This window comes from Diabrotica virgifera, chromosome 3 (genome assembly GCF_917563875.1).
Source record: "Diabrotica virgifera virgifera chromosome 3, PGI_DIABVI_V3a".
In the NCBI taxonomy this organism is placed as follows: Eukaryota; Metazoa; Arthropoda; class Insecta; order Coleoptera; family Chrysomelidae; genus Diabrotica; species Diabrotica virgifera.
In genome coordinates this window covers 93,945,199-93,997,837 of record NC_065445.1, presented here as the reverse complement: position 1 = coordinate 93,997,837, position 52,639 = coordinate 93,945,199, and the positions used below count along the sequence as shown (strand labels likewise).

The window sequence follows — 52,639 nt, the reverse complement described above, 5'->3', positions numbered from 1 at the left end:
AGGAGTAAACTAAAAAGACAGATTCACATCCAATACATCCAATAAAGGCAAATACTATGGACTGTATTTGCTTAAGGGGATGGGTACGTATTTGCTTAAGGGGACTGTATTTGCTTAAGGGGGCAGTCCATAATATTTGCTTAAGGGGATGGGTACGTATTTTCGGTTGCAATGCTATTCAAATGGGGATTAATTTTTTTCGAATCCTGAGAAAACTAATAAGTATTTTTGAAAAATTAAATCGCAGAATGAAAGATTACAGTTTTACCGAGGGCTGAAAGTCCCTGAAAACTTCTATGTTTATTTTAATAAATTACAGGGGTGAAAAACTAAGAGAAAATATAGTGTGATTTTTAATTTCAAATATCTCATTCAAAAGAAACTTTTTATTTATTCTAAGGGACTTTCGGCCCTCGATAATAATTTAGTCTTTCATACTGCGTTTAAATTTTTTTTAAATATTTATTAGTTTTTTCAGGATTCGAAGAAAATGGACGACACCATGTCGGTGGTAATATTTTATTCTGTCTAAATCCCGACCCGAGGATTAGCGGCGTGTAATTTGGGTTGCCTATATAAACTTGAATCAACGAAATGGGCCTTTTGAGTTATTTAAAATGCTGAAAAGACCATTTAGTGATAATAAAAACCGATATTTACTGCGGTTGCATGATATTTAATATTAAAATAGTATTGGATGTGGTAGAATGTAGACTCTTTGTATAATTACCAATTAAACAGTGAAGCTGTTAGATCAATTTTCGGATTCAATCATTTCTACTGTTCACAGTTCTGTGTTTGTGTTTGCTTTTGAGTAGGTATTTCATTTTCTTGACAACGAAAATGTTCGGTGTGGAAAGAATTAATAAGTGCGTGGAATGCGGAAAGGTGTATAAACGTAAACATGATTTAAAAAGACATGTAAAAAGTTCGCATCCCGACAAATTGGATGCAATTGCCCCTTTAAAAGTGCTTAAAGGCACGGTGGGTTGTGATTGCGCGCAGCGGTCAAATACCTCCTGCGGTTCTCTCACAATACCCGCAAGTTAGGTTTGGACCGAAGGGTTAGGTCTCTCTCCTTTCTGACCGCTGCGCGCAATTGCAATCTGCCCTAAAGGCAACGTCTATAAGTGCGAAAACTAGCTGCAAAAATTCCATTTGAAGCGGTTTTCGATGAAGTGAGAGATGGAATTTCAGGCACAGACAAGTTTCAAAAGTTAGTAGTAGGTAGTATTAGTTACATTGCTTTGTACAGTTGTAATATTTTCTGAATAATAAACAGGTCCCTTTCGCGATTCAAGTTTATATAGGCAACACAAATTACACGCCGCTAATCCTCGGGTCAGGATCTAGACTCGAGTGTAATATTTTCCAAATCGAACATTCGCTATCTTTGTCATACAACGCACTGAGTCAAATAGAATATGATGACAAGTGACAAGACAGTGCATGACAGCTTTAAATATTTGACATGGCATCGGGAATATTTTGAGTTGTTGATTAAATAATGTTGATAGTGTATTTGATAAATAATTGATTTAAGACGTGAACTTAATAAAAAGTTATTTATTGTTTATTATTTATGGAAAATCCAAGCAGAGAATACATCAGGATATATTCTGTGATCCAAGTATTTTTTTGTTAAAGATGTTCAAAATTGTAAGCGTTCCATAGTAACAATATATTATTAAAAAATCACATTAACACTGTTCCTCTTTTCTCGATTGAGGAAAATTATCACATTTATTAACTGAATTAATAATTTCCAATTATACAAATAACAGTTATCCAAGAACATTCAAAAGCCATCTCTTTAAAGTTAATGATGACATTGTTAAATAGAATGACATTCTAGTAATGTTTACATATCCATACCAGTGTGAATTTTACTACACGTAATCTGCCGTGTAAAGACAGAAAAAGTAGGGATTTAACTAATTTTATTGGGAAATAAGCCATAATTAAATTGAAAAAATAATTGTATTAACGTTTCGACGTCCAAATCGGATGTCGTTGTCAAAATACAAAATAGTACTAAATTGAACAAAAATGTTGCTGCTTAGTAAAAAATTCTTCTAATAATTTATTTAATCTGACTCATGTATACAGGGTGTCCCGAAAAGAATGGTCATAAATTATACCACACATTCTGGGGTCAAAAATAGTTCGATTGAACCTAACTTACCTTAGTACAAATGTGCTCACAAAAAAAGTTACAGCCCTTTGAAGTTACAAAATGAAAATCGATTTTTTTCAATATATCGAAAACTATTGGAGATTTTTTATTGAAAATGGACATGTATAATTCTTATGTCAGGAACATCTTAAAACAAAATTATAGTGAAATTTGTCCACCCCATAAAAAATTTATGGGGATTTTGTTCCCTTAAACCCCCCCAAACTTTTGTGTACGTTCCAATTAATTCATTATTGTGGTACCATTAGTTAAACACAACGTTTTTAAAACTTTTTTGCCTCTTAGTATTTTTTCGATAAGCCAGTTTTTATTGAGATGCGGCTTCTTTTTTAATATATTTACGTAAAAATTTTATGGGGGTTTTGTTCCTTTAAACCCCCTTAATGTTTGTGTACGTTCCAATTAAACTATTATTGTGGTACCATTAGTTAAACACAGTGTTTTTAAAACTTTTGTCTCTTAGTCTTTTGTTCATAAGTCACCTTTTATTGAGATGTAGCTTCTTTTTCAAAATATACCTAAAAATGTAAATTATAAATAAATTTTCAGATTATTAACAGGTCTCTATAACCGTACTTAACCATATACAAATATGTGGTGGATTCGACAAATATTCAAAATATCTCGATAAACACTGGCTTATCGAAAAAGTACTAAGAGGCAAAAAAGTTTTAAAAATAATGTGTTTAACTAATAGTGCCACAATAATAATTTAATTGGAACGTACACAAAAGTTTGGGGGGGTTTAAGGGAACAAAACCCCCATAAAATTTGTATGGGGTGCACAAATTTTACTTAATTTTTTTTTTAAGATATTGCTGTCGTAAAAATGCCACATGTCAATTTTCAATAAAAAATCTCCTAGAGTTTTCGATATATGAAAAAAAATCGATTTTCATTTTGTAACTTCAAAGGGCTGTAACTTTTTTTGTGTGCACTATTGTATATAGGTAAGTGAGGTTCAATCAACCTATTTTTGACCCCAGAATCTGTGGTATAATTTATGACCAATCTTTTCGGGACACCCTGTATATCGGCAATATATAATACATTTTAAAGTAGAAGCGTTAGTAGAAGACTTTAAAATGATATTGCCAATATTTATGAGTGACGTTCCTGTGACGACTTTGGTGAAAGATAGTTCATTCGATTACATGAAATCAACCCCAATTCAAGAATATCCGTCACAAAAAATCATAGCATGTGATCTGTCTTTAAAAAGACAACCAAATGCAACGGTGACAGTAAAATTCTCGTGATAGAATGAATCGAATAAACTATCTTTCAGTAAATTTGTCACAGGAACGCAACTCATAAATATTGGCAATATCAATTTTAAAAGTCTTCTACTTTAAAATGTATAATATATGATATAATATGTCTGAATTGCCGGTCAGATTAAATAAATTATTAGAAAAAATTTTTACTAAGCAACAACATTTTTGTTTAATTTAGTAATATTTTGTATTTTGACAACGACATCCGATTTGGGCGTCGAAACGTTAATAAAATTATTTTTCCAATTTAATTGTGGCTTATTTCCCAATAAAATTAGAGGAACGACACAAAACACAGAGGCAGCGGCCATCATATCAGCATTTCGGCGCGGTAATTTAAATTACTCCTCCTTGTTTAAAATCAGACCATAACAAATAACTTTACTGGCAAAATCTTTACCTATATGATGGCACAGAATAGGAAACAATTGTTTTCTATTCTGTGCTGATGGCATGGCCACTGCCAAGACTTTGTCATCATCATCATTCTCTTTGCCTTATCCCTATGCGGGGTCGGCTTCCCTAATTGCATTTCTCCACACAATTCTATCTTGGGTCATATCAATGTTAATCCCCTTTACCAACATGTCCTGCCTTATCGTCTCCTCCCATGTCTTCTTTGGTCTTCCTTTCCTACTCCTTCCAGGAATCTGCACTTCAGCTATTCTTCGTATTGGGTGATTAACGTCTCGACGTTGAACATGACCAAATCATCTTAACCTATGCTTTCTCATTTTGGCATCAATTGGTGCCACACCTAGACTTCCCCTAATATACTCATTTCTAATTTTATCCTTCTTTGCCACTCCACTCATCCATCTATAAGCATTCTCATTTCCGCCACATGCATTCGTTGTTCCTCTTTCTTTTTCACTGCCCAACATTCAGTTCCGTGCAACATAGCCGGTCTTATGGCTGTTTTATAGAATTTTTCCTTCAGCTTCATTGGAATTTTTCTGTCACACAACACACCACTCGCTTCTTTCCACTTCATCCATCCAGCCCTAATTCTACTGCACGCAGCTCCATATATTTCTCCATTACTCTGTAATACCGATCCTAGGTATTTACTTAAAACTATTGCTTTTCACAATCATTTCACCATCCAAAGATACCATTTTATTTGTTGTAACTCCATCTTTAAATGAACATTCCAAATACTCTGTTTTTGTCCTACTAAGTTTTAAACCTTTTTCCTCCAGAGCTTGTCTCCACTGTTGCAGTTTTTGTTCTAAGTCTCTTTCACTATTTCCTATTAACACTACATATCAGCATACATTAGGCACCATGGAATGCTACCCTGTAGTTTCGCTGTTATCTGGTCCAAAACTAATGAGAATAAATAAGGACTAAGCACCGAGCCTTGGTGTAATCCTACTTTCCCCTGAAATTTATCAGTCTCTCCCACACCTGTCCTAACACTAGTCGTTACTCCCTCATACATATCTCTCACAATCTTTACATATTCGCCAGGGACTCCTTTCTTATTGAGAGCCCACCACAGAATCTCTCGAGGAACTCTATCATATGCATTCTCAAGATCAATGAATACCATATGAGCGTTGGTCTCTTTATTCCTGTATTTTTCCATCGGTTGCCTTACAATGAAAATTGCATCTGTTGTTGATCTGCCGTGCATAAAGCCAAATTGATTATCGGATATTTCGGTTTCTTCACGTATCCGTCTATCAATTACTCTCTCCCATATTTTCATGGTGTGGCTAAGTAGTTTTATAGCCCTGTAGTTTGTACATTGTTGTATGTCTCCCTTGTTTTTGTAGACAGGTACTAATATACTACTGCTTCTCCATTCGTCTGGTATTTGTCCAACTTCCATAATTCTATTAAATAGACCTGCTAGCCAACTTATTCCTGTCTCTCCCAATGCTCTCCATACTTCCCCAGTTATATCATCTGGTCCAACTGCTTTTCCTTTCTTTATTTTTTGATGCGCTTGAGCCACTTCCTCGTTTGTTATTCTGGTAACCATTGCTGTTACTGCCTCCGTTAACTCCACAGGCTGTCTGCCAAATTCTTCATTTAATAAACTGTCAAAATACTTTCTCCGTCTCTTTTTGACATCCTATTCGTGAATAAGTATTTTATTATTTTCATCTCGAATACATCTAATCTGATTAAAATCTCTTGCTTTCTTTGCTCTCTGTTAAGCTATTTTATAAATCTTTGCTTCGCCTTCCCTGGTATCAAGTTGATCGTATAGGTTTGAATACGCTTCTACTTTAGCTTTTGCTACTGCTACTTTCGCTTTTGCTACTGCTACTTTCGCTTCCTTTTTGGCGACCATATAGTTTTGAAGATCTCTATCCGATCTGGTTTCTTGCCACTTTTTATATAATTTTCCCTTCTCTTTTATTTTTCCTTGTACTTCATTTGACCACCACCAAGTCTCTTTATCCTCAAACTTCTTTCCTGGCGTTTTCCCAAGTACTTATTTCAATCCACCACTTGATTTTTTGTGGTCCTCTCCGATATTTTTGTTTAGTTTCGCTTTTTACTTCGATGTCCAGAACAAGCAGCTTATGTTGTTGGCTTACTGTCTCACTATTACCTTGCAGTCCTTGCATCCACGTATGTCTTCTTTCCTTATCATGAAGTAGTCTATTTGGGATTGATGTTGTCCACTTTTGTAGGTAATAAGTTGAGTTTCTCTCTTTTTAAAGAATGTGTTAACAATCGCCATATCCAATGCTGTTGCTAATTCAAGCATGTCATCTCCAGCTTCATTTCTAGTTCCAAAGCCTAATCCCCCATGCATTGTTTCATATCCTGTCTTGGCTTGTCCCCACATGTGCATTGAAATCACCTCCTATTATAACTTTCTCCTCTGCTGGAATATCACTCAGTACGTCTCCTAATTGGTCATAGAAAGCTCTTCTTTTATTCTCACCCAGACCTGTTTGAGGAGCGCATACACACACACACACACAACATTCAATACCTCTTTATAAATTACAAATTTTACTGACATCATTCTATCACTCGTTCTTACAACTTCTACTACGTTCTTTCATTTCACTATGAGCAATTATACCGACTCCATTTCTAGTGTTACTACTCCCTACATACCACAATTTGTATCCTTCACCTAGTTCTTTCGCCCTTTGTCCTTTCCACCTAGTTTCTTGAATGCAAGCAATTTGAACTCTTCTTCGTTTGAGCGCATCCACTAACTCCATACTCTCACCTGTAAGACTACCAAGATCCAAGACCCTATCCTGATTTTTCTAACCTTTAATGGTGTTCCCCCTGGGATAGTCCTCACCCGGAGATCCGAACGGAGGCTCATTTTACTTCCGGCATATTTTACCTCAGGAGATGACATCATTTCAGTATAAGTTTTTATTGCGTTGGAGAAGGTCTTTTCATTATTATGGCCTGAAAAGATTTTTTGGGTCTTTGATGCCTGAATGCCTTTTCTATCAGCACCATACCTGCCCTGCACGTTTATCCAATACACCACCAATGCAACCAAAGTGCAGTATTACCCCACACCCGCCTGCATTTTTCTGTATAGGCCAGGATCCCTACTGTAAGGACTGCCCTATAAGCCAATGTACTATTGTACATTTTATTGCCAAAGACTTTTTATTGTCTATAAATTTCTTATAATATGCTTATTTATAATATGGTTCATATTCATATATTTCAATATTCATACATCTCATATCTCATTTCCATATTAGGAAGCCATTTAGTCCATGTTCTGAGGCCGCTTTCGTATGAAAAATTTTCTGACTCTGTTTCTTGGCGGATTCCTGCTCAAAAATGTGCCCTTTATACAAATCAGAAGGGTGCCGGGCGAAACTTTTGGGCATGCAGAAATTGTTTAAACAAATTCAAAAGATCACATTTTTTGCTCCACCAAATATTTTTTATTTGGCTAATAAGTTTTTTGGGTCAATAGATGACGCTAATATTGAGGTAGTGAAAAATCTCACATACCTGGGAGTACAGATAACTGAAGACGGCAGCAAGGAGGAGGAGAAACGGATAATGCTGGCTAACAAAATTATAATCATGTTTCATTTATCGAAACATACGTACCTAATTATTATCATATTTATACAAGCATACCTAATTACCTACCTACCCCTACCGAATACTTGGTAATTAAGCTTGGGAACTAACCTTGGTACCTACCTACCTTTGTTGTAGGCAGTTAATTTTAAAACTCATGTAATAGAAAACGTATAATTAACATTCTTATAAAAATCCAAACTTAGAACATTTTTTTATCAACACTTTTTATCTTCTTTAATTAAGTGTTCTTTTTTATTTAAATGTTCTTCTTTATTTAAGTGTTTCTCTTTTTGGATCTCCAATTCTTTATTTTTTTCTTGCTTCGTCCGATACTTGTAGAAGGTCTCCCAAGGGAAATGAAGATCGAAATGGCGAAACTCTTGTGCTAACTCCAAAGGCTCACAGACTACTCTTTTTTTCTCTTCGTCATATCTGAGCTCCACATAACCACTCAGGGGAAAGTCTTTTCTGAACGGATTTCCTTGGAAACCGTAGTCGGTCAGGATTCTTCTTAAATCTGGATGGTTGGCGAAGAGTACACCGAACATATCGTAAACCTCTCTTTCTGGCCAGTTGGCTCCTTTATAAATTCCTACAATTAGTAAAAAATATATTACATTACAGTACTTATAATTATTAACAATACATATACCTACGTGGGAATTTAAAAAAGTTTAAAGGAAATTGAAGGTTTGTTAAACGCTTTTGTTTTTCGCACCTCTTATGATTCCTATGTGGATTATTACTTGATAATGCAAGAATTAAAGGTGACTAAGTCAAAATTGGGCAAAAGACTAAACGAGGAAGAATCAAAAATATGATTTTTGTTAAGACAATAGAGGAAATAACGAATTTTGTAGATGATGAAATATATACTTATATACAATGAATTCTTCCATAAAAAAGCCTCAAAGAAAGTTGGAATCGAATACAAAGGAGAAAATCTGAACAAAATACGAGTATTACTTTCTTGTAGAGTAAGTGACAAGCTAAGATAAAGCGATTGTAACCAGGGCCGTCCATAAGGACGAAGAGGGGCGGTGTCCCCCGGTGCGGTATTGAAAAGGCGCCGGTAGGTGCCGAAAAAAATTAATTTTTTGACAATACCGAAATTACCAGAAATTTTTTTTATTACCAAAAACAATAAACAAAAGTAATGACATTGACTAAGGAAAAGAAGGATTTTACCCACTGGTGAAATCAAACCAGAAATATTGAAGTGGTTCAAGCACTTCAAGAATAAAGAAAGGAAAAGCAGTTGGAAAAGATGATATTTCTTGGGAAGTGTGGAGAGCATTACGAGAGACAGGAACAAGGTGGCTAACGGGTTTATTTAAAAGTACGTATCCATACAAGGGTGATCGGCGCTCGGTGCAGCAGCTTCACATAGTGGATACGTTGGTGATCGCCGTTAGGCGCTCACCCTCTTCGATTCAACCGGTTTGCGGTTTATATGTAAGGGAGCGCATGTCGTATCCATTTGAGCAGCTACACCGAGCGCGGATCACCCTTGTATGGATACGTACCTTAATAGAATTAGAGAAGTTGGACAAATGCCAGACGAATGGAGAAGTTTTATAGAATAAAAAAAACCATTCTCGTTGGAACTTTACCGCGCTGAGCAGATGGGACGTGAATTATAAATTGTAAAATTCGCTCATCTTCCTTAGTCTCAGCATCCGTTATGGCTTGAAAATTGTAGAAGCCTCGGAGGTGTTACCAGAGAAGGTTCCCATTGTTTTCAATCTGGTAGTATGTAGAGTATCATTTTTTGATGTTGTTTTATGTGCTATTAGATTGAAAACTTAGTTTTTTGCCGCTAGGGCATCCCTGCCATTTCGTTCGTTGCAATCCGTGACTGCACGCCGGGGTTTGTCCTAGTTGGGTCAGCAGGGGCGGATCCAGAAAATCGATTAGGGGGGGGGGCACATAGGGTACAAACTCAAGGAGTCTGGAATATACCCCGATAAAATCTATTATATCTAGTGTATTTTTGATCAGTCTGGGGGGGGGGGCACGGGGGCACTGGATCCGCTACTGTGGGTCATAGAGAGCAGCATATGTGCCTCCTGATGAGAGACTAATATGTTTCGGAACCGGTAGAGGTGCTTGCTGCACTCTCTGATTGAACTAGAATAATGATGCGGCTGTAGTTTCGTGTTGCAACGAAATTGAAAATGCGGTTATTCATTTTTTATTATAGAATAATATAATATTATAGAATATTAGTACCTGTTTACAAAAACATGGCGATACAACAATGTACAAACTATAGGGCCGTAACACTACTTAGTCACACCATGAAAATATGGGAGAGAGTAATTGATAAACGGATACGTGCAGAAACCGAAATATGCGATAATCAATTTGGGTTTATGCAGGGCAGATGCAATTTTCATTATAAGGCAGCTGATGGTAAAATACAGGAATAAAGAAACAAACGCTTATATGGTAAATCTTGAGAAAGCATTATGATGATAGAATTCCTCGAAAGATTCTGTGGTGGGCACTCAATAAGAAAGGAGTCCCTGGTGAATGTGTAAAGATTGTGTGAGATATGTATGAGGGAGTAACGACTAGTGTTTAGGACAGGTGTGGGAGAGACTGATAAATTTCATGTGAAAGTAGGATTGCACGTGTACCAAGAACCAAGACTCAGTGCTTATTCTTTATTTATTCTTATTAGTTTTGGATCAGATAAAAGCGAAGCTACAGGGTAACATTTTCTGGTTCTTAATGTATGCTGTTAATGTAGTGTTAGTATGAAATAGTAAAAGCGCCTTAGAACAAAAACTGGAACAGTGGAGACAAGCTCTTGAGGAAAAGGGTTTAAAACTTTTTGAAAAGTGATAGTTTTAACTATACCTACGATCGGTATTACAGAGTAATGGGGAAATAGATAGAGATGCATGTAGTGGAATTAGAGTTGTATGGACCATGAAGTGGAATAAAGCGAGTGGTTTGTTGTTGCGTGACAGAAAAATTCCAATGAAGCTGAAGTAAAAATTCTATTAAATAGCTATAAGGTCAGCTATGATGTTGGACAGTTAAAAACAAAAAAAGAACAACGAATGCATGTGGCGGAAAATGCTTAGATGGATGACTAGAGTTACAAAAAGGATAAGATTGGGAATGACTATATTAGGGGAAGTCTAGGGGTGACACCAATAGATGCCAAAATGAGGGAGCATATGTTAAGACGGTTTGGTCATGTTCAACGTCGAGACGTCAGTCACCCAATACGAAAAATTCTTGAACTGCAGGTTACTGGAAGGAGTACGAGAGGAACACCAAGAGACCTGGGGTGAGACGCTTAGGTAAGACATGTCGGTAAAGGGGATTAATATCGATATGATCCAAGACAGAAACTTATGGAGAAATACAATTAAGGAAGTTGCCCCAGCATAGAGATAAAGGCAAAGAGAATGATGATGAAACAAATAGTTTGTAGGTTTTCGCCTTGTGCATGACTGGCGCTTAGCTCCTTCATCTGACATTTTTGGATCTCGCAATTTAACGTTAAGCGTATGTAACAGTTATATACCATTTTTGACAAAAATTTTTAACCAAACAATGACAATGATATTACAAAGATAGCTCCAATATTGTCATATTTCGCCACTTTTCACGTTGGCATCGTTTCAAGACACCACCCCACCACCATAGTCACGCATGGAGTGAATACGATATACCGATTCACTAAGTTGCAAAAAACTACTTACAAATGGAGGAAGAAAGGGGCGCCTAAAATTTCTTGCCCCGGGGCGCTTGAAAGTCTTGGCGCGGCCCTGATTGTAACAGATGCAACAGTATCTAACTAAATAATTTCAGAGCTGGCAGTTATAGACTATTGAGGCCAGGACTATAGCAAGGAGATGAGTAAGTAGAGCTTGGAACATCGAGATGGCTACGTCATGTAAGGGTGTAAATTTTGGCTCGCTGAACCAAAAAAGTTGGATACTTTCAAGTGCATCCTTCCTAACCTGACATATGAATATCAAACCTGGACCCTAACCAAAGCAAATATAAATAAACTAGCCATAACAGAAAGGTCAATGAAAAGAGCAATGTTAGGTATACGACTGTCAGATAAAAAGAGGAAAGATTGGATATCACAACAAAAATTGACAAAATCAAAGTTGAAACGCCACATCTCAAATGCTTCCAATTTTCGGTACATATCTTCGTTCAAGGTCCATGATTCGACACCATAAAAAAGGCAGTGGCGGCTTGTCCTATGAGGCAGGTGAGGCAGTGCCTCACCAGTATATCAATCGACTATTTACCTTATTTCTCTATACCATCATCAATTCTTTAAATACAATTTACAATTTAACTTTTTGAAATTTGCTAAATAACTTTTATGAGAAAATAATAAAAATACGGCCCTGATCTTTGTCGTCCACATGCGAGTATCTCAAATTGTAGCCGGGTGAAGCAAGCCTCTCATAGATCCCTTGCCTAGCATATTACGGTTTCGTAAAAGGGACTAAATATGCGGAGCTCGGAACCTCAACCTGTCAAGAATTTCGGACGCTGATTCAAAATCCTATGAGGCACGCCTCTTAGTAGTTTTAGATACAATATAAGCGTATAGGGTCGAACTGCACCGATTTGTTTAATGGATAAAAATTATTGTATATATTATGTAATTTAGTATGTTAATAATTATAAAAAGCAAGAGGCGCCTAATTTAATTTTCTTCTGACTATAATTAATAATTAAAAAATTACTTTTAAGTAATTTTAATAAGGAACCTTCCTCATTAACAATTTAAAAAAGACATTTTAGAGTAGAACATGGAAAAATTTTTACCGGGACCTGATAGAAGAAGGTTTGAACTTGAATTTAGGTACTTGATGTTTACAAAAATAATATTTTTTACTCTTTATTTTAAGCCTTGAAAATCGCCATCTTTCGTTCTTTATTCAGTTTTAAATTGTTTATACATAACGAAAACGACTAACTTAGAGAAAAATTGAAGAGCTATTTAGAAAAACAACATGTACGTATATTCTTAGGATTTCTGTAATTTTTTAGTGTAAAAATACAATTTCTATGAAAGAATTGGAAATTTTAATGATATTATTTATAGATATTATATCTATAATATTTATAAATAATATCATTAATATGTATTTCCAAATTATTTTATAGAAATTAGGTTTTTACACAAACAAATTACAGAAATTTTAAAAATACAGTTACCTATGTTGTTTTTGTAAATAAGTCTTCAATTACGAAAGTCCTTTTTTTTGTTTCGAATGATCCAAAAAATCTAAAATAATATCTGCCCGGGCCAATTTTTTTTATTTATTTCATTTTAAGTCATTTTTTAATAATTATTAATTACTTATATCAGAACAAAATTAGATAGGGCACCACTTGTTTTTTATAAATATTAACATAACTAAATTACATATCCAATAATTTTTATCCATTAAGTAGATCGGTGCAGTTCGACCTTATATCGGATCCTCTTCTATAGCGTTTTTTTCACGATGGAGTGATACTGTTTTCACGATAATGATTTAAAGCTTTATAATTGAATAATATGGCAAAAATATCAATTGAAAAATCATTTATAAAATCACAGGATGAGAACGCTTTTATAGACGAGGTAATAGCTCATTTTGCAGAACAGAAATCTCGCAAAGTTTCATTAATTTATAAAAAAATTTAAGAACTCAGTTTTCCATTTAGAATTTATATTTTATGAAGTTTTTGACTAAAATAACTTTAAAATAGGACGTGGTTGAATGCTCGAATATATGAATTTTACGAAATAACAGGCAGGTATCGAGCATTGAGTTTTACTTAATCTTGCCTTGCCCAAGTATACTTTCGCTCCTAGAGCATTTTCAGGGGCATTTCGTCAAAAAAGGAAGGTATCCTCGAATGTCATTAATTATCTGAAGTGGTGGCAACTTAAATTAACATATATCTAACAAATACTGAACGTACACTACACTGTAACGTACAAATAGATAAATTTATCTGTTTGTACCTCCATCTTCAAAATGTAGAAGTACCAAAATTACCGGCACTCAAATTTATCTGTTTGTCCTTCGTGTAGTGTACGTTAAGTATTTGTTAGATATATGCTAATTTACCTTCCTTTTTTGACGAACTGCTCCTGAAGATGCTCTAGGAGCGAAAGTATACTTTCGAAGATTAAATAAAACTCAGTGCTCGATATCTGCCTTTTATTTCGTAAAAAATAACTTTATTTTATTTATTTTCATTTTATTATTATAATTTTATAATAATTAATTTTCTTTTAAGCACGCTTTTTATAAAAAAAACTTAAAATAAACACCCAAAAAAAACTGATGAAATTATCACTTGTTTATAGGTCTATATTGTTTGCGTACAATAATTTCATTTTGGCAATTGATTAAACAAAATCAGTTGTTGTCAGTTGTTCTCATGTATTTTCTAATGTAAATTTTGCTTAATATAGCTGATGAGACCCAGTACAACGCTGATGAGACCCAGGAAGGACGAAACATCTGATGCATACTGTTTTGATATGTGGCATTAGTAATTATTTTTAGTTAAAAAACAGCAACTGTGAGTATGAACCTATCACAGACTTAACCAGGAAACAATTTGTCTCTCTCTAAATACCAGCCTGGCACGTAAATGGGTATCCGGCTTTCGTTGCTATTCTTTTGCCAATAAAATAGTTATTTAATATCATTTGCAAGCGTTAAAATAAATACGGCAATGTTCTGTAGACGGCCCCATGTTATGACGTTACAAAATCGACCTTCGGATCATTAAAGAGAAGCTAATAATAATAATAATAATAATAATAATATTCCTCATTTTAGCATCAAAAACAACAACAATGTGGTGGCGAAGCTTAATCATTTATTGTACATACATGGATGATTTGAAATTAATGGCTTCCACTCGAAACCAACTCGACGAGATGCTAAAAACTGTAGAAACTTTTTCCAATGATATTAGTATGCACTTCGGACTAGATAAGTGCCGTATTTTAAATATAGTCAGAGGAAAAGTACAGCCCGGAGGATTCGATATGCAAAATGGCCAGAACATCGAGGCCATGGGTGAAAACGATATGTATAAATATCTTGGAGTAAAGCAAGCGCGGAAAATTGACCATAAACAAATGAAAACAGAGATAACTACTGGGCCTGGATTCCGTGCACTGTAGATATCTACAGTCGCCTTCTATCGATGTCACGTGTCATGAAAATATTTGAATTTTTAGCTTTAATTGAATTATTTTCTAGTTTTGCTAGGTTATACTCTAATTGATGCTGAAGTGACACTTAGTAAAACAAGAAAATATTTGAATTAAAACTAAAAATTCAAATATTTTCATGACAATTGCCATCGACAGAAAGCGACTGTAGATATCTACAGTGCACGGAATCTAGGCCCTGAGTTTATACGAAGGGTAAAACAGCTGCTTCGCTCACACCTTAACAGTAGAAATTTGTTTAAGGCACTAAACACCTACGCATGTTCCGCGCTTAGCTACTCATTTGGTATTGTTAAGTGGATAAAAACAGATATAGAAGCTCTTCAGCGAAAAGTACGAACACACCTCACAAAGGCACAAAAACACCAACCTAAAAGTGCAGTAGAAAGAACAACATTACCACGGAATCTAGGAGGAAGAGGACTTATGGATATAGGTGAGCAATTAGATAAACAAATTGCTAATTTAAGAACTTATTTTCCGATGCAGGCTGAGACATCTACTCTGCATCGCGCTATCTGCGCAGTAGATGACACAACACCGATCAAACTGAGGGAACCAGAGATGCGCATAAACCACCTTACTAAGGACGAAAAAGTGCGCGCCTGGATGGGTAAACCTCTGCACGGGCGACATCCAAATGAGGTCAGCCAAGATTATGTCGACAATATAGCGTCGAACTACTGGTTGACATCAGGAAAGATGTTCCCTGAGACTGAGACGGAGGGTTCATTACTGGCCATTCAGGATCAGGTTATACCAACTAGAAATTACCTGAAATATATCATCAAAGACCCTCAGGTTCAAAACGACAGATGCCGATATGGATGTCAAGCCCAAGAAACCATCCAACATCTTACAGGGGGCTGCCAGGCATTTGCTGCAACTGAATACAAGGAACGGCATGACGCAGTAGGAAAAATCCTTCATCAAGAGATAGCTATCAAGCTGGGACTTCTCCAAACAGACCATCTCCCGTATTATCAATACGTCCCTGAGAGTATGCTTGAGGATGGCAACTACTAGCTATACTGGGACCGCACTGTGCTCACAGACCAAACAGTGGCACATAATAGACCAGATCTCGTACTAGTTAATAAATTAACAAGACAAAAAACACTAATTGATGTGGTGATACCTAACAACAATAATCTACGTAGTAAATTTACTGAAAAGATCGCCAAGTACAGAGATCTAGAAATTCAAATACGAAGGCAATGGAGAATGCAAAGTACCCAGACGATACCGATTATTATGTCTACTACTGGAGTCATTCCGAAGACCCTCCTCGAAAGCATAAAAAAGCTGAGTCTGAATGAACATCTTTATAAGACCATTCAGAAAGCTGTACTACTCGCGACGGCCAGATGCGTACGAAAATTTCTGGGAGATACACCTGCATTCCAAGTCACCTAGGGCTCGATAACACGGAAAGAGTCCCACCAGAGCTCAATCCTTTTGATACCGTAGGTATCTGGGATGAGTCAATTTTCCCCTTAGAGGGAGTGTGAGCCGTATGGCTAAATCTGGATATTCCTCAAGTGTAGTGTGCCTCACCATCTTGTACTATCACGAGCCGCCCCTGAAAAAAGGACAGAGAAGAGTGTAGCATCTCAGTATTCTTACTTTTATACCAAGAGATAGGTTGTGGCTCTTGAAAAAGGCCCCTATACGGTTGAAGATTGATCTAGCTTTTCCGATGCGCGCTCTTATCTCTTGGTTGTTGGTCCATTCTTCATTTATTATGGTGCCGAGGTAGTTGTAGTGCCTAACTCTTTCTACAGGGGTTTGGTTGATGTAGAGTTGACCTTTGTTAGAGTTGTTCAGTGGATAGGTACCTTGAGAAAACGGTAAATGATATGGGAAACCTCTATTTCGATCGGCAGTCGGCAGATAACCTCAAAACTGCTCAGGCTCGTTGTGCATTAATATAGTAAGAAACATAGAAGAAATTAGGAAGTCCAATGCAGAACGAATCTAACGTAGCAAAATAGATCAATATATTATGAATGCAAAAATTGTTGTGACGTATGTGAAGGGAAAATTAGGACATTCGAATGGTCATGTAATTGTGTGTTTATTAGTTAATTTTTATTTGATTCAACAGTAGATTACCCTTCACATTACCTGTTACAGATTCCAGAGGTGTTAACTCATCTGTGTACGTTTTGACTCTGCATCTGGAATTATAGCGATATGATAGAAAATTGTAGATCACTTCAAAGCGGTACTCTCTACTTGGTACGTCAATTGCAGTAACGTCCATTAGTCCTTCGTACTGGCAGTTGTGATGGTCTTTGAGAAACTGTGAAACGCATAACAAACCATCTGGTACGACGAGAATCTCCAATTCATCTACAAAACGGTCAATCTAGTGAAAAGTAATAATTATAAACTGTAATTAAATTTAGTAATTGTGAAATTATTAATATAATCCAGAAAGCCACTGCGCATCCGCTAGAAAAAATATTCTGATTCGGCTTCTTTGCACAATCTTACTCAAAATGGACCCCTTTTAACAAATTTACATGTTGCCAGGTCCAAAAGTGCGTCAAAAATTGTTTAAACAATTGTGTTAAACAAAGTTCAAGAAATCGGTCTATTTGTCCTAGACAAAGCTTTTTTGGGGGTTTTGGATCATTCTGAACAGAAAAGGTTTTAACTAACTTTTCTATAAGATCATTGAACAGTGGCAGCGGCTAATCATTGAACACGCGCTTGATCAAAAATGAAAAAACCACTGGCGAAGCGTCCATGTAACCACTGTTATCATTGGTAACAGTTAAAAATCTTCCAATAAATATTTTATGACTGTTATGAAATAATTCCATTTATATTTTTTACCAACAGAAATATTTGTTAATAGTACCTAATTCAGTAAATTATAGCCAACTAGACGCACGAAAATATTGGTGAGATATGGGAATCCATTGCACGTTATTATATTATGCTGTTACCAATACTGGCAGTGGTAACGCAGGAGAAACATCGCTATCGCTCGGGACTAGCTCGTTTCTGAAAATTTTGAAGGAGCGACGGCTCTGTTAGACACGGCGCGCGGGCACGCTGTGTATATCAGTATTGTAACCATTTTGAGGATTGGTAACATTAGTTTAGTACCTATTACAGATTACAGTGTTCGTGCATTTAAACATGGAAGAGTGTTGCTACGTATTGCGTAATTGATCAACTACTTGAAAAGTTATTCTCCTTGTATATTTTTTTATATATAATTTTGAAGAAAAAAATGATATTATTGAAAATGGAAGAATTAAAATATAAACAATAGTTTTCAAAATCTATTGTTTTTCCTACTTGTTCATTTTTTTAAGTTACTTTTATGGTAGAATAATATGTTTAGTTTGTTTATTATTTATTGTTATACCTGTTACATATACATAATTACATACATATAATTTGGGAATAGTGATTTGTTTAATTTTATCCCACAGTATTGAAAACAAAAACTTATATTTGGGAGGTTCAAAATAATTTTTTTAAATAAGATTTTTTTACATCTGGTTTGGTAACACTTTAGAAAAAGTCACGCGTCGCATCTGGAAAAAACTAAGGTTTAAATTAATATTATGAACTAAAATACTTCAGGATATTGTTAATTGATATTCGAGGAATGTTTTTAACCTTTGACAACATCAAATATTTCCTTTTTTCATATTGTTTTTCGGAGTTGAAAATTGCCATTTTTGCAGTTTTTCATAATTTAAATAGTTTATAACTCGTAAACGGCGCATCGTAGAGAAAAGTTAGTAGAAACGATTTTTGTTCAGAATGATCCAAACCCCCAAAAAAAACATTGTCTGGGACAAAAGACCAATTTTTGCAATTTGTTTAAAAAAATTGTTTAAACAATTTTTGACGCACTTTTGGACCTGGAAACATACAAATTTGTTAAAATGGATCCTTTTTGAGTAAGATTGTGCAAAAAGCCGAATCAGAATATTTTCCTAGCGGATGCACAGTGACTTCTTGGACTAATATAATTTCAGAAGTAGATAACCTATGTATGTTCTGGCACATCCCCTAAATCGCAACCCTTAAATATTAATAAATGCCAAACGGCTTAACGTAGGATGACGTGTGACGTATCGTTGGAAAGGGGATGAAAAAGGGGGTTGAATGCAGTATGTGGCGTGCGCATACGTCATATCTTCGTTTCTATTGGTCCGATCGTGGCGTAAGAGGGCTCGTTGGAACGGGGAGGGGGTAAAGAACACATAAAAAACAAAGATGGCGGCATTGCCAAAACGGCATTACAGCATATCTTCGTTGCTATTGGTCCGATTTTGACGTAAGAGGGCTCGTCGGAACGGGGAGGGAGTAACGAATAAGTTGAGACAAAAAACAAAGATGGCGGCAGTGCCAAAACGGCATTACAGCATATCTTTGTTGCTATTGGTCCGATTATGACGTATGGAGTGTCAAATGAAAGCGGCGGCGACACAGAAGCCAACTGTCAATTCTTCTTCTGTCAACGTTCAATATTAACTGTCAATTCTTCTTTTCCGTATAGTGCCTAACAGAACGTGGCATTTGACGTATGACGTGACATTTAAGTGTAGCGTGGCAAAGCGCTGACATTCGACGCAGAACGTGACATTTGACGTAGATATGTGACATTGTTCAGTTTTCCGTCCGACATTTGACGCAGAACGTGGCATTTATGAGACATTGTGACACTGAGCATGTTCAGTACTGATATGAATCCCACCGAGTACATACATAGGGTTATGGAATTTCAAACTAAACTTAATCAGTTAAATAAAGATATTAAATCATATGAGGATATAAAACAAATTAAAAGACATTTCGATAGTTTGCATATTGAGGACAAAACGTGGAAGCCTGAAGAGTTGAATTTACAGCAGCAGCAGCAAGGTCTTTACGCTTTTAGAAAACTACCACAAGCTACATATCCATTGAGACGTATTCAGCCTACACCATGGGTGCCAGCAACAACACCAGCGAGTATGTGAAAAGTGAAATAGACAATGTCTTTGCAATGTCTTGTGTAATATTAGCATCTATATTTATCTTAATTTTAAAAATTATGTTTGAAATTGTAAAGAGAAAATTTGAATCTTCATGTAATATAAGACTTGATCAGTAAATAAGGTGTTTAAATAAAAAAGCAAAAATCTCTCTCTAAAAATATTTATTTATACATAGAAAAATTACAATGGTAATATTGTATAAGAAAACCAGTGACGTAGACGATCCACATTTCTTTCTGTACACGAAAATAGTCCAACGGCGTGACAGGGGTTTGTAGCAGGACCAACGTTTCCAGTAGCAAGAGGCGTGCCATCAAACTTGCAAACATCAATAATAAGGGGAAAAACTCCAAAAATGTGACATTTCTTGCTTAAAAATTCTGCTTTTTGTTCTCCTCGAACGTATATGTAATCGGCTGCATACAACAACTTGGTTTCTAGTATTTCATTTATTTTGGACAATTCTACTGCTCCATCAGAATATCGAATGCCAAGCAGTTTTTTCTCCACGTATGATGCTGTCTTCTTATCATCATTACTTAGCGCATTGAATGGTTTCGGAGGTAAAAAGATGTAATGACTTCGTTTAAAACCTATTTCGATGGTAAGTTCTTTGGGAACAAACCACCCGTCCACAGCGAATCCCTGAATATCTACGAATGCTACTCTCATGATGACTGCTCTTGTACTACTGACACTTTATGCGTCTAATTTAGACTTTTTACAATTTCGGTAAGTGGGTAGTACTCCATTACGCAGTCGTGAATTATAATGCAGTAGGCCTTGGTATTTTCGGGAAAACCATTATGTGCTTCAATATCTAGTTTTACGTCAACAGTGGATGCTTTCATGCTTTCTTCTTGTTTTGAACAGTCGATGACGAACAATGCACGATTCTTGAAAGCTGAGAAATCGAGTAGAGGTCGCTTTTGGTGGGAATGTACGTAGCTGGGATAAAATTCGGTATAGTTGAAATAGGCCTCGTTGTAGTCAGTTTTGCTGAAATCCAACTGCATTCTCTCGTTTGGCCAATATTCTCCATTTAAGGATAATCTAATATCTCATCTTCCTTAGTCTCAGCATCCGTATGGCTTGCAAATTGTAGAAGCCTCGGAGGTGTAACCAGAGAAGGTTCCCATTGTTTTCATTCTGGTGGGATATGTTGTATGCCATTAGAGTGAAAACTTAGTCTTTTGCTAGCAGTTGCCGCTAGGGCATCTATGCCATTTCGTTCGTTGCAATTCGGGACTGCACGCTGGGGTTTGTTTTGGTTGGATCAGGGAGAGCAGCATATGTGCCTCCTGATGAGAGACTAATAAGTTTCGAAACCGGTAGAGGTGCTTGCAGCACTCTCTGATTGGACTGGAATATGGTTCGGCTGTATTTTCGTTTTGCAACGAAATTGAAAATGGTTATTCATTTTTGATTTACATTTACTCTGTGTGGAGTATGAAGGGAACCAGTCTCGTTGGAACTTTACCGCGCTGAGCAGATGTGACGTGAATTGTAAATTGTAGAATTCCCTCATCTTCCTTAGTCTCAGCATCCGTATGGCTTGCAAATTGTAGAAGCCTCGGAGGTGTAACCAGAGAAGGTTCCCATTGTTTTCATTCTGGTGGGATATGTTGTATGCCATTAGAGTGAAAACTTAGTCTTTAGTCTGATAATCTAATACTTTGGATGCTAACATTGTCAAATAAGGTAGGATCAGTTGTATTTGAAAAAAACTTCCAATAAAGCTGCCCAATCGTCCGCTGTACGACTTGGACATTGCACATTACGCGAAAATACTTAACATACCACATTTTCGAGGAGTTTTCATGAATGACGCTCTGCCTAGAGACGGTCCTCGACAACGAGAATGTGCAATAGTTAACTTGGATGTGTCCGCGCATAACGGAACACATTGGGTAGCATATAGAAAGATAAACAACGACGTGGAATATTTCGATTCATTTGGTAATTTGAAGCCGACCAAAGAACTTGTGAAATATCTGGGTGCACGTGCCAGAATTTTCTACAATAATCACCAGTATCAAACTTACAATCAAATCGTTTGTGGGCATTTATGCTTAAAATTTTTATATAATGGACAGTAGTAGATTGCTTATGTCCCATATGTTTCGCGAAAAATGTTTTACAGAATATAGTGAAGAAGAACTAAAACACATACCGCTAGAGTATATTATACGGACTGTTAGACCTTCAGAATTGTTAAGTATATGGCATAAATTGCCTGGGGAATATCGAGGAGAATTTAACTTGCAGATACTACTTCCGTGCTTCGTACATTACAACAGACCAGATTGGAGGACTCACTGGGATGGACCACCCGATTCTCAAGCATCTTGTCATTTATGTAAACTTGCTTTAGAACAAATAAAAAATATGTGAAAAAAAATTGGTGTTTATTCAACTATATATATATATAAACCTATTAATCTATCGACTTGAATCAGTCATCATGTCGCAGTTGTTGAGAGTAGTTAGTACCACTTATACATTTTCATTTCAACCACCCACACCAATCGTGTTGGATCCGAAAAAAGATTACGAAATAGCTCTTCGAAAACAAATGGCAAAACTTTGCTTTTCCCGACGGATGTTATGAAATTGCCGATATTGAAGAATACATACAAAAGAAACTGGGTGCTGACAATGAGCTTAAACCAGAATCGATATTTAGTCTAAAACCTAACCACAAAACGTTGCAGTGTCAAATATTTAGCAAATATAGGATTTCGTTTAAGCAACCTGATAGCCTTGGTATAGTATTGGGATTTTCTCCGGCAATACTCAATCCTGGACGGATACATTCTTCGAATCTACCTGTTAGGATTATTAAAGTATCTAGCATACGCTTTGAATGTAACATTAGTACTGGAGCCTTCGACGGTAACAGACCTGCTCATACGATCTACGAATTTGTCATACAATCAAATCCTGGGTACGCAATTGACGAAACTCCTCACAATTTGTTGTATTTACCCGTTGTGTCGCAGCGTGAACTTACCAATATCACTGTCTTGGCTCTCGATCAAGAAGGACGACCTGTAAACTTTAGAGGAGAAGAGAGCACATTGGTGCTGGAACTTAGATCAAGAGGGAAATGGGACTAGTAATAAGGTCATCTACTGCTCAAAGGACACCATTAGTTGTGCAGCCGTCCAAGCGACAACATCATATTAAAAGAACACCATTAGTTGTGTCGAAGCGGAAACCTCTTACGTTCGCAAAAAAATTGTTTTTACAATCACTTGGTTTTAAACTAAAAAATTACAACAATGTATGAAAAACAAGAATGTTCAGACAACATCGTAATGCCTCCAATATTTGATATTTATCGTAAGCCAATGTTTGATGAGTCGATTCGAAAGGCTGAATACCGAACATATGCACCATTCATCAAATCATTCAACTGCAATGATATTGTAGAATTTAGCATTAATCAAGTTGACTCGTTTTTTGCAATGAGCGAAACCTTGTTGTGCATTAAAGGATCACTCGTCGATAAAGAAGGATCTGGCGTAGTCACACTAGCCAACAATGTGGGTGCTTTTCTTTTCGATTCGTGTACGTACAGCGAAAGCGCACGGGAGATGGAAACAGTGCGGGATCCTGGTATCGTAAGTGCTGTACGTGCCATGACGTGTTACAATCAAGAAGATTCCCATTATATGGTTATGGCGGGTTGGAATTACCCTAATGATCCCATTCTACATGATGCAGATAATTCATTCAACATACAGATACCTCTTAAGCATATTTTTAACATTTTCAACGATTATCCAATGATTACGTGTGGTCGTCAAACAATAAGACTAGTTCGAGCTCGAAACGACAACGATTGTTTAATTATTACTGATGAAACTACAAAAGCAAAGATTAACATCACCAACATTGAACTCAGAGTGAAGCACATATTTCCAAATGACGAAATTAAACTAGAACTAATGAAGTCCATTCAACAAGATCAACCTATAGTTATTCCATTTAGAAAGTGGGAATTGCACGAATTGCCTACCATTACCAAAGGTGCTAGGCGTGAAGTTTGGGCCGTCAAAACTAGCACATCAGTTGAAAGACCACGTTATGTCATTGTTTTCTTTCAAACAGGCAAACGTAACACGATTACAGCTGATCCTACCTTATTTGACAATGTTAGCATCCAAAGTATTAGATTATCCTTAAATGGAGAATATTGGCCAAACGAGAGAATGCAGTTGGATTTCAGCAAAACTGACTACAACGAGGCCTATTTCAACTATACCGAATTTTATCCCAGCTACGTACATTCCCACCAAAAGCGACCTCTACTCGATTTCTCAGCTTTCAAGAATCGTGCATTGTTCGTCATCGACTGTTCAAAACAAGAAGAAAGCATGAAAGCATCCACTGTTGACGTAAAACTAGATATTGAAGCACATAATGGTTTTCCCGAAAATACCAAGGCCTACTGCATTATAATTCACGACTGCGTAATGGAGTACTACCCACTTACCGAAATTGTAAAAAGTCTAAATTAGACGCATAAAGTGTCAGTAGTACAAGAGCAGTCATCATGAGAGTAGCATTCGTAGATATTCAGGGATTCGCTGTGGACGGGTGGTTTGTTCCCAAAGAACTTACCATCGAAATAGGTTTTAAACGAAGTCATTACATCTTTTTACCTCCGAAACCATTCAATGCGCTAAGTAATGATGATAAGAAGACAGCATCATACGTGGAGAAAAAACTGCTTGGCATTCGATATTCTGATGGAGCAGTAGAATTGTCCAAAATAAATGAAATACTAGAAACCAAGTTGTTGTATGCAGCCGATTACATATACGTTCGAGGAGAACAAAAAGCAGAATTTTTAAGCAAGAAATGTCACATTTTTGGAGTTTTTCCCCTTATTATTGATGTTTGCAAGTTTGATGGCACGCCTCTTGCTACTGGAAACGTTGGTCCTGCTACAAACCCCTGTCACGCCGTTGGACTATTTTCGTGTACAGAAAGAAATGTGGATCGTCTACGTCACTGGTTTTCTTATACAATATTACCATTGTAATTTTTCTATGTATAAATAAATATTTTTAGAGAGAGATTTTTGCTTTTTTATTTAAACACCTTATTTACTGATCAAGTCTTATATTACATGAAGATTCAAATTTTCTCTTTACAATTTCAAACATAATTTTTAAAATTAAGATAAATATAGATGCTAATATTACACAAGACATTGCAAAGACATTGTCTATTTCACTTTTCACATACTCGCTGGTGTTGTTGCTGGCACCCATGGTGTAGGCTGAATACGTCTCAATGGATATGTAGCTTGTGGTAGTTTTCTAAAAGCGTAAAGACCTTGCTGCTGCTGCTGTAAATTCAACTCTTCAGGCTTCCACGTTTTGTCCTCAATATGCAAACTATCGAAATGTCTTTTAATTTGTTTTATATCCTCATATGATTTAATATCTTTATTTAACTGATTAAGTTTAGTTTGAAATTCCATAACCCTATGTATGTACTCGGTGGGATTCATATCAGTACTGAACATGCTCAGTGTCACAATGTCTCATAAATGCCACGTTCTGCGTCAAATGTCGGACGGAAAACTGAACAATGTCACATATCTACGTCAAATGTCACGTTCTGCGTCGAATGTCAGCGCTTTGCCACGCTACACTTAAATGTCACGTCATACGTCAAATGCCACGTTCTGTTAGGCACTATACGGAAAAGAAGAATTGACAGTTAATATTGAACGTTGACAGAAGAAGAATTGACAGTTGGCTTCTGTGTCGCCGCCGCTTTCATTTGACACTCCATACGTCATAATCGGACCAATAGCAACAAAGATATGCTGTAATGCCGTTTTGGCACTGCCGCCATCTTTGTTTTTTGTCTCAACTTATTCGTTACTCCCTCCCCGTTCCGACGAGCCCTCTTACGTCAAAATCGGACCAATAGCAACGAAGATATGCTGTAATGCCGTTTTGGCAATGCCGCCATCTTTGTTTTTTATGTGTTCTTTACCCCCTCCCCGTTCCAACGAGCCCTCTTACGCCACAATCGGACCAATAGAAACGAAGATATGACGTAATGCCCTTTTGGCATATTCCGATGCGCACGCCACATACTGCATTCAACCCCCTTTTTCATCCCCTTTCCAACGATACGTCACACGTCATCCTACGTTAAGCCGTTTGGCATTTATTAATATTTAAGGGTTGCGATTTAGGGGATGTGCCAGAACATACATAGGTTATCTACTTTCAGAGTTGTGTGTTGTCTGAAATTATATTAGTCCAGGAAGAAACTGCGCATCTTCTAGCAAAAATATTAAAAGACAGCAAACTTAATTAGATATTGTTTGAACCACATAACCAGCAACCAACCATGAACCAGCAATTTCTAAATTAGAGGTTGATAACCTCTAATAACGAGAAGTTTTCAACCTAATAAAAATATTCAAAATATTTAAAAATATCCAAAATATTTCTAAAATATATTTAATTGAAAACCTGTTGGACATTTTTCTGGTAACACCTCCATGGCTTCTAAAAATTGCAAGCCAGATGGATGCTGAAGCGAAGAAGACAAGAGGGAATTCTAAAAATTGGCAATTCACGACCCCGTCTGTTCAGCTGGTAAATTCCAACGAAAAATGGACCTATATTACTGAAAGGAGTAATACTAATAGTATAAAATAAAAATGTATACCATTTTTATTCAGTTGCAGTGCGAACGCAAAACTGTCTTATTTTTCACTTAGTACAGAGAGCAGAAACCAGCACTCTAAGTCGACGATTTTCGACTCTAATTGGAGTCATCATCAGAGAGACGTAGGTTTGCTGCTCTCTGCCCTAAGTGACGAAACTCCGAGAGTTTATCCCTGCATTGTAACTGACGTTATGGAGTAGGTGCCTAGCGACATCTGCTAAATGAAAGTCAAAGTTTTCAACCTAATAAAAATATTCAAAATATTTAAAAATATCCAAAATACTTCTAAAAGATATTTAATTGAAAACTTATTGGACCATTTTCCTGGTAACTTAGAAGCCATGGAGGTGTAACCTACGAATCTAGATTCGTTGGTTAAATATTTAATTTTTGCTAGAGTTATTTTTTATCCTATTTCTTTTGAGTTTGTATTTCGTCTAATAGCATTTCCTGCAATTGTTCTCTGTTTTTGCTATTAGCGCAACATCATCGGCAAATTTCAGATGGTTTAGGTTTTCGCCGTCTATTGTCACTCCTTTATTTACCCATTCCAAAGTTCAAACATATCTTCCAGAACTAAAGTAAATAGTTTGGTTGAGATAGAATCTTCTTGTCTAACCCCTCTCTGTAGCTTTACCTTTTCTGTTTTTTCCTTCTACATATTTTTATTTGCGATGGTGTATTGGCATATATTTTATATACTTACATCAATACTGGGACGCATTAGTGCAGTCACTGAAGGTGGATATGAGCTATTACCTCCGATTTCGTTGAACCTCCATCGATTTGCATGAAAATTGGTGAGTGGTTAGAGGATAGCTCAAGGAACAAAGGTGACGTGGTGCTAACTTGCGCTTTTACCTTGGGGGTGGATGCCACCCCTCCTCGGGGGTGAAAATTGTTTTATTAAAAATAGCCCCACAATTCGATAGAGGGACAAATTTTAAGCAAAATTTGTTATATAAAGTTATTAAAATAAAACAAAACTTTTTGAGTTATTAAAGATAAAAATTTTAATTTTTCGTGAGAAAAATGCATGTTTTTAACCGATTTTTCATAAATAACTCAAAAACTAAAAGTTTTTACAAAAAAGTTATTATTATCAAAATTGAGGCTAATAAAAAATGAAATGAACTTCTTACTAGAAAAACCTTTTATTATTAACTTAAAGTGAGTTATAGGTAATTGAATGTATATTTCTTTCGTCGAGTACCCAAATCTAAGTATTCAAGCTAAAAAACCGGGAAAATGACGCATTTTATAACATAAACTTATTAAACATTTGTCAAAGTTCTTAGAAATATCTATCAAATAAGCCCTCGCACAAGTTGATAGCATTAAAATTTAAGCACCAAAAACGTTTCAAAATTTATCTTTTAAAAATTTTTCCAAGAAATGTTATTGATTTTTTGTAAATAACTTCGTTAATTTTTAAGATATCAGCTTCACCTAAAAAGTAGTTAAAATCTGATTTCAAGAGCTATTAACACACGTCAAACTTAGTCTTTAAACCTCTTACTTTTATAAAAATAAAAGGTTAAATTGCCCCGGTTACATGGTTTTCGCAGCAAAATTGAAATTTTAAACGTTTCTATCTCGGTTATTTTTTACTCTACGGAAATAGTAAAATAGGTAAAGTATTTGGAATAGAAAAAAATAAAATTTAGTTATATATCATTTTTTACGTATATTGAGTATTTTTGAAGTTATTATCGAAAGAAAATGAAAAGTACGATAATTTTAAAAATTCTGATTTTTGAAAATTATGTCTTTTTTTCCAAAAATATGCATTCTAAACCAGTCAAAATTCTTGAAATCATTAACTATGTTAACCTTAAGAAAATCTTGTGAAGATTACTACAAATTGTAATTTTTGTGGAAATGGCGTATGTTTTATTTTTCACTTTTTCCTAAAAAAATCGAGAGGGTTCTTTTATTTTCATCATAACTTGCTTAATTTTGATGCTATTAACTTCTACTGAAGCTCATTTGATAGGTAGTTTGAAGTATTTTGACAAGTGTTTAACAAGTATATCCTATAAAATGCATCGTTTTCCCGTTATGTAAGCTTGATTACTTAGATTTGAGGACTCGTCGAAAAAAATATACTTTCAATTACCCATAACTCACTTTGAAATAACATTAGTTTAGTTCTTTAAATGAGTATTGTATTAAATTTTTATTATACTTAATTTTGGTAATAATAACTTTTTTACAAAAGCTTATAGTTTTTGAGTAATACGTGAAAAACAGCTTTAAAACGTGCATTTTTTTAAGAAAAAATAAAATCTTTGATATTTAATAACTCAAAAAGTATTGATTTATGTTAATAACTTTATATAACAAATTTTGCTTAGAAGTTGCCCCTCTATCGATTTCTGGTATTATTTTTAATAAAAAAAAATTCACCCCCGAGAAGGGGTGGCATCCACCCCCAGGGTAAAAGCGCAAGTTGGCATCATGTCACCTTTGTTTCTTGAAGTATCTTTTAACTACTCACCAATTTTCATGAAAATCGATGAAGGTTCAACGAAATCAGAGGTGAAAACCTTCAGTGACTCCACTACATATCAAGTGAGGACGATCACCAACTAGATGGTCTGACCAAATAAAGCATTCAGCTGGAAACTCATTCTGCGAAGCTCTTAGAGCAGCTGAAGATAGAGACCAATGGAGAAACATTGTTAGGAATATTGGAAGAAATCACGATCCTCAGTAATGAGGAAACGACAGAAGAGAGATATCAAGCAAACCTGAAATATTGTTTAGGCAGGGTTAAATGGACGATAAGGTATACACTAGGCTTAGACATGGCACACGGCCGCCGAAAAATTTCAAGAGGTTATCATGTCAACGTTTGAAGACGATTTTATTGCCCGTCGATAGCAAGAGTCGGAGAGATAGAAGCGGATTTTGCTCGTGGTCAGTAATATATTTTTTTTTGTAAGCATTTATTAGCAGTCAGAATTACATATTCTATAAGCTAATTTGATAACAAGTACAATAACATATATCAATGTATTATTGTATACTAAAATGGCGTTATGAGGTACATCACCCAGCGGTTTCACCTCAGTTTCAGCGAAGATCTATGGGCCATAATCTTCGCAATCTTCTGTTGTTTAGTGGCTGCAGTAATGGTAATATTAATTGGTTGGGGTGGTCTTCCAATTTCTCGTGATGTCTGTTGGCTCTTTCTTGAATTACTGTGCTGACTAACGGGATGTTTAGGTCTGTATGAAGGGTTTGGTTGGAAATGTACCACGGGGCATTTGCGATGGTGCGTAGAATTTTTGATTGAGTTCTTTGGATAATTTTTGTGTTTGATTTGCTGGCACAACTCCATAGTTCTATACCGTACGTCCATATAGGTTTGATGACTGTTTTATAAATCAGCAGTTTGTTCTCAATTGAGAGTCGAGATTTTCTACCTATAAGCCAATTTATTTCTTTCACTCTCAACTCAATTTGTTTCTTCTTCTTTAAAATGTGTTGTTTCCAGTTTAATTTAGAATCAAGATGAAGCCCCAGGTATTTGACGATGTTCTGTTGTGGTATGTTGACTTGATTAAGGCTAATATTTGGGCATTGGTCTTTCCTTAGTGTGAAAGTTATATGTGTTGACTTAGTTTCGTTAGCTTTTATCTTCCATTTCTTTAACCACTGTCCAATTTGGTCTAGGTGTTCTTGAAGTTTTAATACTGCAGCTCTTGGATCCTCTTCAGTTGCAAATATTGCTGTGTCATCAGCGAAAGTTCCAATGGTGGTTTGTGGAGAGGTTGGTAAATCGGATGTGTACAGTACATAAAGAAGTGGACCCAATATACTACCTTGTGGGACTCTATATAAGTAATATGGACAAACTATACTGGGATTTGTTGCCTATGTTGAATTAGTCGTGTACATGACATGACTTTACCATACGGGCGGACACCTGAGCGGGTGGCGAGGGTAGTTATAAGGAATCAAAGTTGCGGGTTTCATTATTGTGACTCTCGTGCTCGAAATAGTGCACCAAAATTTGGGAATAAGTAGGTTATGACGTGACTAAGCAAAATCTCCAGAGGAGGACAGCTCCGTGGAGGATACAGAAGTGGCGGACAGGGATGAATTTAAAAATTATAAAGGGTTTTTGTGACGCTTGTGATCGAGAGAGTGCACCAAAAGTACCCCGCACAAACCTAATGGAAATTAGGTCCCAGTGGATTTTGTTCATACTTTGGGAAAATACTCTTTGAAGCATCCTGATAAAAAGTTCTCATGGGCACAACTCAATCGTATGAAGGATTTTCAAGATACAGAGGCACAAACTAGGAAAATTATAAGATTTACTGGGTATTTCAATTCCCTGAGTTACTGGTTAACTGGCAACATGTAGAAGTTTGGATCAAGGAAAAGTCGATAGTCAAAGGTAGTCTATGATTTTTTCCTGGCTATCCAATGGCGACCTTTACTTTGACCTTGACCTTCAACGGAAGTCATATTCTAGAGTTTCGAGGGTTTTCAGCGTTAAATTGATATAAACAGATTACTCATGGGATTTTGGGATCGCTAAACACGAATATGCCACCAGAACCGACTCCTGGAGCACCTGGTTTTCAAGGTCAATGAAAGGCGCTCCTGGAGTTTCGAGGGTCTTTGGCACTACAATAATGCAATCGGATTAGTTATATATTTTGCGGTTGCTGAACACGAATGCGTGATCAGCACAGACACAGGAGCACCTGGTGCCTAAGACAGGTTATCTTCTAAAGTTAAAAACCTAAGAGTAATCCATTTGATTCCTCCATTTGATTTCTCCGAAACTCCAGAAGATAACCTGTCTTAGGGTTTGGTCAGTACGGAGAGCAATGGATTGTATCCTCGCTCCGACCCTTGCTCCCTGGTATTTATATTCGTGAATTCTCGCATTTAAAATAATGTATTTATTTTACATAGCGATCGAAACTATATTATCGATCGCTATGTAAAATAAATACATTATTTTAAATGCGAGAATTCACGAATATAACGAATATAAATACCAGGGAGCAACGGCGTAACCAGGGTGGTCCTAAGGGGTGGGTTACAACTACTGAAGAGTCTCTAGTGGTATGGTGTTAAGCGTATAGAGGTTAAAGTTCATCCCAATGGGATGATTTCCGTTTGAATTAATGTAGTACCAAAAACCCTCGAAACTCCAGGAGCCCCTTTCATTGACCTTGGAAACCAGGTGCTCCGGGAGTCGGTTGTGGTATATTTGTGTGTAGCGACCTCAAAAAACCATCCAGTAATTCATTTGCATTAATTAAATGCCGAAAACCATCGAAACTCTAGAAGATGACGTCCCTTGCAGTGGCCCTGGCCACCACGTCCTCCGGAGGTCAATTCTGATGGCATATTCGTGTTTAGCGATCCCAAAAACCCATGAGTAATCTGTTTATATCAATCTAATGCCGAAAACCCTCGAAACTCTAGAAGATGACGTCCGTTGAAGGTCAAGGTCAAAGTAAAGGTCGCCATTGGATAGCCAGGAAAAAATCATAGACTACTAGCACTTTTCCTTGATTAAAACTTCTACATGTTGCCAGTTAACCAGTAACTCAGGGAATTGGAATACCCAGTAAATCTTACAATTTTCCAAGTTTGTTACTCTATATCTTGAAAATCCTTCATACGATTGAGTTGTGCCCATGAGAACTTTTTATCAGGATGCTTCAAAGAGTATTTTCTCAAAGTATGAACGAAATCCACTGGGACCTAATTTCCATAATAAGGTTTGTGCGGGGTACTTTGGGAATAAATAGATCATGTTGTTCTGAAGCTATTTCCTTGTGGCATTTTTATGATTAATTATTTATATGGGAAATAAGCCACAATTAAAATGAAAAAAATAATTTTATTAACGTTTCGACGCCCAAATCGGGTGCCGTTGTCAAAATACAAAATATTACTAAAATAAACAAAAGTGTTGTTGCTAAGCAAAAAAAATTCTTCTAATAATTTATTTAATCTCACTCATTTATATTGGCAATTCAGACATATATTATACATTTTAAAGTAGAAGACTTTAAAATGATATTGCCAATATTTATGAGTTGCGTTCCTGGGACGACTTACTGAAAGATAGTTCATTCGATTACATGAAATCAACCCCAACTCAAGAATATCCGTCATAAAAAATTATAGCATGTGATCTGTCTTTAAAAAGACAACCAAATGCAACGACAGTAAAATTCTCGCGTTAGAGACTTCATAGTAAATCACAAGGGAAAACCAGGAAAAACCCTGTGATACTATCCCGACATCGTAAGTATTTGGTCTTACATTAATTTACTCTCAAAAAATAATACCAAATTCTGACTTGTAACATGTTTAAATTATAAATAATATTAATAATACTAGATATACATATAAGTAATACTAAAATATAAAATATGTACTAGCTCGATATTATTGACTTACTAATTTTGGTATTTTCTTTCTATTGACTTCCTCTTTCAGTATGGGTAACCACATCCTACTGCATTCTACCGAGGAATTTGCGACACAATTGGTTTCATTTAGCATAATTAGAGCCGCTTCTTTGATTTTTCTCTTTTTACTATCTGATTCTTTCAGGACTATACTTGAATCTCTCCACTGAACTCTATGTTCATTATCCCATGCGTGTTGACATATTTGAGATCTCTCAAATTCTCTATTTTTAATATAAGATTGATGTTCACTTATTCTAACGTCTAATGGTCTTGATATCTCACCTAAATAAAATTGTTCGCATTCACAAGGTATTTTATAAATGCAATTCTTTGTTCTTTCTTGATCATTGTTAGGTTTAGTTTTAGATAGAACAGATCTCAATGTGTTTGTTGTTTTGAATGTTGTTGAAATGTTGAATTTATTTCCTATTGTTTTAAGTTTGTCGGATAGTCCTTTTATATATGGTATTGATATTTTCCTCGTATTATTTCTGGTGAATGTTGTAGGATCCCGTTCTAAGTTGTTCTGTTCCATTCGATCCAATCTTGACAATTCCTTATTTATAAATGATAAAGGATAATCATTTTTTAATAAAACAGATGTTAACAATTGTTTTTCTGCTAAAAAGGAATTTTCGTTAGAACAAGTAATTTTGGCTCTATCATATAAGGATTTAATGATTCCCTTTTTAACGTTGATGTTGTGATTTGACTTGTAATTGAGATATCTGTTGGTGTGTGTTGGTTTTCTATACACTTGAGTCTCATATCCAATATCCTTCTTTGAGATCAAAACATCGAGGAAAGGTAGGCTGTTATTGTATTCCTTTTCCATTGCAAATTTTATTGTCTCTTCTTGATCGTTTATAATATTCAGGAACGTATCCAACAATTCTGATCTATGAGGCCATATTGAAAACACATCATCTACATATCTCCACCATACTGTGGGTTTTAAATTTTGTTTAGAAATAATATTAGTTTCGAAATCCTCCATAAATATATTAGCCAATAATGGAGATAAAGAAGAGCCCATTGCTAGACCAAAATTTTGTTTATAGAATTCATTGTTTAGTTGAAAATAGGTATTATTGGTACATAATGTCAATAACTCCATTATAGCTGATACATTTAGTCTTGTCCTAGTTGCTAATGTATTATCATTCTCTAATTTCGTTTTGATTATGTTTAAAGTTTTATCTAATGGTACATTTGTAAATAAACTGTTTATGTCAAAACTTACTAAAATATTATTTGGATTAAATTCAATAGTTGATAATTTGTTTAAAAAATATTTTGTATTTTTTATAAAAGTGTCATCATTATTAGCAAATGGTTTTAGAATGTTTAATAACTATAATAATAACTATCAAAATTCTTATTAAACATTCTAAAACCATTTGCTAATAATGATGACACTTTTATAAAAAATACAAAACATTTTTTAAACAAATTATCAACTATTGAATTTAATCCAAATAATATTTTAGTTAGTTTTGACATAAACAGTTTATTTACAAATGTACCATTAGATAAAACTTTAAACATAATCAAAACGAAATTAGAGAATGATAATACATTGGCAACTAGGACAAGACTAAATGTATCAGCTATAATGGAGTTATTGACATTATGTACCAATAATACCTATTTTCAACTAAACAATGAATTCTAAAAACAAAATTTTGGTCTAGCAATGGGCTCTTCTTTATCTCCATTATTGGCTAACATATTTATGGAGGATTTCGAAACTAATATTATTTCTAAACAAAATTTAAAACCCACAGTATGGTGGAGATATGTAGATGATGTGTTTTCAATATGGCCTCATAGATCAGAATTGTTGGATACGTTCCTGAATATTATAAACGATCAAGAAGAGACAATAAAATTTACAATGGAAAAGGAATACAATAACAGCCTACCTTTCCTCGATGTTTTGATCTCAAAGAAGGATATTGGATATGAGACTCAAGTGTGTAGAAAACCAGCACACACCAACAGATATCTCAATTACAAGTCAAATCACAACATCAACGTTAAAAAGGGAATCATTAAATCCTTATATGATAGAGCCAAAATTACTTGTTCTAACGAAAATTCCTTTTTAGCAGAAAAACAATTGTTAACATCTGTTTTATTAAAAAATGATTATCCTTTATCATTTATAAATAAGGAATTGTCAAGATTGGATCGAATGGAACAGAACAACTTAGAACGGGATCCTACAACATTCACCAGAAATAATACGAGGAAAATATCAATACCATATATAAAAGGACTATCCGACAAACTTAAAACAATAGGAAATAAATTCAACATTTCAACAACATTCAAAACAACAAACACATTGAGATCTGTTCTATCTAAAACTAAACCTAACAATGATCAAGAAAGAACAAAGAATTGCATTTATAAAATACCTTGTGAATGCGAACAATTTTATTTAGGTGAGATATCAAGACCATTAGACGTTAGAATAAGTGAACATCAATCTTATATTAAAAATAGAGAATTTGAGAGATCTCAAATATGTCAACACGCATGGGATAATGAACATAGAGTTCAGTGGAGAGATTCAAGTATAGTCCTGAAAGAATCAGATAGTAAAAAGAGAAAAATCAAAGAAGCGGCTCTAATTATGCTAAATGAAACCAATTGTGTCGCAAATTCCTCGGTAGAATGCAGTAGGATGTGGTTACCCATACTGAAAGAGGAAGTCAATAGAAAGAAAATACCAAAATTAGTAAGTCAATAATATCGAGCTAGTACATATTTTATATTTTAGTATTACTTATATGTATATCTAGTATTATTAATATTATTTATAATTTAAACATGTTACAAGTCAGAATTTGGTATTATTTTTTGAGAGTAAATTAATGTAAGACCAAATACTTACGATGTCGGGATAGTATCACAGGGTTTTTCCTGGTTTTCCCTTGTGATTTACTATGAAGTCTCTAACGCGAGAATTTTACTGTCGTTGCATTTGGTTGTCTTTTTAAAGACAGATCACATGCTATAATTTTTTATGACGGATATTCTTGAGTTGGGGTTGATTTCATGTAATCGAATGAACTATCTTTCAGTAAGTCGTCCCAGGAACGCAACTCATAAATATTGGCAATATCATTTTAAAGTCTTCTACTTTAAAATGTATAATATATGTCTGAATTGCCAATATAAATGAGTGAGATTAAATAAATTATTAGAAGAATTTTTTTTGCTTAGCAACAACACTTTTGTTTATTTTAGTAATATTTTGTATTTTGACAACGGCACCCGATTTGGGCGTCGAAACGTTAATAAAATTATTTTTTTCATTTTAATTGTGGCTTATTTCCCATATAAATAATTAATCATAAATAGATCATGACGTACCTAACTAAGCAAAATCTCCAGGAGCGGACAGCTCCATGGGGATCAAAGGGGTAGCGGACAGGGGTGAATATGCCACATTTTTGGGAGATGCTTATTTAAAATTCAAAATTCAAAAGGGCGGCCAGATAGATGGGGTCATTTTTCTTAAAAGTATACCAATTTAAAAAAAAATCCAAGCGTACCACATTATATTTAAATATTTTAAGCTATATTTAAATGTTCCTACCGAAACTAAATTTTGAAATTCCCGCGTAATCTTTCTCTTGGATTAGTTATCCGACACAAATCTTTTGGAGCGCTGAATTTCATATCAAAATAACGCCCTGCCATCCAGAGGCATATGATTTGTGAGCGAACGTTTGTATTCAAAAATAGACGAAATCATATACACGAATAATTCAACACATCCCCTATAATTTGTTCATATTACCGATCACGAGCAAAATCCGCTTACAGCTCTTGGACTATAAGGAAGTCCAACAGAAAGTACCCTGGTGGAATGACAGCCTTGCAATCAAAGGACAGAAGTCAGATGAAAGTTTAATTTCGCCAAGAGATTAGGTAATGTTAGTTAATGAAGTGATTGATATTAATATTGACATTACATAAGTTAAAAAGTTATGGAGAAATATTATTGGGAAAAAAGGAAGCCGATCCTCCATACGGATAAAGTTAAAGAGATTGATGGAGCCAAAATTAATTTCATATAGGTGCAATCGTTGTGTAATTAAAACGATCTTAATAAAGGAAAATTGGCAATTAAATGTTTAATGAGTCTATTACCTGTGGAAGTTATCTGAACTTTTTGCACATATTTTGGGATACACTCTGCCACATATTTTCCAAAAATTATTAACTGATCTCTTGCCGAAACCACTGATGACACCTTTTGTTTTTTGTCTAAACATAATGTTGAAGAATAATTTCTGATTGATTTGGTAAAAACTATTGCAAAAGCATTTGCTTGTGACAAGATTCTCTTGAATGACATTGTCATAATATATTTTTATTAGTCAATAGTTTTTTTTTGTTTTCTTTTCTATCAACTATACAGCGTGTGTCAGCCAAATGGAATAAATTCAATAGTTCAAATACTAATTGTTATTTTCAAAAATGCTTAAGCATGTCGATTAGTATCTATTTCAAATGGAAATTTTTTTCATACAATAATCATGTATACAGGGTGTCCCAATTTAGAGATATGACGTCATTGTTGATTTTCTTAAATGGCAACACTATCATTTTGATAGCTATTTTGATAGAGTGTGTAAAGTTATACATAACTGAAAAATATCAAATTTTTATTCCTTACCATTTACAAGATAATAAAAAATAACAAAGTTATGTCTGTAATTTGGAATAAATTCAATAGTTCAAATAATAATTGTTTTTTTGAAAAATGATTAGACCTGTCGATTAGTATTTCAAATGGAAATTTTTTTCATACAATAATCATGTATACAGGGTTTTCCAATTTAGAGAAATAACGTCATCGTTGATTTTCTTAAATGGCAACACTGTCATTTTGATAGCTATTTTGATAGGGTGTGTAAAGTTATACATAACTACAAAATATTAAATTTTTATTCCTTAACATTTACAAGATAATAAAAATAACATTAAATCTCTAAATTGGGACACCCTGTATACATTATTTTGTATATAAAAAATTTCGATTTGAAATACTAATCGACAGGTGTAAACATTTTTCAAAAAAAAACAATTATTATTTGAACTATTAAGTTTATTCCACATTACAGACATAACTTTATTTTTTATTATCTTGTAAATGTTAGAAAATAAAAATTTGATATTTTGCAGTTATGTATAACTTTACACGCTCTATCTAAATAGCCTAACAGTGTTGCCATTTAAGAAAATTAACGATGACGTCATATCTCTAAATAGGGACACCCTGTATACATTATTATTGTATGTAAAAAAATTAGATTTGAAATACTAATCGACAGGTCTCAGCATTTTTCAAAAAAACAATTAGTATTTGAACTATTGAATTTATTCCATTTGGCTGACACACGCTGTATAGTCCTGTCGCCAAGGGGGTACAACGGCCTTCTTTATTCAGATGGACTTACCCAAGTTTTTTTATGTAATTTGACCCGTAGAACACGAATTTTTTGGGTAACAGTTGATCCGGATGTCGATTAGATTGTTATAAACAAAGAACTTGAGGAATTACATAACAGCGATTTCTCGCAAATCAAAACATTTTTTTGTATTTTTTGGGTCATTATAAGCAAAAAATGTTCCCACAAGTTTTTTAGTAGGATGCATAGTTTTCGAAATAAACGCGGTTGAACTTTCAAAAAATCGAAAAATTGCAATTTTTGAACCCGAATAACTTGATTAAAAATTAAAATAGCAATTCTGCTTACCGCATTTGAAAGCTCAAGTCCAATTTTATCGGTTTTGATTATTTGCGTTGCTAAAAATTTATTTTTTATTGTTAAACAAAGCTATAAACACATAGTGTTTCCCGTGCCTAATACATGCGTTTTAATGCATTCTACGTAGAAATAGCCTCGCTTGCACTTGTACCTACTCTACATACTCGTTCGATTTTAAATGGGAGATCATTGAAAACATCACTCAAGCACTATGTGTTTATAGCTTTGTCTAACAATAAAAAAATAAATTTTTAACAATGCAAATAATCAAAACCGATATAATTTGACTTGAACTTTCAAATGCGGTAACCAGAATTGCTATTTTATTTTTTAATCAAAAGATATTCGGGTTCAAAAGTTGCAATTTTTCGATTTTTTGAAAGTTTAACCGCGTTTATCTTGAAAACTAGTGATGAGCAAGACTGGTCTTGGTCTTGCGGTCTTGGTCTTGGTCTTGCAGCAAGACCAAGACCAAGACCAAGACCGCCTTTTGGTTGCAAGACCAAGACCAAGACCAAGCTTGCAAGAACAAGACCAAGACCAAGACCGGGCCTTGCAAGACCACGCATGACCAAGACCAACCTGCAAGACTCTTGCACTTTTTTGAGAAAAATTGGTTTTTATTATTTAACTTTATTTTTTTAGTTCAATAATATATACTGACATTGTAGGAAACCTTAAACAATATCGAATTTTTAAAATACATAATATTTTGGTTATATTTTTAAGTCGTTTTGATTAAGTCAAACGGTTTGCATTTTCTCAACCTTCAAAATGTCCAGAAGGCAAGTTTTCAAACGGCGACAGTTCAAGGACAATTGAAATTACTTGTAAGACAAAAAAATGTAATTATAGATAGGGTAATCCATTTAAAAAAATGCAATTAAAAACGGTTTTTATGTACCAGTAGTTTTCGCTTTTTTGTCTAATAAAAATACTGACACTTATTTAAATTCTTTTCGCATAATCAAGGAAAAATATAGGTCGTTAAATTTAAAATTAATACAAAAAATATCATAATAGATTTTGAAAAGGGATTTACAATGCTGTGAAAGCATTGTGGCCTGAATAAAAAATAACTGGTTGTCGATTGTAATGTGTCAAGCTTGGTATCGCAAAATCCAAAGCTTAGGTTCAGTTTCTGAATATAAAGACAAAAATTCCGATACTGGGAAATTTGTAAAATTATTTTTTGGATTAATTTTTTACAATCAACGAAGGTTGGAAGTTGAATTATTTGTGAAAATCCCGGATGACTAGTGTTGCCAGGTCCGATTTGTTTTTAATCGGTACATAAGCAAAAATAAATCGGGATTTAGGGTTGTAAATCGGGACAAATAAACAACAATAGCTCAGTAAATGACCGTTTTAGAGTGTAATTCTCAGAGTCAACTCCGAATTGCATGAAAATCTGGTTTTAGGATCTACTTACTGTCTACTTCAAAGTTGAACTTGTACCGTTGGTTGCTTTTAGTTGGGGGTCGACAGTTACAGTTACCCCTTTTAGAGGGTAAAAAAACGCGCGTTTTAAGTCAGTCCCAAAATGTATCAACTGACTAACTCAAAAAAACTTTTGTTCTATGTAATTTTTAAACTATGCCAATATTTTTCTAGTAATTTTATCGAAAAAAATATTCTTAGCAAAAATGTAGCTTTTAAAAAAGCAGAAAAAATTGTATGTTCAGAAAGTCTATACAACCAGTAAAAAAAAAGTTGTAGCTCATCAAAAATACGTTCTTATTCGTCAAATTCAAAATCGAATTTTTCAACTTGAAATAACCAAAAAAAAGCAATTTTCGGGCAAAACCTATTAAAATTTTTTAAAGTGTTTAAAAAAATCTTTAATTTTGTTTTCTATAAAAGTCTATAGCATTAAAACTAAGCGAGTTACGCTCAAAATAAAGTTGGCCCCTTTTTTTGGTACAAAAAAAATCGGGAAAATCTTCCACTATTTAGCACCGTAAATAAAATTAATCGTTACCGCTTTACCATTTACTTTTTATGTGTATTGTTTATATATGATCTGTAAGGTTTACTGTCTGGGAGTGCTTAGTTTAAAAAAAAATAGTTTTATAGTAAAAAAATTTCCTAAAATATTGGAAATTTTTCAAAATAATGTAAAAATTATTGGGGACACTAAAAATCTCGAGAAGTAAAAGGTAGTTAGGTTTTGCTTTTAAAAATATTATAGATTCATTTTGTTTTTCTGTAAGACAAAAATTGGTTAAAATATGGCTGTTCATATTTTGCATACACTCGTGATTAGTGACTCGATCAGGACCTTTTATTCATGTAAAAAATACATAAGTAAAGTAAATTGTTTGTAAAGCGGTACCGATTAATTTCATTTGGAGTGCTAAGTAGGGGGAGATTTTCACGATTTTTTTACAAAAAGAAAGGAGTCAACTTGATTTTGAGCATAACTCACTTAGTTTTGATGCTAGAAGCTTTTTTAAACATAAAAATAAAGCTTTATTAAAAAAGTTTTAATTGTTTTTTCCCGAAAAGTGCTTCATTTCTTGGTTATTTCACGTTGAAATATTTGATTTGGAATTTGACGAATAAGAACATATTTTTCATGAGCTACAACTTTGCTTTTGCTGGGTCTATAGACTTTACGAGTTCACAATTTTTTTCATTTTTTTTATATTATGCTACATTTTTGCTAACAATATTTTTTTCGATGAAATACTTACTTTTTGAGTTATTTGTGAAAATCGCCGAAATTTTTTGTCGAAAAATAAATATTTTCAATCGTAAATAACTCGAAAAATATTAACTAATTTAAAATTCTATAGAACTAAAATTGCTTAGAATTAGTCAATTTATCCAGCTAAGGACTTATTTTAAACGCGCGGTTTTTCACCTCCAACTAGGGTTTACTGTCACCCCCCGAGCAAAAGCAACCAACGGCACAAGCAGTCCAAATTTTCATGCAATTCGGAGTTGATCCTGAAAATTACACGGTATCGCCGTATTTCCCGTTCATCTACTTGACTTATAATCTGTATTTAATCCTACATAATAATAATAATAATCAGAATTTTATTAAAATTACATTTTTCATTCGATTTTGCTGCTTTTAGGAGTGTCTTGTTTTTATAACATACCAGATATAAAATTCACTGCAAGTCCTCCTGAAATTGGTTTTCGTGGGTGAAAATCGGGACATTTAGTGTCCCGATCAGGTGCAAATCGGTACGCGTCACTAGACCCCAGAAAATCGGGACGTCCCGCGCAAATCGGGACACCTGGTAACGCTACGGATGACAAACGCGTAAAGAATTTTACTTATTTCATAGTTGAAAACTATTTGGAAGAATCTAGGTTTTCCCCAGAAAGGGCCAGTACTACAAATAGTATGGCACTTGAAATGCATGCGCATAAATTCAGTGTGTTTTAAATTCTAGTTTTTACTACCCACATTCGAATATTTTCAACTTTTTAAATGTCATAATGGGTATTCAATCCAAAAATATGTGAAAATAAAAAGTGCGAATAACTCGTGTTACGAGAGCAATGTAGTTTAAATAAAATTAAAGAACTGCAAGATAACAAATTACAGAATTACATTAGGTTTAGTTATTATGTTACAGTATTAGGTATATAAATAGGTATGGTAAATATGTACGTATTTACTAAAAAGTATGTTTTAGTTAGTTTATAAAAAAAGTTAATTATATTAAATAATGATTAAATAGAGTAAAAAATATTTGATTTTTGTGTTCTCTTAAAAAAATTTAATTTATGTTCTTAAATTTTACCCTCGTAGGATAAATACTACAGTGTTCGAGTGAAAGGAGCAGATAATTATGTGTTAACAACTATAAACCGTTTATCCCTTTTCGTAAAATCCGTAAATTGAAGGTCCCCGACCATTTGTGGCACCTTTAAGAAGCTCTTTTTCTTTAACATTTTATTACAATACAGGGGCAATAAACAATAATCCAGACTCAAGACGTGGTCTGAAGGCAGGCGGCAGGTATCGATATCATGCAAAACACAACGTGACACAACCGAAGGCCGGCAATTGCAACAAGGGTTGAAAATGCTGGTTTTTTCCTACTGATAAACATTACCATTATAAAAATATACTCTAATCTCTGTATATAGAGAGAAATAATTAGGTCATTAGGTGAATGTATAATGTTAAAATTGGTATCCGTTTGAAACTACATTCTACATTCTGTTAAAATTTTAAAGCAAAAAATATAGTTTCATTCTTCACATCTTTATTTATTTCAATGTACATTTTATTCGAAATTGTTTGGCTCAAATTATTACTACCAAAAAAGCAAGACCAGCAAGACTCTTGCAGCAAGACCAAGACCAAGAACAAGACCGGCTAGTGCAAGACCAAGACCAAGACCAAGACTGCCTTTTAGCTGCAAGACCAAGACCAAGACCAAGCTTGAAAGAACAAGACCAAGACCAAGACTAGCCTGGTCTTGGTCTTGTTCTTGTTTTGCTCATCACTATTGAAAACTATGCATCCTACGAAAAAACTTGTAAGAACATTTTTTGCTTATAATGACCCAAAGAATACAAAAAAATGTTTTGTTTTGCGAGAAATCGCTGTTATGTAATTCCTCAAGTTCTTTGTTTATAACAATCTTATCGACATCCGGATCAACTGTTACCCAAAAAATTCGTGTTCTACGGGTCAAAATACATAAAAAAAAACTTGGGTTAAGTCCATCTGAATAAAGGAGGCCGTTGTACCCCCCCTGGCGACAGGACTAATACCTACTTTTATTCATTATCAATATCGTCATCGTGTTACATAAATTATTTTAATAATAATTATATTGGACAGATATTCGGATCGTTAAAGAAATATTTAGTATCCCTTTTTGACATTGAAGAAACACGGTGGGACAAAATGGATGCAAAATGCCCAAGATGAGAGGCATTGAAGAAGTAAAAAGAAGGCATATGTCCAAGGATGCATGTTTAGGGTTAATTAGATAGATTTTGGTCTAATAACACCCACAAGGGTTATTAGACCAATGATAACCTATGGGTCCAGTGGCGGATCTAGAAATTTGCCTTGGGAGGGGAAATTTGCCTTAGGGGAAAACTTACAATGAAACACCAACTAAAAGACATAAAAAAAGATAAACCCAGGTTACATAAGAGAGGTAAATAATAGATTATACGCTTCTCTTAATTTTCCTAACTGGCGTGTAACTGGGTTGAATTTGTCTGTATGTGGTTTAAGTTTCATGTCTCCATGAAAACAACCCCATCTAGGGGATGAAAATTTTTTCAATCACTATGGAAGTCAATAGATTGACTAATTCTGAGTAAATTTTGTTCTATAAAATTTTTTGCAAAGTTGATTCATTCTAAGTTCTTAGAGATTGAAACTATGCATTTTTCATTAAAAAACTCACGCGTTATAACCGTTTTTCATGAATAACTTTAAAAAATTTAATTTTATAGAAAAAATTATTAAAAACAAAATTGTAGCTAATAAAAAAAATATATACACGTCGGAAAGACTTATGTAAACCCAATAACGACTGAGTTATTGCTCTTTAAAGGATGGTTATTTTCAAAAAACCTCGAAATGGAGAGCCTTCAATCTCAACTAACTCGAATGTGGACATGTGGTGCAATTTTTTGAGAAAACTTAGGATACAATTTTTAAAGCTCATTAAAAATCTTTCAAATGAGTTGTGATAAAAAGTTTTTTGCATAAGAACTGACTGACTTATGACTAAAATAAAGTCGCGCCCAGCTTTTTTTCTTTAAATGTAACAATAATTATTAAACCCTCGTCATTACAATCCTAATAGAAATGAATAGCTTCCCGCTTGAAATTATCTTTATTTAGGCACAATTGATTCGATCCGTGTGATTTGACCGGTTTGGAATGCTTAGTTTACAAAAAATAGTTGATTAAATGGAAAATGACATTTTTATAATTAAAGAAAGTGCATTTTTCTTAAATAGATCTAAAAATATTCATAATATGACAAAATGTTTCAAATATTAATTGTAGGATTTTTTTACTGAAAATTTTGATTTTTTTGTTTTTGTATCATGAATACTTTAAGGTTTATTTAAGAAAAATGCACTTTATTTACATTATAAAAATGTCATTTTCGATTTTTTTCGAAATATCAAATATTTTTCCTAAACTTGTAATGGTGCGAAGGTCACTAGTATTTTCGAATCACTGACACTTTCGCTATACCCTTTATTTTAAATTCGTTAAAACCAAGTTTGTGTTTCAGAGAATTGTCGGTTCTCACAAATCTATGGTATTACGTAATTCGTTCTCGATTCTCATGATATTTATATCTCTTTTATCTGAGGGGTCTCGATGTGTGTTGTACCGGCCAAAGTGATCTTTAGCTATAAATCTTTCACTAATGGTTTTTGGCGACTGTGAAACTGGAAAATGTTTATCTTATGGATATAAGTGGTTATCTTATGGAAGACAGCTAAATCAGGCTTTTCATGGGAAAAGTGGGTGGTGGTATCTGCTGGAATCGGTTTTGTTTATCCTCTTGGTGATTGGATGAGCTGTTTTTGGTTTACGCCAGAAGGTTTAACCCAGAGCGTATTTTGCATTCTCCTATTGGTTAATATTTTGATTAAGTGAGTGCCTTAAGTCTGTAATTGGTTGTTAAGGATTATTGATGGAGAGATCGAATGATTGTGGAAGGGGCGTTTGGTTTCTGAGGATTGAGTTTGAGAGATCGAAAAATTCAGTTACGTTGGAGCCGTCAAGAAGTTACGTTTGAGCCGTCAAGCAGTTACGTTTGAGCCGTCAAGCAGTTACGTTTGAGCTGTAGAGAAGTCTAGTTTGAGCCGTTGAAGATTAAGTTAAATTTGAGTTTCTTCGGCCGGCTGGCTAATGTTTGTAGCTTAGCTCAGCCCGGCATACAACGTGTACTCCGGCATTTTCGCTACTGTTAGGCGGATGTCGATATTATCATACCACTATTGGTATAATTTTTCTTACATGCAGTCAGAATTTATCCAGGAATTTTTCAGAAGATAGTTAGAAGTTTTTTGTGTTAGCAGTTTCTAACATCATAGTTAAAGCATGGAGTTGCTTTTATATTTTTCTTTAATCCCGTTTAATATACTAAAGGACTAATGAGTTCTTAAATATTTTTGTTCGAGTAGGGCCAATTTGTTTTAAGAAATAAATGCTGAATTTTTCTATAAACTATGGCAACAACCATTCATTGATGTACTTTTAATGTATCTATTTCTTTGTAAAGTGACATTTAGTGAAGTGAACTGTGCCTTGGACTTAAAACCAACCAAGAGAAGATACAGGACTAGTACAAAGTATTTTTTTTGTAAACTTTTCATTTTCTTTTCACAGATCTTTTTAATTTTATTTTATTTTGTTTCAATAAAAGAGTTTGGTTCATTGCAAAATATTATTTATTATTGTCTTTTCCCTTTCTCTTGTTTCGTAAGTACAACAAAGATTTAGCTGAGTAAAGACATAGATAAGGTAAGTCACGCTATAAGTATTTTATATATTTTGTATTGACTAGGTTTTTGTTTAATTTTTGATTTAGCTATCTTTTCTTTTACGTTTCTATTTTTGTATATTTATGGTTCCCACAACGAAACCAGTCAAAAACGTCAAATAACTGTCAAAGTGTGGACACGAATTTATATTCTCCGCAGTTTAATAGTTTGATTTTAACGATACAAACGAGCAGTTCTCGGTGTATTGTGTGTTATTGTGTTAATTAGTGTTCCTTTTGTTAATTTTCTTTATTGTTTATAATAGGTAGGTTAGGTAAGTGATTAAAAAAATATATAATGGATGAGACCTCGGGTGGCACTTCGCCACCCGAAAATAAGGACGCAGAGGAGGATAGGTATGTAAATAATTTTATAGATTTAAATAATAGATATAGAACTGAGGATAAAGGTCCATATTTTGTATATATTGAGAGTACTGATAAGCATTTGGGAAGAATTTTCCCAATCCGGATTGGTCACGTTTTGTTGACTGACAATTATATAAAATCCGATGTTCTTGATATCAAATCGATTGGTCTTAATCGCGTTAAAGTTATTTTTAAGTCTTATGAAAAAGCTAATTATCTAGTTAATAATAAAATTATGTCTAATAATAACTTAGTAGCGTATATACCCAAATTTTTTACACACAAGAAGGGTGTGTTGAGGAATATTGACACATACTTTTCTGAGGAATATTTAAAAAATGCCATAATATCTAATAAAGAGGTGGTTCAAGTTCAACGCATGAAACGAAAGGTAACAGATAAAGACGGTAATATTTCATATGTAAACAGACAAATGGTTATTGTTCAATTTGTAGGAAATGAACTTCCTCAAAATATAACAATTAATTTATGCAATTTCTCTGTAGAACCATATATATTCCCCGTTGTTCAATGTTTTAATTGCCTGCGATATGGGCATTCTGCCAAGCAATGTAAAACCAAATCTTCTCACTGTCGAAACTGTTCTAGCCTAAATCATACGTCAGACTCTTCTTGCGAAAAATTCTGCATTTATTGCCAAAATAATGAACACTGCTCTACATCCAGAGATTGTCCAGTATATAAGAAACAAAAAAATATCAAACAACTCATGGCCAGGGAAAATATTACATTTAAAGAAGCTGAAAGATTGCATGATAATCCATCTTATGCCAAGATTTCTACAAATAATAGATTTTCAGTTCTTAATAATTCCACTAATTTTCCCTCTCTGCCACTCCCCAGTACGTCCCAAACTCCAAATTCTAGCTTTTTGCTACGTAAACCCATTGTTCGAAATACTTCACCCAAAAGACAAGTGCAAAAACGTAAGCCATCTGCTCCGGAGTCTCCACCTATTTCTCCGTCTCTGCCTACTTCTTCCCATTTTCAATCAAAAAAAACCAAATCTTCACATAATCCCATCATACCAAATCCTCACAGAGATGACTTTATCCAATATAAGGAAAAACTAACAAGTCAGATAATAACCGTAGTTAAACAAGTAGTTAATTCAGATTCATCCGAAACAAATTACAATTTAGAAGAAAATATTAGAAAAATGATCTCCTCTATATTAAGTCCTTCAAATCTAATTCCAGAAATCGATATTGAATCTTGTTCTGATGATTCAATCCACTAATAAGATAAGTACACCCAATAGTAAAAACATTAAAGTTATCCAATGGAATATTCGTTCTTTCTCTAAAAACCATCCAAGTTTATTAAATTTTTTACACAATAATCCTGTAGATATTATAGCTTTATCAGAAACCTTCAAAAAACCAAACCATTCTTTTAAACTAAAAGGGTATAAGATTATCCGACAGGATCGTGCAAATGGCTTTGGCGGTGTTGCCATTGCAGTTCGCCAAGACATTAAATTTATAAATTTTCCTATTACTTTTGCATATAAAAAAGATTTAGAACTTTGCGCAGTTAAATTTCCGTCCTTAAATATCATACTAGTATCGGTGTATAAACCACCTAAATTAAATGTTTCTAAATCAGATTGGTCAAATATCTTTCGGCAATTTAATTCTCCTGTTATCTTCTGTGGCGATTTTAACAGCCATCATACACTTTGGGGATCTCATATTAATAAAGCTTGTGGTAATCAATTAGTAGAAGCCTTAGATGACAATAACTATGTTGTTCTCAATAATGGTAAACCAACTAGAATTTCTCGTCCAGAAGAGCTACCTTCGGCGGTAGACATTACATTTTGCTCTGCTAGTTTGGCTAGTGATTGTTGTGTATGGGATGTCGTACCAGATGCGTTAGGTTCAGATCATTGCTTAATCAAATTTGAAATTATTAGGGATAGAGTTATAATAAATAAAAATCCAGCATCTAAATGGAATGATAAATTAGCTGATTGGTCTGCATACTCCACTATACTGGAAAATTCGTTAATTAGTACAAACCAAAATCTAAACTCCAATCTACTAAGCTTCTCTATTTTTATGGAAAAGGTCTCAGAGGCAGCATCCACAACTATTCCCCTAAAAAGAGCAAGACAACAAGTAACTCAACGTCCAATATGGTGGGATACCGAATGCTATGATATGTTTCGTCGCAGAAAAGAAGCCCTGAACCAGTATAAACGTGTCTCAAACTATACAAACTATTGTCAATATCAAAATGTAGCTAGTCAAACTAAATTACTATTTTCTAAAAAAGCTCGAGATAGCTGGATATCTTTCATAAGCAATATTAATAAAAACACGCACCCTACTAAAATTTGGCAATTTATAAAAAAAATATCAAACAAAGACTCAACGGGATCGGGCAGTATATCAGCTGATATGGTGGACGATTTTTTTGAGTTTTTTATTCCCAAATTTGCATCAAATAAAATCGACTTCAGTAAATTTAATAGTAATGTAGCATGCAATGAATCATTTTATATGCCTATCAGTTTGGAGGAATTACGATTAGCAATCAAACAATCTAAAAGTACAGCACCGGGTTTTGATAGCATTACATATAAAATGATTGAATACTTGCCTGAAATTGCTAAAGGAATTCTTTTAAATATTTTTAATAGTTGGTGGTTGCAAGGATTATATGACCAAAGTTTAAAAAAAACTGTAATTTGCTTACTTGCTAAACCCAACAAAAATTTAAGTCTACCTAACTCTTACAGACCAATTTCATTAATATCATGCATTACAAAAACATTTGAGAGAATTATCAAATTAAGAATGGAATTGCATTTTGAAAGTAATTGTTTATTACCTATTAATCAGTTTGGATATCGCAGAGGCAAAGGCACCTCTGAAGCATTAGCTCAATTAGTTTCCGACATTCAGAATGCACTTTCCGTTAATCTTATAACGGCATGCTTGTTTTTAGATATTAAAGGGGCTTATGATACTCTGGATATTGATATTTTAACTGTTCAGCTCATAAAATACGGTATAAATTATAAATTCGCACAAAGAATCACAGATTTGTATAGGGACAGAGAAGTTTTCATTCGAGATTCAGAAAATCACATTTACGGCCCTCGATTATTATCAGTCGGAATTCCACAAGGTTCAGTCCTAAGTCCAGTACTTTTTAATATCTATACTGCAGAATTGCATGACATGTTAAATGAAACAAATAATACAATTAAAATTATTCAGTATGCAGACGATTTCTGTATATACAGCAGCCGTAAATCATATAATGAGTGTTTATGCGATTTGGATCTGATAATGCAATGTGTAAAAAGATGGTCTATGGCTTTTAATTTCACGTTATCCCCTGAAAAATCTAGCATCACCTTTTTCACTAGACATAGGTTAAGTTCCCCTACCAGTATAAATTTAAGTAATGTTGATATTAATGTATCCTCTCACCATAAGTATCTGGGCGTGGTTTTGGACAAAAAACTAACCTGGACACTCCATGTGAATCACATTATCAACAAATGCGAAAAAGGTTTAAACATGCTTCGTTGCATATGTAAAGCTAGATGGGGTGCCGACCCAAAGATAGCATTAATGTTCTATAAATCGTATATTCGGTCAATCATTGATTATGGATGCTTTTTATATGGTTCATCGTCAAAATCTAATTTATCAAAAATCGATCATATTCAGTATAAGGCAATACGTATATGTATTAGTGCGTTTAAGTCAACGCCATGTGCTGCAATTCTAGCAGAAGCGCAGGAACCTCCTCTAAACCTTAGAAGAGAATTCTTGTCTAATAAGTTTCTATTAAAGACCAGGACTTTAGACTCACATAAATTATTAAGTAAAATTAACAGTCTCACTGAATATAACTTAACAAATTCTTATTGGAGAATTAAAACTTCTCCCCCTCTTACAGATGCTTATCTAGAAACTAACAACTTTAGCATTAACACTAAACAAATATTACCCATATATAACCTTTCTATTGAGGAAATCGCAATCTTTCCAAAGATCATAAAACCTACATATAGAAACCTACCATGCCAAAACAATAAAATTATAAAATTAATCTTATCTGAATTTTCTAATTATAAATACATCTATACAGATGGTTCGAAAACATGTAATAGTGTAGGTAGTGCTTATTATGTTTCTAATATAAAAAGTGGTAATTCTTTTAGACTACCTAAATGTACATCTATCTTCACTGCCGAACTTTATGCTATTGAAAGAGCCCTAACTTACGCGGTTGAACAGAACTTTGGAGACACGGTTATACTATCAGATTCTTTATCTGCTCTTGAGGCAATATCACAACCAATAACCAAAAAACACAACAATGAGTTGTTATGCCATATTAGAAAGACAATCGCTCGATTTAAAAATAAGAGTAGTGACTTGGTCTTTATCTGGGTAAAAGGACATGCTGGAATCAAAGAAAATGAGATAGTGGATGAAATGGCAAAGAATTCGGCAACTTTAAATGAAATAGTAGATTTAACAATCTCCAGCGATTACATTCCAGAATTGCATAAAAAATTAAGAAAGAAATGGGAAACTATTTGGCTTAAGTTTGTACAAACTTCGAGGAATCCATACACTTACATATACCCACAACTTCCGCAAAATATCCCACACATATTTGATTATCACGTTACTCGGTTTTATGCCACATCCCTAAGTCGCTTAAGATTAAACCATGGCAATTTTCCTGCACATTTAGCTAAAATAGGAATGCGTATCAACTCTCTCTGTTCATGTGATAACTACTCTACTGCAGATTTAAATCATATAATCTTTAATTGTGAACTTAATAAAAACCATACGAAAGCACTAATTGCTAGACTTCAGGAGCGGAATGTAAGTTTACCGCTGAATATTTCACATCTACTAAGCTTCAATACCAAAACTATTAATGATATTATCATACAATTTCTTAAAGATTCTAAAATAAAAATTTAATATGACATCTTCAATCTTCAACTTTCAAATATCTGTGGCAAAAAGTTTATCTAATGCCATCCCCTCTTTGTGAACACACACACACACACAACGAAACCAGTGGCGCCCAATAGTTTATTTCTTTTTATTTGATATTCTTATTTGATTGTTCTATTTTTTTTATTTGTAAGCTAATAAGAGAATATTAATAACATCCCGTTAAGAACCACCCCCATATCTCTTCCGTTACTGAGCAAGCGAGGACATGTTCTTCAAATTGTGTAACACGTTTATATCCCCTTAATATAGGGTGACCAAACGTCCCGTAAAAACAGGATTGTCCCGTTTTTTAACGATTTGTCCCGGAGTCCCGAAAAAGTATCTCGGGACGCCTAAATGTCCCGTATTTGCGTTGGGTTGAGTTTTTGTATCTGACTATATTTTCTCTCTTTAATTTTTCTTCAATTTCTGCATTTGTTTTCATTCTTAATTCTCCCTCTTTTGTTACATTGTGGCTCAGTATTGTTCTCATTATTTTTCTTTCGAATTTCAGAAGGCTATCTTCCTCTTTCTTGTTAATCGTCGTTGTTTCCATCCCATATGTAACACCAAGTCTTATTAAGGTCTTATATAGGTTCATATTATACTGAGAGTCTTGCTTTTCAGCAGATTTCTACCGTGTAGATGTTTTTCTGTCCTTCAGAATTCTTTCCTGTGTTCTCTCTTTTTCCGGTTTTCCCTATTTTTACTCCTAAGTAGCTAAAGATGGATACAGTTTCAAATTTATGGTTCTGTGTTATTAGATATTTCTGAGTTGGGTCATCTTTCCATATCGCCATGTATTTTGCTGTGAGCTGGTGTATCTCTAGTCCTATTATTCTCTTCGCTTCCTTATGTAATTTTCCAACTGCAAGTGTTATCTTCGTCTTCGCTGTGATCTGTGATGACTGAATCATCTACATATGTTACTATTTGAAGTTGATCTGTAATAATGTTTTTGTTTGCAAGTTTGTCATCCTCATGATTACAGATTATGTCAATATCTGATATTATCAATATCAGATTAAATACTGTCGGAG

General features: G+C 34.3%; 1 protein-coding gene across 1 annotated transcript; it reads right to left on the bottom strand.

Annotated features, from left to right (window-relative positions):
* Positions 1–7,678: 7,678 nt before the first annotated feature.
* LOC126882540 (NADH dehydrogenase [ubiquinone] iron-sulfur protein 3, mitochondrial-like) lies at positions 7,679–37,305 on the bottom strand. The gene is made up of 3 exons (XM_050647508.1): positions 37,098–37,305; positions 16,880–17,107; positions 7,679–8,107 (listed from the first exon to the last, which is right to left on the bottom strand). The coding sequence occupies exons 1-3, from the start codon at positions 37,303–37,305 to the stop codon at positions 7,731–7,733; spliced, it is 813 nt and encodes a 270-aa protein (XP_050503465.1). The 3' UTR covers positions 7,679–7,730.
* Between the last annotated feature and the right edge of the window lie 15,334 nt (positions 37,306–52,639).

What these genes read in the sequence shown, in the direction of transcription:
- LOC126882540 (XM_050647508.1), bottom strand. Translation starts at nt 37,305, where the DNA reads ATGTCATTCAAGAGAATCTTGTCACAAGCAAATGCTTTTGCAATAGTT. An exon ending in AGTTCAGATAACTTCCACAG is followed by an intron (nt 17,108 to 37,097) that starts GTAATAGACTCA and finishes ACCGTTTTGTAG; the next exon opens with ATGAATTGGAGATTCTCGTC. An exon ending in ACCTCTGGAATCTGTAACAG is followed by an intron (nt 8,108 to 16,879) that starts GTAATGTGAAGG and finishes TACTAATTGTAG; the next exon opens with GAATTTATAAAGGAGCCAAC.